The 72,089-nt window shown below is 42.2% G+C and overlaps 1 protein-coding gene and 1 pseudogene across 2 annotated transcripts; both read right to left on the reverse strand.

Moving 5' to 3' along the window:
- Nucleotides 1-9,784: 9,784 nt before the first annotated feature.
- Nucleotides 9,785-31,586, reverse strand: CLDN18 (claudin 18). 2 transcript variants are annotated; one of them, XM_019934117.2, is made up of 5 exons: nt 31,367-31,586; nt 13,809-13,973; nt 13,072-13,189; nt 10,953-11,063; nt 9,785-9,956 (listed from the first exon to the last, which is right to left on the reverse strand). In XM_019934117.2, exons 1-5 carry the CDS (start codon nt 31,584-31,586, stop codon nt 9,785-9,787), a joined length of 786 nt encoding a protein of 261 aa, XP_019789676.2. The 2 variants fall into 2 exon arrangements, with proteins under 2 accessions (XP_019789676.2, XP_019789675.1); XM_019934116.3 differs by lacking the exon at nt 31,367-31,586 and adding an exon at nt 21,915-22,163.
- A 32,727-nt stretch (nt 31,587-64,313) lies between these two features.
- LOC117312214 (14-3-3 protein gamma-like) lies at nt 64,314-65,205 on the reverse strand (annotated as a pseudogene).
- Between the last annotated feature and the right edge of the window lie 6,884 nt (nt 65,206-72,089).

Below are 72,089 nucleotides of genomic sequence, written 5' to 3' on the forward strand. Positions count from 1 at the left end.
GGAATGAGGGGAGAATTTGAAGTCTGGATGCCAAGTTCAGAGCAAAATATTAAGTCTCCTCCTCACATCTGCCATATCTGTAAATATAATAGAGGGAGAGGATAATAAGAATCATATGAATAATGTTAAATAAAAAGTGCAAATAAAGCAGGAAATTTTTTCCATTAAATTTGCCACTTATTCAAGTTCAATAAAGTGGTTGTAAGGAAAATAACAATTTAAGGCAGAAGGCTAGTTACATTGTTGCTATTCAGAACTTCTTAAGGGCGGAAGAATGAATACCTATCAACTCCCCTGCTTTAAACTTACTTATTTGCCTTAAAACATGTTATTTTGTAACTTGAACATCTATGTTGTGCCTTGAAAAGTCCAAGAAGAAAGTAAAATCATACTGAAAGCCAGCAACTGCATCAATACATCTAGACAGATGTTTGCTGGTGGGTTTTGGTAACAAACCCTTTTTCCTCACATTGCACAGATATTCTTTTTATAGGCACAGCCCTGGCAGTAATGAGAATGCGGGTTGGTGCACAGAAATGTTACAAATTCTGCAAGTGGAGAACTTATTCTCTCCATAGGGGCTGAATTTTGCTTTTTTTAGAAGGTAAAGTTTTATTTTTGTTCAGCTTTCTCCCACCAATTTCACTAGTATTTCTTGCACATGGAAAGACGTATATCTGGTGTGATAATACTATCAAAAGTACTACCAAATACCTTCAGCTGATGGTTCCCTTAGCCACAGAACAAGCTTTTTTTAGAGTCAGGATGATTTCCTTTGGGCAGATTCCCAGGAAGGGACCACTGGGTCACAGAGAATGAATCCGGTAGTGACTTGGAGTATGTTGCCAGAGAGGCCAGGAGGGTCATTCCAATGCCAGCTCTCCAGTGAACCCTTCACTGGCTTCTCTCTGCCCCGTTGGCTGTGCCCCTTTGCAGATGGATGGGGCTGATCTGTCTGCACAAGGGCTAGTGGTGGGAGGGTTTTGCCAGCCCTCAGGAGAAGACACAGTCACATACACCCACCCATTCTGATGTCCCACCTCCATCCCTCAAAATGCTTGTTGGACATTTTTCTTTCTCTCATTCTCTCTTAATTATGACTTAACTCCTAAGACTTGGGCAAACACTCCCAGGATCATAAGGGGGGGCTAGCTGGGTGGCCTATGCCCTATTATGGTATTTTATTCACCCTTCAGCCAGACTCCATCCTCCTTACCAGAGCCATTGCCATAGCAACTGTCCTCCTTTGGGCAATAAGTATGGGCGGCAAAGTCCTACATGATTAATATGTTTGCTATTTTACCTTTCAAAAAATTCTTTAGGGAAATTCAAGTTGGATTGTTGAACAAAATAAATAAGCTTCTTATTGTCAACGAGGGCTAAGGGTGGCAGCTTTGATAACAGGAAAAGCCTGGACTGGCCACAAACCTGAGACCAGAGTGAGCAGGTCACATCCAGCTCCACTTCAGACAAGAAAGGAATGAAAAAACTCTCGATTGATGGAAATTGACTCAGAACCCAGAGTGTTGGGGAGCTCTAACATAAGATTGGTGCTGAGATGAAATGTGCCTCAACCCAAACCCAATCTCAGTGACCTTTGGGTGGTTTTTGGCTGTCACCACTGGAGGGATCAGGGATTTCACCTGCAGAGAATGCCCTTTGGGGGCTCTGGGCCTTCCCTGACGCTCTGGCATCACACCACAGGTCTCCTCAGCCTTAAACATGCACCCATGTCACACAGCACACTGAGAATTTTGCAGAGGCTGAATGTATCAGCTCAGAGGGAAGAGCTAGCCTAATGTCCTCCTCCATCACCACCATCTTCTGTCCACCATTTACAATAGATTTGCTCTTTTTTTTTTTTTGGCGGTACGCCTCAGTCACCTCACCTCCCTCACCTCCCTCACCTCACCACCCTCACTTCCCTCACCTCACCTCTCACACATCACCTCACTTCCCTCACCTCACCTCTCACACATCACCTCACCTCCCTCACCTCCCTCACCTCACCACCCTCACTTCACCTTCATCACCTCCCTCAACTCACCTCACCTCCTCCACCTCATCTCCCTCACCTCCATCACCTCACCTCCCTCACCTCCTTCTCACTGTTGTGGCCTCTCCCGTTGCGTAGCACAGGCTCTGGACGCGCAGGCTCAGCGGCCATGGCTCACGGGCCCAGCCGCTCTGCGGCATGTTGGGTCCTCCCGAACCGGGGCACAAACCCGTGTCCCCTGCATTGGCAGGTGGACTCTCAACCACTGCACCACCAGGGAAGACCAGATTTGCTCTTTTTGGACATTTTGTTTAAAATTAGAGAATTAAAGATTGAAATTTTACAGTATGTTGTTTTAAGTATTATGCTTCTTGGTTTCATAGGCAATTACTTTTTCCTTTAAAGTAGACTTATTCCTCCCTCCCTCCCTCCCTCTCTCCCTTCCTTCCTTCCTTCCCTCTTTTGTCTGTATTTATGTATGCATTTTGCCTTAGTGGGATTCACTCTGGCATAGTGGAAAGAGAGTGAGGTGTGGAGGCAGACAAACCTTGGTTGGAGCATGCTTTCCTATTAGCTATGTAGCTTTGGCATAGGGTGACCAGATGTCCTAATTTGCCGAGGACTGAGGGGTTTCCTGGAAGACAAGATTTTCAGTGCTAAACTCAGGACAGTTTATCACAAACCAGGACAGTTGATCACCTTACTTAGGCAAGACACTTAACCTCTCTGAGCCTTCGTGTCTTCATATGTGAAATGAGGATAATAATACTTGTCTCCTGAGTTATTTTGAGGATTGGAGCTAGTGTACAAAAAGGGCCTGAAGCTATGTCTGAGAGCTACTAGATCTCAGTAGATGATACTGATAGTAGTATTAAGATTAGTAATTTTCTATATAGTTTTTAAGGCTCGAAGAGATCTTTCATCATCATTCAGTTCTGCCATCAATGCTTTTCTCTTAATTTCTAATGTCTGTTCAGGAAAGGGGAGTTTAGTTTGTTTTCTTCACTTTTATGTAAGCCTAGGTTTCTAAAACGTTACTTTCCCAATTAAAAAAAGGCTACTAAATTTTGCCTAACATGTCTGAGTGGAGTCTAAGGGTAACACACCAACTGAGATTCAGATTATCTTTTAGAAACCCTGAGAAAGTCATTGAGGCCCCTAAGGTCTTCCTCTTTAGATACAAGACATATGGCTTTTACCAAGCCCCTTCTTTCCCCGATGCAGGTCTGATATGTTTCAGGTATTGAAGGCTTGGGAACCGACGGTCTGCTCTGGATACTTCCCTACACAGGAGAGTGAAGGTCCAGGCCACCTGCCAACATTAGATCACCTGCCCCACAGCAAGCTTGTCCTCGCTCTTTTGAGTTGGCCCTTTCGTCCAGAAAAAGGCGTTGGGAACCAGGGAGGCCAATGGGGTGGAAACGTGTGGCCTTGGGGAGAAAGTAAGAGGTTAAACCTGCGTATGGACTCCAACACTTGTTCTAGCTCCCCCTGACTCTCTCCTGGTCCTTGCCCACTATCGGGGTGTGGGCCTCTGTCTCCCATCTTCAAGTTTGAGTAGAGGTGATGAAATGGAGAAATGAATACCAAAGTGTCTCCAAAGGGGAAAAACTAAGACAACTCAGTAGAGGTCCAGTTTCTGGGCTCATAAGCATTTTATTTTATTGGTTCAGAATAAACAGAGAGCTCTATTCAGCCAGGACTTATCAGCTTCCTCCCTCCAAGCTGTCTGAGATGGTCTGGTCTCCAGGTAACAGGCTGCACCTGCCCTTGTGGACTTCCTGCTTGGATGTTATTATTATTTTTAAAGAGTGGTAAAGAAAAAACACACAACAAAATTTATCATATTAACTATTTTTAAGTGTATAGTTAAGTACATTCATATTGTGCCATTTCTGGATGTTATTTTCAAGTTTTTGATCCTTCATAAGTTCTTAGGTTTGTGTTTTTCCTCTGGATAGGAAATGAAGATATTCTCATTGAAGAAAATTTGGAAAGTACGGAGAAGTACAAATAAAGAAAAAGAATCATTATATCACTATAAAAACAACCACTTTAAAATATTTTGGAATATATTTCTTTCCAGGGCATTTTTCAATGCACTAGTTAAAAGAATTAATATTTTAAAAAATCTTAAGAATTTAATGGCTGTGTATTAATTTACATGTATAAACTATTATTTATGTAAGTCTTCCTCTAGCTGGATTTTAGGATGATACAGTTTCACTATTCCAAACAATTGATATATATCTTTGGGCATAAATATTTATGATTATTTCCATAGAGGATGTGAATAAAAGAATTGCTGGATTAAAGAACAAATATTTTTAGCCTTTTGCCTATTAGGTTTTACATTATCTTTACATTTCCTCCGAAAATCTAAGTTAAAAGATAAGACAAAATGTGATATTTTCTATAGAAGGGACTTGTATGTTCCTCATCTCCAGGCAGGTCCCAACTCTCCCTGGAAGGTTCTCCAAGCAAGAAATCTCTGATTTCTTTTAGCAGTCCTATAGTAGGGGTAGCTAAGGGTTTTCATCTTATTTGATCATTAGGTAGTAGCTGCCTTTAGTACCGAGTATGTGGTGCTATGCATACTGAAAACCATCACTGTTAGACCCTTTTTTCTGTACCTAAATTAAATACTTTTGCTCCAGAATAGGATTTGAATACTTTTGAAGAACTTGAGTGACATTATTTCTCCACGATATAGTGTCTTGCGCTAAATACTAAACCAAAAGGAAACTCTGTTTATCCCTACTCCTAATTCCTCTTTTACTCATCTCACATTCATTTGGGCTATTCTGAAGAAAATCATCCCTTTCCTTCCTCAGGGTGGATTGGGAAGGATGATAAATCATCCTGGCTTCAGCTGGACAAATGGAATAGTTCCAAAGCAGCTCCGAGGTGTATGCAAACGCTTGAGAACTGAAAAATCAAAGAAACTGTGGGTGCCGCTGAGGACCCAGAGATACAGCTGACTGAGTCTGTGTGAGTATCGGTGAGTGTACGTTTGCTCGTGTGTGGTTCCTGACAAGCATCTGGGAGCTTTGGGCCACTCAGACTGGTCACAGGATGGAGGTTGATGAGGAGACATCAGGGTTGTTGGGGGATTAGAGATAAGGTATGTAAAGCACTAAATGCAGTACTGATAATCCCAAGGACTTGATAAGGAAACAAAATAGTGAAAACATGTTGGTGAATCATTGTGATTGATCCCTGAAGGTCACATAACTGGTTGGCCGTGGAGTTGGGACCAGAAGTTCAGGTTTCCCCAGAGACTGGATTCCAAGCCCAGTGCTCTCTCCAATGAAATGCTCCAACTCTGAGATACCAGGCACTTTGGCGCAAATTGTAGTCATTGCAGTGGTTGACCCTGTATAATATCTGTGGTGGCAGGATGGGGCTGAATATTACCCAAGAAAAAAGGTAAAAGAATTGGGCATCCCATGGAAACATGGATTTAACCCTCTTTCTTTTGGACCTCAACATGAATGACAGTGAAACACTAGCCCACTCCTCAGGATTCTCCAGGGATTTTTATGGCTAACAGTGATGAGTCATATTTTGAGCTTGTACATTATGACTTGCACATACTGTTTTCGCACAGAGTCTTCAAAACGTCCTTAACCTTAGTTTTCTACTATCCAGTTTGGTAATCCCACTTGTTTAAAATTGAATGTGAAGGTTGTTTTCTTTTCTTTTCTTTTCTTTTTGCCATTTTTAGATTGTAATTATCAGTTTCCTGGGAGAACCAAAGAAGTCTCCCAGATCTTCCCTCTCTGTACTGTAAATACTGTGCTATTTGGTAAATGGTCAGAGAGGTTCAGAGGTTGTGCCTCTGAAGGTTTTTTTGGAGTTCAGTTTCAACCAAAGGGGTAAAAAAAATAAAATAAAACCAAGGCAAAGCAATGAGTGCCTGATTGCTAAGGACTCTGGGTCCTTAGGATATAGTCTTTGTGGTATATGACAAATCTCCACTTCTTTTTTTTTAAGATTTATTTATTTAATTTATTTTTGGCCGCGTCGGGTCTTAGTTGTGGCACGCGGGCTCTTCATTGTGGTGCACGCGGGCACAGGATTTTCTCTTCTCTAGTTGTGGCCCACAGGCTCCAGGGCACGTGGGCTCTTTAGTTTGCAGCACGCGGGCTGTCGTCGAGGCGCGCGAGCTCAGTAGTTGTAGCATGTGGGCTTAGTTGCCCCGCGGCATGTGGGATCTTACTTCCCTGACCAGGGATCGAACCCGCGTCCCCTGCATTGTAAGGCGGATTCTTTACCACTGTACCGCCAGGGAAGTCCCCATCTCCACGTTTTGACTGTGGAACCCAGGCTTGGCCAAGCTAAATACCATTGCTCTGGCTATAGGAAGAGATGATGGATGGATACCTGGATAGGAATAGATTCATGACCCAAATAGTCCAATGAGTTTTATCAGGATTTTTTTCTCCTACAGATATCAGGAAAGAGATACCTCCTTTTTGGCAAGTTTCCTGAGCCGAAAGATGGCCTATGCCTGGAAATATGATCAGCCATCCCTGCTAGCCTGTGGGAACAACCTGCCTGAGAAACACACCAACTGAGAGGAAAGCAGAACTGAGACGTGAGCAGAAAAAGGTAGGGTCTCGAGCATATTCCTTGATCCTTCTGTGCCTGAAACCAATCCTGGCCTCATATGCTAGCTACACAAGCCAAGGCCCTGGTTTCCTAAGTTGTTTAAGTCAGATGTTTTCACTTAAATAGATCCTTTACTCACATTATTCCATTAGCCTTATTATACCTAGTCTGTAGATAAGGAAACTGAGATTCTGAAAGGTTAAGTGTTTTGTTCAAGCTAACACAGCTGGGAAATGGTGCGGCCTGGATTTGAGATTGGGATGTTCTGCTTCTATAGAGCATGCTGTTTCCATAGCCTGATGCAGCCTCAGTGAGTATGGCTAATGGAGCTGGTCAAGCCAGACCTTGATGTCACCAAGGGGACAGGCACTGACTCTCTTGTTTTACTAGCTCATGGGCTTACCAATGACATTAGACACTCCAGGCTGGCACACTCAGGGTCAGACAGGCTAAACTTGGTTTTTGGATCCCATGCTGCATGCCCGGCAGCTCTGGGAATCCCTTTTTATTCAGGCTTCCCAAGTTGCAGAAACTGCTAACTGGACTGGATCAGACCTGGCTGGCCTCCAGGCAGCCAGGCTGCTGCTGAGAAGACAGAGATTCTGCAAACAGAAACACCCCAGGGAGACGCACTCGGCTTTGAGGTGCTGAGACTCCCACCTCCACATTCTGAAGCTAAGGAAAAAAGAGCAGAAGCTGTTCGAATGTGAGAAAACAGTATCTTTAATATTTAAGTAACAAAACATGGAGGTCAATACTCAGTGCATGTACAATAAGACAGAGCAGCAACAAAAAAATTTTACAAAGCGCACTCTAACTACATGGAGGCTTTCAAACAATTAAGTGTTGGATAGAGAATGTGCTAATTAAAAGCCCAGCTGAGCCACACCTCAGGGCCTCAGACCTGACTAGGGACTTGGTGGTGGTGCGGGGGAGAGTTCACTGTGTTCATGGCCTTCCACTCAAACCCTGAGAACCCTGAACAATCTCCATGTCCTACATTGCTCAGCTTTCTGTCTCCCAACCTCCACTTGTGTGTATGTGTGTGTGTGTGTGTGTGTGTGTGTGTGTGTGCATGCACTTGCTGACATTTTTTTAATTTTAATTTTTTTTTTTAACAGTAGGTCCTTGTTGGTTATGTAATTTAAACATAGCAGTGTGTGCATGTCAATCCCAAACTTCCAATCTGTCCCTCCCTCTTACCCTTCCCCACTGGTGACCATAAGTTCATTCTCTAAGTCTGTGAGTCTGTTTCTGTTTTGTAAATAAGTTCATTTGTATCATTTTTTTTTTAGATTCTGCATATAAGCGATATCATATGATATTTGTCTTTCTCTCTCTGACTTATTTCACTTAGTATGATAATCTCCAGGTCCATCCTGATTTTATCTGTTCATCCTTTACCCCATCTTAGACAATGATTTTCATGAGCGCTCTTATGTGGTTTGGCCTAAAACCATTGCTGTCTCATTGAGAAGTGTCTCTGGGTTTACTGTTTGGATTCTTGGTGAACACAAGTCCTCTCTGTTTAATGGGCCATGATCTGGTCTCCCCGCCCACCCCCCCCACCCCCGACGTAGTCTTTACAGCCTGAAGACCCCTGTGAATATTCACCCATCTCCTCGGAGGCCACTTTCATATGCACTATTGGCCTGAGGACTTTTTTCCTCCAAAGAATAACCCAATGGTCAGATTCCCCCAGTGCCAGCGCTGTTCCCTGAGTAGGTAGTTCTGAGAGATTGGCCTTACCTCAGTTTCCTGGGGGGGGCCTATTCTGGCTCTCGTGCTGGGATGGGATTCTGGTGGCCTGGAAGAAGGAGGTTAGGCTTTTGGCAGAAGTGATGCACACAAGGAAGGCGTGTGGCTGCAGAGAGTTCTCGAACATCCAACGGTCCAACCATTCAAGATGAATTTAGTGAAGGGACCAGTTTTCAGTGTCACAAAGCTGACCACAGTGCCAAGTAAGTGCCACCCTCAACTCTTAGTGGCCTGCAGCCACGGAAGTGTGGACACCTGTCACTTGGAAATATTACATTCAGGCTCATCACTTTTTAAAAAAAGAACCAGTTTCAACTCACTTCCTAGGACCTGCTGTGTTCCATTATTTGGTTTTTACATGGATTACACTGATTCTATCATCTATAATCAGAGCCCAGGAGACCTCAAAGGGAAAGAAATAGGATCAGTGAGCATTTCATGAAATTTGGCCTTAAATGTGATTTTACAAAGTACAATGCAACATCAGAGCAATTATTTTTTTCATTTTCTTCTATTCATGTGCAGCGGTGAAGCTGATTCACAGAGACAGTGTATCATTTCACTAATACATTATTTATTCTAAGTATATTTAGAATACCAAATATATTTAGATTACCAAAAAAAGAAAAAAAGAAAAAAGAAAAAAATTCTTTTCTCATTCCTCTGAGGACAGTTTCTGGCCTGTGGCAGAAAGAGGACCTGCAGTGGGGAGTCCAGCTAGAATTAGCAGATGTTAGCAGAAGTGGAAAAGGTTGGTTTCGTCAAACTGAAATCACTTTGGTCCAAGTAATGTTCAAGATCATAGTGTAAGAAAACTCAGATAATGAGCTGTAGATACGATAAATATTTTTCCCTACTAACTTTCCTTCAATCAGTGTTATTAGTAGCCAAGTTAGGGCGGGGGTGGGGGGAAGGGGCAAAAATCGAATAGCAGAAAATGATGTCTTTTGATTGACTCTTTTTTTCCTTTCATAATTGTTCTGGGGGATGAGTTGGGAAATAGATCATCAATGGGCCATTGGCTAGAAGGAGGAGGGAGGGTCTGCCTAAATTATCTAAGTGATTGATAGGAATTCAAACCACATTCTATCATCAGATTAAAAAGGTTATGTTAGAAAAAAGAAAAGGATTGGAAGGATTGGAAAGATTGGAAAATGAATTGGAAAAGGATTGGAGGATTGGAAAATGTGGGCTATAGTCTCTAAGGCACATCTGCTAACTCAGCTGTTTTGTGATGAACATTTAGAGACAGAGGCCGGTGTCCAAGACCATCTGGCCCCACCACAGGTGAAACCAAGGCTTTCTAACTTCCAACTGTGAGTCAAAAGCAATGGGAAATCAAGGTAAAATGTCCTTGTTTTGGGGTGAGCTCTAGTTGGGGGATTTCTTCTGCTCCTGCCGAGGTGTCTTGGAGGGCTACACGTAGTCATACTTGGAAGGATGAGATTGTCCCTCATCTTCTGTGCGGGCACCCCCATCATATATCTTCTTGTTTTTGGTGTTGGACTCAAAGACAGTGCTGGCTTTGAAGCCTCCAGGCCTGTAGGCAACATTGTGGCCCGAGGCGTGATAAGAGACAGCTTTGTAGCTGAAAGCAAAAGAAATATTCTATGATCATAGATGTATTTGGTAGGAGGACAAACTACTCATTTTCCCTAGGATGTCTGACTTTTAGCACTGAAAGTCCAGTGTCCCAGGAAACCCTTAGTCCTCGGCAAACTGAGACAGTTGCTTCCCTGGGCTTTGGGACACTGGCTTTTCAGCCTCTGCGGTAGAGCAGAATTTCTTGCTTTGTATTAGAGCTGGGGGGGTTAGTGACTAGTGAGTTCCCTCTGTTCATCAATTAAGATGAAGCGGAACCAGAAATGATGTCCAGGTGAACATGGTCATGCCAAAGAATCATAGAATTTGTGAGCTGGGAGGTATTTACATGCAACCCATCTCCCCTAATCTGCTTAGTATGTGGATGAGGTAACAGAGGCTCAGAGAGGGCAAATGACTGGCTAGAGGTCACGGGGCTGGTGAACAGGAGAACCTGACTGGGATCCAGGTCTCCCAACCCCAGGCCCAGTTACAGAGGCACAACAGGCATTCTCAGCGGCAGTGCTACTAACGTTTTGGAACGGATACTTCTTTGCTGTAGGGGCCTGTCCTGTGCTCTGTAGGATATTTAGCACCAGATTCCAGGATCACCCAACTCTTCCTCCCCAAAGCTGTAACCATCAAGAGTCTTCAGATGTTGCCCAATATCTCCTGGGGACCAGGGCGGGGGGGTGGGGTGGGAGGTGGGTAAAATTGCTCCCAGCTGAGGACCATTGAGTTACAGAATACTGGAGTCGGGGCGGGGGCGGGGGGGGGGGGCACCTAGAGGGCTGGGTTTTTCCTTCAATAGCATCATTTCTAAATCTGCTCAGGCTGAAATAGGCCTGTTCTGGTCGTTAGGTCTCCTCGTAAAAGATAAGCTTCATGATCCTCTTGTCAGTAGAGTTCTTCCGTGTACCTATACTGATCATTCTGCCTGCAAATGATATGTTAAAATGGACTCGGATAAAACATCGGATTGCATTGGGACGGGGAGACTCACTTGGTTTCCTCGGGCGCCAGGCCCCGGCACGTGATGCACATCAGCACACCCCCAATTAGCGTGAGGCCTCCAGCGACCCAGCCGACAAACAGAGCCGCACCAAAGGTGTACCTGGGTGGGGAGACGGTGGCTGTGAATGTGGTTGACTCAACTCCCCGGGCTCTACCCAGTGAACCTGGCCATGCCCATCCTCTCTGTTCCCACTTTGGGATTCTACATCTATCCCAGCCCGCTCCTGAACACAGCCCTTTGGGTCGCAGTCAACTGAATCAGGTGTCCTGGAGAATAGAATTGGGACTGAAGCTACTCAGCAAAAAAGCTGTGGGATTCTTAGGCCCCTAGCATCACTCAGGCATAGAATTAATTGTAAACTTCTAATTTCAGAGAAACATCTCAGGAAATCCCCCCCCCTCCCTATTGGCAAAGGGAAATGTCTTGAAGGTTTGGTAAGAGAAGTTTGAGAGATTAGGGAATCAGTCTCAAGTTATTATTTCAGAAGGAGTTTTGGTCTCTTGGGTTCTTACTGTGGATAAATCTCTAACTCAAGTAACCCTGGTAACCATCCGTGCCGGTAGGAGCATTAAGTTTAGAAAGACCTAATGTGAAGAGACCAGTCATTCTTTCATTCATTTCTTTACTCATTTGTTCAACAAGTATTTATTGAGCTCCTACTATGTGCCTGGCACTGCCAGGCACTGGGACAAAGGGATGAACAAAACGGACACAGACCCCACCCTCATGGTGCTTCTGTTCCAGTCCACACTGAATTCCAGTCCACCAAGGCTGGTGCCCTTCCCCTTGGAGGGTTGCCTCCAATGGGACTCAATTACATCAAAACAGGATTGTCTGAGAACAAAATCTCTGAAGTTGCCTGCCCAAGGGACACGGGAATGTTCTAAGGAGACGGTGTAAGAGAGTGATGGCGGGCATTAGCGCTGGGTGCCAGGCGGGTGGGTGACTCCTCAGGCAGGGGCAGTGACACCAGGCACCCAGATACTGCGGCCGAGGCGAGCTCTTCAAAATAGGGTGACCAACCATCCTGATGTGCCTGTGACAGAGAAGTTTCCCAGGATCTGGGACTATCAGTGCTAAAACTGGGAAAATCCCAGGAAAACCAGGACGAGTTGATCAACGTGCTTCTAAGTAGCCCTTGTAGTCAAGAGACCATGAGGGGTTGGTAAAGGAGGATGAGGGCAGCTTATGGGGATCACATTTTTTCCTATTCTTGAAATAAAGCAGGAACATGGGTGGCGAGTGGAGTTCCAGGGAGCCAGAGAGTAATGGATTTATCACGTGCTCACGCTCATCTGTCTCCCAGGATGGTGCTGCTAGAGAAATACCAAGTGTATCCACTCCAGAGATGACGGGTCACTTAGGTATAATATTTACATTGCTCTCCCAGAACAAGATCTTTCTCCTTCAGGAATTTGCTGCTGCTTCTTGCTATGAAATACATCCCTTTGAAGTGGCTAAATGCATATAGGTATTGGAATTGCTCTTCCATCTTTGAAAAGTTCTACTCTGCTTCCGACACCAAATTACAGTGAGGTTTCATCTCCCTCCACTAGACCGTGACCTCCGTGAGAACGAGGACATTGTCGTTATCCCCAGACCTCAGAAGAGTGCCTGTATGTTCGATACATTTGTAGAATGAATGAATGAATGAATGAGAGAAAGAGCAGCCGTACAAGAAAGAAACATTACTTTTCTCATCTGTACCGCACCTCCCTCATTTCGATTCCAGCTTTGCCCTGTCCCTAGCTGGGTTCCCGTCATGGACTGGAGACGTGGGGGTGACGCTCATTTACAGGCTTGGGTTAGCAGTGCCTGTTTCATTGCCACCACAATGGGGCCTGTGTAAGAGTGGTAGATAAATACTGTGAACTGTCACTGTATTTCAATGCAAATGTCAGATCAGCCTCAAGTCATATCGCCAAGGATATTTCACTGAAATGAAGCTTATGAATTTACAGATCATTGTTGATTTATGATATGGCATGGTTGCCTCTGATAAATTTTTGCTATTTCAGGCGCTGACAGTCACATTAGGCATACGTGTTTAATCGGATTTTTACAACAATGTTCACCACGGAATACTGAGACTAGATTAGGGGGTTACCTGGTCTGGACGGTCTGCACCATCCCACCCATGCTGGTGTACATGTTAGCTGTGGACATCCAGAAGTTAGTCACCAGCATGTTGGCAAATACAGACACTCCAGCGATTGCACAGAGACCTGTGGGCAAGAAAAAGAAAACTCCGGAGTCAGCTTTAAAAGGATCACATTGTTTGTGAGGCAATGTATGTTTAAACGAGTTTAGAGGAGCAGGCTGCAGAATATGCTATTCCTATAACAGGATGGTCAATCCAAGCATCGATTATTGAATTCCCACTGTGAGTCAGACCCTGTGCTAGGTGCCTACACTCTTTTATCTCTCCAGCTGAGGAAGGATTTGTACGTGCGCAGAAAGAGATTTTCCATCTTGGGACCAGGGGTCAGTAGTACAAATATTTTGGGCCTGGTTCTTTGATGATGTCAAGGGCTTTTCCCTTAAAATCATTTTCTAAAGTCTCACCAAAATAATGCCTTTAGGGATTGAGTCACATGTCTACCTAGAGTTGAGAATCTCTCATAGTGAGGCGAGGGTGGCAGCTAAGAGGGACACCAGCACTCACGATAATTCTGTAGAGTGTAAGTGAGCCTTAATCTCAGATCTTGAATCCCAGAGCGTAAAGCTCTGATTCATGTTCAAACCACGCTCACTAGGGAGAAGCCCTGTCCTCTGCCAGAATGATTTTGCTTTGGCATTCCTGGTTGCGCATGTGAGAGAGGGAACCCCAGGCTCCTTGTTTACCTGAGATGATGAACATGATCCCGGAGGTAAGTGTCATTTTGGCTTTGGCAGAGTCATCCATGCCGCCGATGCGGATGCACTTGAGGGCGAAGATGGACACCAGGAGGCCAATGATACTCAGGACGATGCCCACAATCATCAGGGCTCGCACGGCCTGCAGCATGGCTGCGGGGCGAGGGGCAAGACACAAGCAGACAAGTAAGACCACCTCAGCGGGATTGAGTAGGCTCTGGTGTAATACAACAAAACGACTACAACCAACCAGCACCAAACTGCTGAGAAAAGGCAAGTCCATAAACTGGGAACCTTATCATCCTCAGGGGAGATGAAATGGTGAAAAACGCAAAACCAGCGCTTACACTCCCCTGATGGATGAAAGACATGCACGCAGGAGTCTATAGAATGAGAAAATTATGAACTGTTGGAGCTGGGAGGGCCAAGGGAATTTAGCTACTTCATGTCCTCATTTGAAAGCTTGATAACCTGGGGTCCAAGAAGGGGGAAATGGCTTGACTGAGGTGCCATGAAAAATTATTGATAGAGCTTATAGTAAAACTGTGTTGCTTTGACTTCTAACCCAAACATCTTTCTTCTCTAGTCTTTCCATAGGAACTCAGTGCTTCATAGGGTTGTGTCCACTTCCAGAAAGCTCAATACTCACAGCCTATAATGAAGCAAGGTCACTAGGTGGTATACCAGGGGCACTGTATTGTTGCCTCTTCCCAAAGAGACTACTAAGGTCGTGGTGAGCTGTAGGTTTGACGATTATATCAATCTCAGGCCTTTCAGCACAACCACAGTTTATCAGCAGTTCCCTTTCCAGGAATCAATGGAAGCTGTACATCCTGCTGGGACTCGCCTGCAGTGGCCTCCCCTCCAGATATTTCCAAAGAGGTTTCTAGTGCGTCCTTAAGGTGCAGTGACTCATCCCAACAGTTTTTTACTGAGCCTGCATGAGTAGGCATGGGGATGACCGTGAGTAACAGGTCGGATATGGTCTCTGCCCTCACGGAGCTTATGCCAAAGTGGGGAAAGAAAGTCATTAAACATGTCCACCACAAGCATAATTAATTTTACAAAAGGAAGATAAATTAGTTCTTGTGTCTTCCAGAGGGAAAGGCCACTAGTGTGAGTAGTTCTGGTAGAGCAGAACTGAAGAACCATGTGAAGCAAAGCAGAGAGCTCTGTCCTATTCTAGTTGTCATAGTCAACTGCTACTTTTTTTTTTCCGGTACGCGGGCCTCTTACTGTTGTGGCCTCTCCCGTTACGGAGCACAGGCTCCAGACGCGCAGGCTCAGCAGCCATGGCTCACGGGCCCAGCCGCTCCGCGGCATGTGGGATCTTCCCGGACCAGGGCACGAACCCGTGTCCCCTGCATCGGCAGGCAGACTCTCAACCACTGCGCCACCAGGGAAGCCCGCCAACTTCTACTTTTAATTGAAAGCTATTAGGGACTTTTCAACGTTAAGAGATTGAATCCATATAAAAACTCCCTTGCAATGTAGGTAGTATTATTATCTCTATTTTATGATTGAAAAAATTGAGACTCAGAGGTTAAATAACTGCCCAAAGACACATATCAAGGGAAAGGCAGAGCTGGGGGTCAAACCCGGAACTGTTTCAAAATGGTTATTTTCCCATCACAATACATTGCTCTGAGATACTTTATCCTGGAAAAACAGGTAGAGTTCTGGCTGCCAGCAAGGTATAGGGATCTGTAAGCTCCTGACAGAATGTATCCTTCAAACTTGGAGACTAGACCATAAAATGTCATCCTCTGAAATGGATGCTAAGAATGTATAAAGGAATATTCTCCAAAAGTCATCTCAGGGAATTGCCTGTCCCAGGAGATTATTTATAAATGTGACTCTCAAGACAAGGGAGCCCCGGGAGGAATTCTCTCCAGTCTCTTAGGGAAGATTTCATCTCAAATATGGCCGATATCAGGGGAGCTGCCTGCTTATTCACTCTAACGTGTGTATCATAAAGCAATTTGTCATGATGGAAGAATGGGAAATCAATGAAAGATATTGAAAACAGGAGAGGTAGGTCATGCACAGTTCATTAAAGAGCCTTCTGCAGTGTCTGAGGAATGGAGGCCCCGGCAACTTTCTCATCAGGTAGTGAGACAATGGTAACCAGCTACTCTAGTTCTGTGCCATTGACTTCCATTCACTTAATTCTGATTCTCTTCTCCCTAAAGAAACTTCTGCTTTTAACTTTGCTTCCCTGCTGGGAAGAGATTTCTCTAAGCATCCATCATCAGTCTTGGTCCTATTAACCACTCTATTCTGGGGGTAAATGTGTTGGTGTACGGTGTGGACCAATCTTCCAGGATCTGACCATTCATTCCTAGAAGAATTGATGAACATTAGCGTCTTGGGCTTGCAGTCTCCTGATGCTAGAGCCACGGTGGCCCCAGTAAGGTGAAAAGAACTCATGAGGGCTTAAGAGTGGCCTCTGGATCCACTCCTTAATATAAGAGGACCCTAGTGTGTCACCTCTGTTTTCCAAAGCCTCGCCCAGTGGCTTTGTTGACCCCACACATACTGGGAACAAACACCTCATCCATTCCCTCATTAACAAATGCAGGCATGTGACATCTACTTGTGTATTTATTTATACCTTTGTGTATTCATCAAGCACATGTTGGTATACTTTCATAGTCAAACATTCACAGATTCATGAGCTCATCCATGAATTCATTCATTCATTCATTCATTCATCCATCATGTATTCTTAAGCTCAAATTCTCTGCAAAGCCCTTTGCCAGATGCTGTAGGAAGAATAAAATTTCATGAGAAATAATCTCTGTCTTCAAGCAGCTTACAACCTGGAAAGATTATATTTTCACTGGAAATCCTGAACCTCAAATTTCTTTTCACCTTGGGAGTACCTTGGCTAAGAAATCATAATAGAACCCCTTTCTGACAGTCACTCATCGTGTGGTTCGAGCTCTCTTTCACACACACAATTAAACTCTAAGGCTGTGGTTCAGGACAGCTGTGGAGAGGACATTTGTGGGGCAGCCCCAGACTTCAGGAAATACCCTCAGGGCTCTTCTATTTTTGCATGTTGCTACCAGAAAACTGGACCTATGAGAGGAGGAAGGGACTTTGACTTTCCTTCCGTCTTGTCCTCATGGGCCTCTTATGAACTTCAAATCTACTCAGGAACCTGTTAAAGGTTTTAAAAACTGCTCTTGTTCTGATATTTTAAGCCTTAAGCCATTCAGAGAACAAAATCCTTTATCCCTTTTGAGAAGCACCTGGCAAGGCATCTGGTTAAAACAACTAAAACCCAACCAACCAACCAACCAACCAACCAATCAACCAGCCAAATAAACAATATTAACCAAGTAGGATAAAAAATATCCCTTCCTCATTCTATGAAAAATTTTACTCATCCTGGACTGTTGGCAAGGATGGGGTCATTGAATCTCTTTAACTGAGTGGTTCTACTATTTGTTCCTGAAAACATACCATGTATGTGCTATGGCTGTGGCTGAAGTATGTGGTCTTCCCTGACATTGCTGGATTAGAAGGGATGGTGATGCCAGCTGGTGGGAGGTGAAAGCACTGGGCTTGCCTGATGTGGAGAGCAGCCGCTGCTGTGTGTGCCACAGGATTCTTTGGGTACCGAAGCAGGCAAAGACAGCCTTTGCCTCAGGCTCTCAGATGCCCTCTTGCCTTTGCTGGGTCAGGTATGCATGACAAGACCTCATTCTTTACTGCTCTCTCTTGATCTCTGGATTTCTGATGAACACTGGTACCTGCTTTGAACCAGGGGTCCACCCTGACCCTGAGCTCCTTTTTATTTTTTAGAATCTCCTTCTAGGGTTAGGGTTAGATTACCACTTTCTTTTAGCCTGTGGTTGGGCAAAGACACACTGTCTTAAATCTTGCGGGGCCACTGTCAGAGCCACAACTCTGGACCTGGATGGATGAACCAAGATCTTCCTTGCTTTGGAGACCCCTTGTGGGTGTTCTTCTGAGGGTGGGAGCTGTGATGGGGGCAGCTGTCAGGAAGCAAGGGGAAATGTTCTTCACTACTCATTGCTGGAACCCCCCTATGTCTAGTAATGACCATGGGGATGCATGGTGGTGACCCGAACTTCCTTTCCATCTGGAAGATTCTACCACCTGGAATACTAATCCGTCTCCATGGATAAGTCACCAGAGGAACTGCTTCCAAAGGAGGTAAGATTTCTCTTTTAGCCTCTCTGTCTCTTATTTGATATTCTGAGCAAGGGGCATAGGCTTATCAGCTGATAACAGGTGAGTCAACGGGTTCTATAGACTGATTCCCTGCACCAAAGGTGTGACTACAGCATTCTTTCCAATGAACAAAGACGTATTATCAGACCTGAAAGGTGGGCAGGATTCAGGGCTGACAGAAGCAAACAGAAAAATGGGAACTCAGTTTCCGCCCCCCACTCCCCACCGTTGCAATATATCTTATTCCCCCAAAGTAGCTATGAACTGACAGGCAAGGCGTGGTTCCCAATCGTGGCTGTACCTTAGCCTCTCCTGGGGAAACTTCTAAAGAAATGTTAATGTTTTGCCTTGATCCCTAGGGATTTTCATTTAATTGTTCAGTGACATAAAATTGCAAGGAATAATCTGGGAAAACAGCCCTCAAGAGGGCTTAGGAGGAGGTGCTCAGAATGGGGAGTTGAGAGGAAAGAGTTCCCAGTGGCTGACATCACTAAGCTGGCTAGGGGGTGTGGGTGGGGCTGATGAGACCGCAAGTCACAAAGTGCCAAAGACTGGAAATGGGGCCTTTGTTGGGGTGGGAGGGGGAGGACCCATATCTTCAGGTGCAGCTTGGCTTCAGATTGAAGGCAGGAATGGCTGGTGGAGGAGCCCAAAGGAGGGGATCCCAGAGGAAGGAAGTCTAAGGCCAGACCTCAGAGGAAAAGCCCTTCAGAACAAGGTGGGAAGGCTTTGATTCTCTAGAGATCCCAGGGAACTGATATGGAGGTCCTGGGTATCTCATGAAAACCTGCAGACTTCATGATACCAGGTGAGTGTCATTAGGCAAGTCTTTTAACCTCACGGAAGCCAAGTCTCCTCAACTCTGGAGTGGGATAGAGATATTTCTTGCAAAGAAGTGTTGTGAGGATCAGATGCTGCTTGGCCCCAGCATGGAACTAAGCCAGCCTCAGTAAGTTTTAGTTTCTTCCCCTTCCCTAAAAAGAAGTTATCTCTCCATGGAGAACAAACTAGTGGTTACCAGTGGGGAGCGGGGGAGGGGCAATATAGGGGTGTGGGAGTGGGAGATACAAACTATCGGGTGTAATCTAGGCTACAGGGATGTATTGAACAACACGGGGAATGTAGCCAACATTTGATAATAACTGTAACTGGAAAGTAAGCTTTAAAAATTGTATAAAAATTAATTTAAAACAATAAAACAATTTGAAAAAATGCAGTTATCTCTCTCCAACCTGACATGGCTTTGATTTGTGTTAACCGTGTACAAACCTGAATCCTCTCACATGGTGATTAATATAGTTGAGAATTTGAAAGCCATGGGTGAGAGAGTGTGAAGGGCAGGAATGGAAGAAGACTTGGGAAGAGGAGGAAGAGAAAGGCCTGGACCAAGGTAGGGGGGAAGATCTCCTCTTATTCACAATATTTCAGGATGCCAGTTGACACTGTAGTCACTCCTGCTGCCTTGAGGACTGGCTATTCTTAAATCCACACTGTTCTCCAAGGCCATACATGATCAACGATTTAAAGTATCTCCTCTCCCACACACTCAGTCCCAAGAAATGTCTTTCCTGGATTTTGGTGGGATCCTGTTTCCCCGATGCAGACCGGCAGGGCTGGGGTCCCCCTCTGTGAAGGCTGCCTGGAGCTTTTCAGAGTTTCAGATTTGTGAGCAGTTGTCGGGAGTGGTACAGAGATCTGTGGGATCCTTTTTCATTTGGGGATGTGAGGGGGCTTCAGGGAGGAGATGGTATTGAGCTGGACCTCACATATGGGAAGATTTGTGCAGGTAGCAGTTGGGGTGTAAGAGGGGGGACGTTTGGGCAGTAGGGGCAGTGGGTATCCAGGACCAAGCCCAAGGCCTAGTAAATGGACAGGGAAAACCTTAGGCTGTGGGCAAAGGGCTGGTAAGAGATGGGTCAGGGAAGGGAGGTGAGCAATGCAGGAGGGCGTGGGTGTCAGGCTGTCATGTCTGCACCTAATTAAGCTGGGAGTGGGGAACCATGGAAGCTGGTTAGGTCTTGAAATATCCAGGGAGATGAGAGGTGAGAACTGGAAGTTGGTGACTGGAAGATTCTGCCCGACCTTCTGCCACAATCAAAGCAGAAAACACTCTAAAGAGATGAAGGATAGAAACCAGAGGTTAAGAGTGAGGGGTGGTAGAAAAATTGAGTCTTTTAATCTGATTGTCAGTGAGCCGGGGAGAGATAGAAATTGACAATGATCCGAATCAAGAGAAGGTTTTCCAGTAAAGGAGGATATAAGCATAAGAGAGGAGGGAAGATGAAAGAGGCAGAAAGGAGAGGGGCTGAGCAGCGGTGATGGCCAGACAGGAGGGCGTGGGGCATTCAGAGCCCGGGTGGAGAGGTCGGCCTTGGGCGGGAGGGAGGGAGGGAGGGGATCTTGTTCTGCAGAGAGGTGGGGAGATGAGGAGAGGTTCTGGGAGGGCTCAGGGAGGATGGGATCCCTCGATAGAACAGGAAAGACCACGAGAGTGGCAGCGATGGGGTCTGGCCATTTAGGGGAGTGGGGATATTTGGGACCCCCATGTGTAGAAACATACAGAATGAGCAAGAGATTGATAACAGGTGATGGGGCCCTGGGTTAACGAGCTGAAGTCATGGAATGTCATGCCTCAATTTTCAACAGAAGGTCAATCTTATTTTTTCATTTAATAGTTAAAATTAGCTAGCAACTCAACAATCCACGGTCTCACATCTCCTCCCTTCTGACCTTTGCCCTCGCGCTATAGCACCATCCCTCCTCCAGGGTTTCCTTCCCTCCGGCCAGGTTCTACCACCCTTGATTCTCTAAGCAGGTGTCGGTCAGGGATGGGTCTGTCCTGCAACACAAGTGGCTTCTAAAAATGGAGTCAATACCCCAGTTCTTCCACTCTGCCACCCACCTTCTATTTCTTTCTACACATGGAGATGAATTAATTGAATTGCTCTTTACAATTCAATTTCAAGGGCTTCACAGGCTCCTAACAGTTTTGTGCAAACTTATTCCCCTCTACCTGTCCACAAAGTGTTTGTTTCAGAGAGGCAAAACCCAGCCCTGCTTTCCTTTCCTCACCAAACTCACATCTGGGCCGCTCCTTAGAGCCACTGATCAGCCTGACCTTTTACTTCTTTTTGCTTTAAAAAACAAATGCAAGTAGAGCTTCCATAATATCTAGAATGCAAAGTTCCTGTGATTCCTATTTGAAATAATTATCTGTATGAGAAACAGGGATTTAGCTGATTTTATCTTCAGGGGTGAAACGATGTCACATTTATAATTATACTTATATTCTGAAATTATTATAATATCATTACAGTTCTATAATTATATTTTGACATGCATTGTTTTTTAGGAGTGCAGACCAGAACCTCTCAACACAAATGCAGAGAAAAGATATTTATAGTTTAATGGCAATGTATACTTTCTGGCACCTACAGAGAACTCCAGCTTTTCAAAGGAAAAATTAATTGAATTGATAATGAAATGATATTAGCTCCCCATAAACTTTCTGGACTGGAAGAAAATATTCACCATCCTACCTACTCCCATGTGTGTGCAGGCAAGAGCAATGCACATACATGCACACGATTACTTTTCTCCTTGAGAAACATTGTCTATTCTAGTACCATGAGCTTGTCCTCACGATAGACCCATTCTTTTCAAGACCTGCTTCCTTACTAGCAATTCCTTTGACCTGAGTACGAAGTCTCCGATATTCACCGCTACGACTATAGCCCTCTTTGACACCGGGTCAACTTCTCCTCTTATTCACACCTCCGATCCGGAGCCCGTGCTGCGAGGGTCATGCCCTGCGCGCATCTCACCAGTTCCTCCTGGCTGCGGTGAGAGAAGCAGGCCCTTCCCTGCCTCACCTGTGCCCTCGCCTACCTGGCAGGCCCAGGATGGTGAAGTAGGGCCGGCACTGGGTGAAGCCGGAGCTCTGCTGCACGCAGCTGCGCCAGAGCCCTTCGTACTGGAACACGGCGGTGACAGGGTTGTCGTACAGGTCCTGGGTGCTCCACGTGTCCATCACCGTGGCAGTGATGCAGCCGGCCAGGCCCAGCATGGACAGCAGGAAGCCCACCACTTGACATGTGGTGGTGGACATGGCTTGGGTCACCGTCCTCCCACCCAGCTGCCTCCTTCGTCCTGCTGTGCTCCTGGGGAGCTGCTCTGATTAGATGGTTTCCCTCAGCCCTTAGTGTTTGCTCACAGTGTTTTCCTTAGATAGTTCAGTTTCACTCTTGGTTCAAGGGCATTATTTTTTCATTTGTTAGGGAAGCAGCCCCAAGAGGCACTTGTCCCGCTGCACCGCGAAGGCCCAGCTGGTTTAAGGGCGAGGCAGTCTGAGTGCACCCCCGCCCCATCCTGGCTCGGGCTCTGCCCAGAGGGCGCCACCCTCTGGGGAAGAAGCGCAGCTGAGACCCCCCCCCACCCCCCCACCCCCCCGCCCCCCCGCCCCGCACCACCACCAAAAAAAAAAGCCCTTCCTTTAGGCTCTGCTCATCACAGGAAACCACTTCGCCTGACCTCACTTAAAAAAAAAAGGCTCCAGGAATCTCCTCTTACACCAGATGTTAACATTTTCTCCTCACGACTAAAACCACGTTTCACTGACAGTTCCATTTTGATCTTACAGAAATGGGTGGGGCAGGTATTATTATTTCCCACCCATATTTTTTTGGGGGGGGCTGTGAGTCAAGCGACCTACAAACAGGTTAAGAAACTTGCCCAAGTGCCTTGAGCCACAGCTATTTTTTTTGCGGTACGCGGGCCTCTCACTGTTGCGGCCTCTCCCGTTGCGAAGCACAGGCTCCGGACGCGCAGGCTCAGCGACCATGGCTCACGGGCCCAGCCGCTCCGCGGCATGTGGGATCTTCCCGGACCGGGACAGGAACCCGTGTCCCCTGCATCGGCAGGCGGACTCTCAACCACTGCACCACCAGGGAAGCCCCCACAGCTACTTTAAAGATGACAAAGGTGGAGCTCCCATCTCAACTTCCAATCTGGGGCTCCTTCTCTGTTTCCATATGGAGTGGCAGAGGCAGGCAGAGTTGTCCCCTCTTTTGAGAACAGGAAGCCAAATCCTAGAGATAGGCTCTCGGTCCACTGATATTGGAACTGGGATGAGAAGAAGCAGGGCATTGTATTGACGGCCATCTCACCCTTTTACTCCTGTTGCAAGAAGCACGTGAAGACCACGTGGCATGCAGACATGGAAGTTCCACAAAGGCCAGGAGGAGGGCACAGGGCAGGCTGGGCCAGAGACCCTGACCTGGTTACTGAGAGGCCTAGCATCTGCTCCTGACACTGTCCCTAACACGCCGTGTGCTGCGTGATTTGGAACAATGGCTCAACCTCTGTGGGTCACAGTTTTTTCATCTGTAACATGGACAGATTAAACTAGAACACTTCAGAGCCCATTCAGGTCTCACACACTGTCACCTTCTACATTTTGCAAAAGCGGTTTTCACGACAGTTGGTCAAAATATCAGGATTATATAGTCACACCAAAGAGAGACTTGGCTGGAGATCAGCCATGGCGTTTTGTCTACATAATTTGATTTTAGAATTATGTTAGGGAACTGATGGACCTGCTGCTTCCCGTAGGTGGTGTGTGTCTGGCCTCCGAATTCAGACACATTTTAATGAGACTTTCCCCAAATCTGGATGTCAGGGCCCTGATACACAGCCCCACACACCCATGCCCCAATCTCTAGCCTGCAGACAGGTTCTCCCGGAAACAGGCCCGTGCATCTGGACATTTCAATGTTATCTTGGGTGCACCCAGCCACCACTCCCACGGTTTTATTCCCAGTAAACACAGAAAGCAAATATGCAAGGTCTCCCCTCTGATTTGAATGGAGGCAATGCTCCCCTCAACCGCACACCTTGCTTTAGGTTCTGTGATCAGTGTTTGTAGAGGAAAAAGAATGAGTCAGGAAACCCAGAAGACGAGAGCAGGCAAGAGTTACATGACTAAAGTCAAGTCATGGCTCTGTATCCCTGAACTGAGCTACAAGGCCAAGTCTGAAATGTGGGTAGAAGGCAGCTAGAAGAAGTGACTGTTCTCTGCTTGTGGACAGGGATCGACCGATTCAACTGGAAAATGTTGGAGTAAGTCAGGAATGATTCTGCCACTGTGTCTGTGGACAGAGCTCATTTTATTCTTTTTTCAACTAAGAGGCAGGCTTTTTATCCACAAAGAGATCTGTAAGAGTTTGGTTTCCAGTTGTTCATTTTATGACATCTGTCTACCCCCTCCCCACACATTGACTACAATACCACCAGAACAGTAGATTGAAAACGGAAACATTAAAACGAAAAAGTTATTATAGTTATCTATTCTGATTCATGGAGGTTTCCCCACCCACTCTCCTATGCAAATGTTTTTATGCAAAATTTCAGGACAGAAAAAACAAAGTTATTCAGGTAATAAGGAATTAAGCTTTCTTTCTTGCTTGAAATGGCGACAGTGGCTTTATGTTTTTGGAGGAAGGAAAAATTAAGTTTAAAGGATAAACTAAAGCTCCCTCTACCTAGGCAGAATACTGAACGAGTAGAGAGAAATTCTAAGTCTATACGCTTTTTAAAATATGAAATAAGTACTAACATGTTTTAAAACATGTGGAAGATGGGATTTTTCACTTCCTGGTGAGTTTTCTGTGCTCCAAAATGAGTGGACCACTGCTTTAGCTGTCACTGCCAAAGAGTGAATGGGGGTCCGCAGAGGAACATCTGGCTTTCTTGTTCATGGCAACAGGCTTTGTTAAAATATATTAAATGTATCTCTAATGATAGTGATAGTTTGTGGTCTGATTATAATAGTATATAATAATAATGGTAATAATTCATGGTATTTGTTTAACAATAATGAGGTTGTTACAACTTTGTTTAATCACCTTTAAAATAGAGCAAAAATTTTTGCTGACTTCTTAGGGGGAATCGTCCCTATATTCAACTTTAAATTTGGTTCTGGTGGTGGCATTTCAGGTTGTAAATTTCCAGGAGCTTGTATTATTTTACTGACATTGGAGAAAACATTTCCCCTAACTTCTCTTTATCTCATTTTAGGAATATTAATATAACACCATCTATGGCAATTAGGCAAAATGGTGGTCAAATAGCAATATAAAATATCATAGCTAGGAATATAGGAGGAGTAAAATTAGTATTATTAGCAAGACAAATGATTGATACATCTATTGATTTTTTTCTTTTAAACTGTTAACACACTTTATATTCTTAATTCCTGACTCTACCTTTTGGTGCTCAAAATAGAAAATTTAGAAGTAGGGAAAATTTAAAAAAATCTTACAGTTTTAAATCCTAGACAAAATATCTGGCATACTTTCTTTTTAATCCATTCTCTGTATATATTTTTACATGATTAAGAGATTATACGATTTCATGTTTTGTGCTTTTCACTTGATTGCATACATTGTTTAATATATTTAATTTAGTATATTAATATCCCATTAATAGAAGTACTACTATTCACTAAAACAGCATCTATTCTTATATAGTTAGATTATATCCCTTCCCCAATTTTTTTTTTTTTTTGTATGAAAAACAATGTTATGATGAACATTTTTCACATAACTCCTTGCTAGCATTTCTGATTACTCTTTTAGGACAGATTCCTAAGAGAGGAATTAAGATGTCAAAGGGTGTGAGGTTTTAAAAAATCTTTCTTATGTAGAAGCAGATTATTTTTTCTATGAATTTTATTCCTAGCAGCAGTATTTGAAAGATCTTGCCTCATTGTACCCTTACCTACACTGTGAATTTGGTAAGTTATACACGATCACTTGTTTTGATTTGCATTACTTTGATTACTAATGAGTTTGAAACTATAGTTTTTAAACAAATATTTATGGAGCATTTGTTTTTCCCTTTTCTTGAGTTGTCAGTCTGTACTTCTTCCTCATTTATTTGCTGGAATTTTAGCATTTTTTCTACCAATTTATATGAATTATTTATTTGTTAAGGATCTTAATATATTGCTATGATTACTAAAAAGATCTTTTCACATCGATTATTTCCTTTTTAGTGTTTTTCATGGTTCTAGAAAAAATACAGCATATTCCATTTATATTTTATTTATATGTTCCATTTATAGGTTCACAGTACATGGTGCATAATAATACGTGCTTAATAAAAATCTGTTGAATGATGTAGTAAAATGACTGTTCTTTTCTACGCTTAGGAATTTAATTTCCATTTAGAAATGATATTAGAATTATAGAAAGTTTAAAAGTATTTTATGTATCTTTACATTTAATTAATCTGGAATCTATTTTGGTTTATAGTCTATGATTCTTTTTTTCCCTCAAAAAAAGTTAATCAATAATTTTTACAGCACTTACTGAATAACCTTCCCTCTCCCCATGCTTTGTAAAACCTCCTCTATATTAAATTCACGTATATGTCTTTCTAATTTTAGACTTTGTTCCATTGACCTTCTGTCCATCTTTGGGCCGAAGCACCCTTTTAATTATCACAGCTTTAGAATTTGGTTGAATATCTGGCCGAGTTAGCTCTTTACTTTTGTATTATTCTTAAAAAAAACATTTAAAAGTTAATTTCATCTACTTTCTTCTTATAGATAACCACTTTGTCAAGTTCCCAAAGGAAAACTCTTACTAGCATTTTGATTAGAATTCTTGTAATATTATCCACACAAGCTTACGCTCTGCAGAAATTCTTCCTGGGTTTGAATTCTCACCTGCCACTTACTACTACAGTGTCACTGGGCAAATTCTACAGCCTTTTTGTGCTTCAGTTTCCTTATCTATAAAATGGAGGTAATACCACTACTTACCTCATAGTGTTGTTGTGAAAATTAAAGTTAAGTGTAAGGTAATTTATGTCAATTTATATAACCATGTAAATTATATTTAAAATATAAATGAACATATGCTAATTTCTTGAGCCAATGCCTAGCACAGAGTAAGGTCTTAATACATTTTATTATTTTGTAATTAATTATATTATTTATTATTATACATTAATTAGGAACAAATTCACATCTTTATAATATTCCTATCTAGGAACCTGTAGTACATATTTCCATTTAACTGACGTTTAAAATTTTCTTAGTAAACCTCTTTTTTCATCTTTATCCTTGCCTAATATTTACACTTGATCTTAGCCAAAAGGCCGAGAAGCAATCCTTGCCTAATATTTAAAGATATTATTCCTAAGTGTTTAACACATATTGTATTGTGTTGCCTCACAAGGAGGTCTAAGTTGTTTTAGTTCTCTTAATACACTACACTCTCTCATGCCACTGTGTCTTTTCCAATGATGTTCCTCTCTTTCTGGAAAATTCTTTACCTCTTTATCTTCCTGGGTAACTCATACTTCTTGTTAGTAACTCAGCTCAGCTGTCAGTTCCTTTAGGAAGTCCCTTCCGTCATGTCTGCTGACTATGCTTTATTGCAGTGATTCTTAACTGGGGCTGCTTTTGCCCCAGGGGATACATGGCAATGTCTGGAGACATCTTTGTTGTCACAACTGGGGAGGGAGAGGTGCTGCTACTCCCATCTAGTGGATGGAGGCCAAGGGTGCTGCTAAATGTCCTATAATGTACAGAACAGTACCCTACAAGAAAGAATTACATGGCCTAAACTGTCAGTAGTGCCGAGGTTGAGAAACCTTGCATTGCAATGGTTTGTTCATCCTCTGTCTCTCTTTCTAGATTTGTGAGCCTTTTGATATCTATGTTCCCCGTGTGCAGACAGCTTGGGACATAGTAGGTGCTCAATAAATGTTTGTTGAACAAATAAACGTTCTTTCTAGCACCACGATTTCTGTGTTACTGGGTTTTAAAATTTAAAAAAAAAATTTTTAATTTAAAATTTTAATTAATTAACATATTTATTTTGTGTTATTGTTTATTTCCTATTATTTCTGCCTGTGTAGGGGGACCAAAGGCTTTGCCTTTCTTTCCTTATCCCTGCCAAGAGGAGACCTTGTCCAAACCCGGTCAGCCCAGGACAGGGTGGCTGCCAGTGATGGTTCTAGTGAAAAGACTTTGCCTAGGAAGGTTGGCTGCCAGTCCTGTGGCTCAGATTTCTCTGGAGGGTTTGGCTGTGCCTGATTTCTTCCCTCTGAGCCTGAGTATCTGTGTGTGCGTTCTTGGGAGTATGTAGCTTCTCCATGGAAATTAAAATATTCTGTGCTTACATTTCAATGGCAACGGAAAGGAAGTTAAAGCAAGTATGTTCCAGATCCTCAGGCTAGCCACTTACGGTTCGGGTTCATTTTGGTGTTTATGATCATGTTTATATCAGGGGTCAGTGAAGTGATAGCCTCAGCTGCTACTTGAACAAAGGGTTCATTCCAGCTCAAATAGAAATGGAGTCAGGGGAATTTCTCCCTACCTTGTGGCACTGGCACCATGAGCTCAGACACCTGTGCCCTGGTGGTCAATATGCTGTCCTGTCTTTGCATAAACCCGATTGCAACAGTTAGTGGTGGTAAATACACAGCAGAGAACTATTTCACCCCAATTCCAGAAATAATTGGGTTGATAGCCTTAGAGACACATTCAGTAGTTCCACATCCCAACCTCACCTCAAATGAACAAGACCATTGCAAAAAGCAGCAAGTCACAGATGCCTCATCACTACAGACTCAAGAGGATGATTCTCTGATGGGGTGGTGCCTACGTGTAACATGTGAGTACCTCGAATTTATTAATACCATTTTGTAAAACAAACCCACGTGAATAGAGAATCTGCATTAATAATACTAAAGGCAAAACATTGAGAGAGGTGAAATACAAAATCGGACTTGAGGCTGTCTCTGTCTTGTTAAACTCCAAACGAAAACCAACAATATACCTAACACCAGATGAATTTTGACGTTTGTGTTTATTAGTGTTTTAGTGGTATTTACATTACACTTGCAAGTGTGGCTTTGGTCCTTGTATAAGATTTATATGCATTAAGAATTTAAATCTATTGTTATACGTGTTTATATTAAAGTGACACTAAAATGAATATAATTGAAATCAACATTGAGGGGCTGCAAGAATTTCTTTCTTTTAAAAGCGATTCCTACAAAATTCTCTTTGAAAAATCCTTCTCTGAACTATCTAGTTGCAGGATCTTCACATATGAACACACACAAAATTTCTAAGAGAAGGCCCTAGAGCAGTTTCAGTCTGGCTCAGTTTTAGCTCTGTGCACGTGGGCAAGTCACTTTGCCCTTCTAAGTCTCCCTCTCTTAACCTGCAAAATAAGTACCGGGGTTGTTGACAGCTGTTGCTAGTCCAGGACACTCCCCAAGACTGCAGCCCCAATCTTAGGCAAGAGGGGAGGATAGGAAAGGTGTCTTTGCACTGGGGATTCCTGCTTTGTGTCTGAGAGCCTTGGGGCTACCAGTTAGGGCTGCGAGCTGGGGCTTAGGTGCAGGCAGGTCTGAGCCCTGGCTCCATTTGCATGTGACTTTGGGCAAGTTACCCCAGCTCAGCTTCCTTGTTTCTAAAAAGGTGGTAGTGATAGCACCAAGTTCACAGGGTGACTTGTAGAGATTACACAAAATATTGCAAGGCAGTTGTTGGCTCAAGTGCTATGCCAGGTCTGCCATAGTTATTTGCCCTTTGTGAAGCCGTATGACTCCTCAGATGTCACGTGGGCGCTCTGTGCACGAGAGGTCAGCCTCAGGCTGACTCTCTCCTTCGTGGCCTCTAGCTCTGCATGGACACAGGTCCATGGACCAGACCTCTGAGAGATTTGGGGCGTTTTGCATTTGAGGTGAGTGAGAATCCCTAGGGCAGATGGTTAGCCCCGAAGCTCAGGAGGGGTCAGTAGGACATAGGGATGTGGGAGTGGCTCGCCTTCCTCCAGTCCCTGGTGGAGGGAGACCTCACTGAATTGGCAGCTGGTCACCCATGGATCTGGTTCACATTCTCCTGTTTGTACCCAGGCCCTTCATCTCTTAGCTTGGCATTCGATGCTCTTCATCATCATCTCCGTAAAAACCCTCTTCTCCAGCCAAGGTCATTCCTTCATTTTCTCGCAAGTCAGACTTGGGTGGAAGCACCCCCATGCCTTTTCCCATGCTGTTTTTCCTCCTGGGATGCTGCCCCTCTAACTCTTAACTACCTTTCAAGGGTCACTTGTGGGATTTCCTTCTCGGTGGGTCTCTTCCTGAGCAGGTCATCTTCATCTCATCTACTGCAGCACCGGCCTTCTGTCCTCCTTCGTTGTCACTTTGTCATACCCAGCCCGCAGAGCACTTTCACATTTTGTGGGGGGGGCGGGCGCCAGGCCCACAGAATCCTGAGGTTGTAGTGAGCTCTCCATCCATAGGTGTGGAATGTATAAAAGACTGAGTCACTGCGTCACTGAGTCTTTACCTCTTACCTTCTGTGTGGGTCTAAGTCTTGACCCTGCAGCCAAATGGGGAATTCCTGCAGGAGAAGCCCTAGTTCTATTTCTGACCCTCTTTACTGTGTCCACCTTAGGAAATGCCTCTCTCCAGACTTTGATGTATATTTATGGAAGGAAAAAAGAACTAAGAAATAAAAATGACACGTGTATTCATTGTCTTACTCTGTTACCTGAGTGAAAGATACTTTTAACATTCTCTACTCTTGAGACTTGAATTTCTTCAAGTTAACATGACCCATCTACAAATCCTTGAAAACAAATCCTTGTGTGGCTAATATGCCAGTCTGGACATCACACCCACACCCCTTTGCCCCGCACAGTGGAGTGCACTTTCTACAAGGGTCCTCTGTGCAGAGAGTGCCCTGAAGCTGGTTCCATGTGACCAATATGTTCTGGAGGTCGGGAGACTCAGCGAAGGGGCGCATCTGGCGCCTCCGTCCCTGAGAAATGCAGCACCCAGTTCTTTTTCTCTGTCCCTTTCCTCTGCTCCCTTTCTGTTGCTGCTACATGCTGAGGTGTCCCCTGGAAGCTGGGACCAGGTACAGGGGGTGCTGGAGATGGAACTCCGTTCAGGAGATTCACAGTCCCCAACTCAGGGAGGGGAGATCTCTAGGGCTGAAGGAAGGAAGTGGCTATGATCTGGGCCTCCTGAGTCCTCTTCCTGTTGGTGATTGAGACAATGCTATTGCTTGCATAGGAGTTATTTAAAAATGTGCCCAATGGGGAGAACTGGGTACCATCCGGTTAGGGATACAGGAGCCCTACCAGCTCTAGGAAGCTCCTCTCTCTAAGTTTCCTGCACTCCTGTTCCCACCTTGGTGGTGGAGGCTTTTGCTTCTCCCTCCCCTGTGGTCCTTCTGTGGTGCGCCAGACAGAGGCCACTGTCTCCTGTCCACCTCTGTCTTCCCCCACATCCTGCCAGGTACCAGCCCTTACCTGGCAGCCCCAGCAGGGTGAAGTAGCCCCGGCACTCGGTGAACCCAGAGCTCTCTCGGACACAGGAGCGCCACAGCCCTTGGTAGTTGAATACAGCTGTCACCGGGTTGTTGTACAGATCCTGGGTGCTCCACTGGTCCATGCAGGTGGCGGCAATGATGCCCGCAACCCCAATCAGTGAAATCACAAACCCCAAGCCCTGGCAGGCAGTCACGGACATGGTGGGGTGCAGAGTTGACACAGAGCGCCACTCAGCAGGGGGCCAGTCCAGTTCTGAGAGCACTGAGTGTAGGGATGGAGTTTTCTCAGAGAGGCTGGCACACACGTCACGAATGGGCCATGTAAGGAGGGGATTCAACAGTGCCACCTGGGCTCGCCCTGCTTCTTTATCTACCTGAGTGAGATAATTTCCATAACATGGTACCAAGAGCCATTTGTTTTCCACCATATGTACACTCTACTCACTGTTTACCTTTTGAGGGAGTTTTCTGATTAGCCAGGCTCCCGTCTGTGGAGAGTAAAGCAGGAACAGAGGGCAATGCCTGCAAGACCCACAGGCTGGCCAGGCAGGGCTCCTAGTGGCTAAGTCACAACACACTTGGAGATGTCAAAGGAATGTATCTATCTATCTATACATATATGTGTACATACATGTATACATACATGTACACATATACGTATAGATAGCTAGATACATATAACTGAATCACTTTGTGGTACAGCAGTAATTAACACAACATTGCAAATCAACTATACTTCAATTAAAAAAAATACTTGGAGATGAAAGGGCTTCATCCTTGTGACTCTCCCAAGGTACTGCTGCCACTTTAGTTAAAAACATAGGTAAGGCAGGTTAAGAGGCAGGATGAAATACAGCCGATTCTCCTTAAGCACGTTGCTAACGTTCTATAAGGTTTCCGGGAACACTGAATTAGCGAATACCGAATCGTTGCTCCTGAGAGGATACAGGGTTCGGTTCCTGTAGCCTCGGGTCACATTTCCATCAACCGATCAATACATAACCTTGTTATATATGGGTTTCTGCCCAAAGACACCTAATTTACATCGTTGATTCATTAACATTGAGCTCGTGGCCATCCGCACTAGAACTCACGTCTGAAGCTCGTCTAACGCATCCTTTTCTCTGTAAGGCGCATCCCAGCCTTCCCGCCTTAGGACCACTAACCAGCACTTCAAGCACTATGCTTGGGGCCATTTTTATTTTTTAATTTTTCATTTTAGAATTCATCCAATTTAATGGATCCATTGGCCATTGATGAGTAGTATTTTTTTTTAATTTATTTATTTTTGGCTGTGTTGGGTCTTCGTTTCTATGTGAAGTCTTTCTCTACTTGTGGCAAGCGGGGGCCACTCCTCATTGCGGTGCGCGGGCCTCTCACTATCGCGGCCTCTCCTGCTGCGGAGCACAGGCTCCAGACGCGCAGGCTCAGCAGTTGTGGCTCACGGGCCTAGTTGCTCCGCGGCATGTGGGATCCTCCCAGACCAGGGCTCGAACCCGTGTCCCCTGCATTAGCAGGCAGATTCTCAACCACTGTGCCACCAGGGAAGCCCGGGGCCATTTTAAATAGAGAAATCACCAAATAAAAGCACAAAGACGTGAAAAACATGGCACTAAAATACTGCGAGAGAGGCATTTGTTTACAGGATGAGCTGAAACAAGAAGGCAAAACCTTGGTTGTTTCGCCTCACCTGGGAACATGTACCTCCCACCGCCCAATATATCTTGCTGTCTGCATACGCACATGTCGGGTGACCACTGAGGAAGCACCTTGAGCACTGATTAAAGTACATTCTAGTGAATAGGTGAACTGTCAAATATGAATCTGCAAATAATTGACTAGTTATGTGATGGAACTGAGTAGTGACTGTGGTCAAGCTGTTTGCAGCTTCTGTGGCACTGACTCCACCTTCAGCCCAGAGACCATGGGGGAGGGAAGATGGCAGAGGGAAGAAGCAGGACGGTCCTGGGCTCTGGAGTCAGCAGCCTGGGTTCACCCTCATGGCACTAGCTGTGTGAGACAACAGCTAAATCGCTTAACCTCTCTGAGTCTCGTTGTCTTCATCTGTAAAATGAGATAATAAGAGTGATTATCTCCCTGGATTGTTTTGTAGCTTCAATGTGATAATGCATGTGAAATGCTAGGTATTACATGTGGAGCTCTGAACTCAGAAACAATAGCAAATATTACTAGGGCAAACTGATAGTAGTAGAATTAAAAGCTTTAGTAATTGACGGATCACTTTTGCATTGTGTTTCTTCACATTGATCAGAAACTAAACCCCAGCCTCTCACACAAAGTATCTCTAGTTATAGAGAGGTTTTACAATTTTTTGGTCCAAATATCATTTCTACCTAATTTGACCCTGGATTCAAGTCTCAACTCTTTCACCAACTCACAGAACTATATTATACATGGTTGGCTAATACCTCTGTGCCTCAGTTTCCCCAAATTATTAACGTATTTGTAATGTATAGAAATATTGGATCACTATGTTGTGTACCAGGAAAAAATAATGTAAAAGGTTTGGAATATCTCAGAAATCTCATAATTTAAAAAAAGAGGAACCCCTTTCGTTGTCTGTGATATTTTCAGGAAGACTAATATGTCGTGTAGGTAAAATGTGTGTGTGTGTGTGTGTGTGTGTGTGTGTGTGTGTGTGTGTGTATGCTTGTGTGGCAGTGCAAGGAGAGGAGAGGGGTGTGCTACCCTGGTTTTGAAGCAGGAGGGAAGAATCTGCCCACTTTTCTCTTGCTCCCTGAAGCAGCTGCTTGGGTCATTTATTAGAATCCCTCAGGGCATCTGGGGACATAGTTTGAAAACCACTGGACAAGATTCTTTCAATAATCGATTCAACAATTTATACAGTGAAGGGATGGACTAGAAAATTCAGCTCCCTGGCCCAGGGAGAAAACAAAGAAGCTTGTTAGGCTTAGTCTGACTTGGTCTCCATATGGAAAAAAAAAAAGAAAAAGTCCTCTGAGAATATATGACCATGAGACTTTGTTTCATATGTGACTGGGTTTGAATGGACACATCCCACATCATGGTCCTGGAACTCCCACACTAAGAAAATAGCATTACAAGGTGATTCCAGACTGAAAAAACTTCAGGAACGACTTGCAGAGGCAACTGCACAGCCCTCAGTGAAGACTGAATAGACTTCTACATTTAAGGCTGTCAAACTTGAACTCAAAAATTCTAAGTCTATTATGAACAGTGGTAAACCAAACTCTTTAAAAAAATCGCTGACTTTATAGCATTTGCCAATTTGCATGGCGTAACTACTCCCATTATGGCTGACTTCAAGCTACCATCGTGAGGCTACTGAATGTAAGGTTGGGAAGAGATGCATGAATCAGCTCCCGCAAGCTGACTCCAGCACATCACTCGATTACAACGAAGATCACAAGACTTAACAAACGGTTACAATGGACCCCCTAAGAAAATCAGATAATATTGGTTAAAGACATAAAAGAAGGAACAAAAATCACAAGTAACTAAAAGACGCCATGAGAAAAAGAACAGGAAGATTTAACCACTATCCACCCACCTAGAATTCCTAGAAATTAAAAATGTAGTCAGTGAAACAAAAAACTCAGTGGATAGTGTAACAGGTGCAGTTTTTGGCCCGATGATTTCTGCCTTTTAGGTTACACCATGGTTATATTATGTCATATGGCAAAAAGAGTTTTACAGATGTCAATTTACTCATCAGGGGACCTTAAAATAGAGAGATTATCCTAGATTATAGGATAGGAAGCACGATGTATTCCTATGAGCCCTAAGAAGCAAAAGAGGAAAGCAGGACAGATAGTGAGAGAAATACAGCGGAAAGGAAGTCAGAGATTAGGAGAACGAGAAGGATTCAATGCACCAGTGTTGATTTGAAGATGAAAGGAGTCATAAATCAAGGAAACAGGGACCTCAGTTCTACAGCTGCAAAGAACTGAATTCCTCCAACCAACAGTGATCTTGGAAGAGGACCTCAAGCCCCATAGAAGAACCACAGCCATGGCTGGTACCTTGATTTAAGCCTGGTGAGACCATAAGCAGAGTATCAAACCACACCATGCTAGACTTGTGACCTACGAAATTGTGAGATAATAAATGGATGTTGTTTGAAGCTGCAAAGTTTCTGAAAATTTGTTATGGCAGCGATAACTAACAACAGGTAATTAGCAGATTAAATACACCTAAAGTTAACATTCATAAACTAAAAGATAGAACTGAGGAAAGTATGCAAAATTAGACACAAATAAAGAGATAGAAAACAGGAAATAGCAGTAAGAGGCATGGAGGATAGAATGAGAAGTTCCAACATTCATCCAATGTATGAGTACTGAAAGAAGAGAATAAAGAGAATGAGAGAAAGACAATATGTGCTAAGCTACTGCCTAAGAATTTTCTATAGCTGGTGAAGAGCATTACTTCCATGTTAAGGTTGTACAGTAGTTCCATGAAAGGTGAATAAAAATAAAACAATAGCTGCATGTATTATACTATTGCAAAAATACCAAAGATAAAGAGAGAAACCTTTTAAAAATCTGAAAGAAGAGAATTATAGCCATTATATCAATTGCACCAATAGAAACCAGGAGGTGAAAGAACTATATCTTTAAAAATTGAGAATAAAAATAACTATCAACCTCAAGACAATGAGAAGATAGGCCACAAATGGAGAGAAAATATTTGCAAAAGGAACATATTTATGAAAGAAAAATATCTGCAAATTATTTTTATCCCAAAAATTTTTGAATCAGACTCACCCCAAATATACAAAGAACTTTTGAAAGTCAACAAGAAGAAAATGAACAACCTGATTAAAAAATGGGCAAGAGATCTGAAGAGTTCCTCATCAAAGAAAATATACAGATGACAAATAAGCATCTGAAAAGATGCTCAACATCATATGTCATTAGGGAATTACAAATTAAAATGACAACAAGATACTACTACCTACCTGTTAGAATGGCTAAAATCCAAAACACTAACACCAAATTCTAACAAGGATGTGGAGCAACAGGAACTCTCATTTATTGCTGGTGATAATGCAAAATGGTACAGCCAATTTGGAAGACAGTTCCGCAGTTTCTTACAAAACTAAACATACTCTTACCATATGATCCAGCAAATCACACTCCTTGGTATTTACCCACGTGAGGTGAAAACTTATGTCCACACAAAAACCTGCACACAGATATTTATAAAAACTTTATTCATAATTGACAAAACTTGTAGGTAACTAAGATGTCCTTCAGTAGGTGAATGGATAAATAAACTGTGGCACACTCAGACAATGGAATATTAGCTAGTGCTAAAAAGAAATGGGCTATAAAGGCATGAAAAGACATGAGGAAACCTTACATGCACATTACTAAGTGAAAGAAGCCAACCTGAGAAGGCTACATACTGTATGATTCCAACTATATGACATTCTAGAAACGGCAAAACTATGGAGGCAGTAAGAAAGATTAGTGGTTACCAAGGTCTCGGGGCTCAGGAGGGATGTATAGGAGGAACACGGAAGATTTTTAGGGCAGTGAAGCTATTCTGTATGATACTATAATGGGGGGTGGGTATCTGTCTTTATACATTTATCAAAACCCATAGAACGTACAACATCAAGAGCGTACCCTAATGTAAACTATGGACTTAGGGTGAAAACGATGTGTCAGTGTAGGTTCATTGATTGTAACAGTGGTACCATTCTGGGGTTGAATGTAGGTCGTTGGGAAGGCTGTGCCTGTGTGGGGGGAGGGCTTATATGGGAACTCTCTCCATATTGCTGTGAGCCTAAAACTGCTCTTAAACATAAAGTCTCTTTTTAATAAAAGGGCTGAGTTCCATATTTGGGATGATATCTGAGTGGAGATAGAAGAACAGCTCTGGAAGTGCAGAGCAGAGAACAAGACTTCCACAGGGGCAGGGAGCTGGAATGAGAAGGGCTCGTGAAAAGGTAAAATTGCTGGGAATTCTGAGAAATCTTGGAGTGGGCAGTAGACTTTCTCAAGGTGTGACATGAGAGCTCAAAACAACCTCATTTAGGTCTTCAGGGACAGGGGAGCCCCTAGGGGAAATCTCAGTTACATGACAAGCAGAAGAAGCAAGGACACTATCTCGGTGATGTGCTCAGTCATGGGGAGGACATAAATCAGAACACTTTCAAACTCTCGGTAACGGGGCGATTGTGAGTCTTGAATTGGGAAGAGAGGATTCTGACTCAAAACATTCTCAGTGACTTCAAGACTGGCTCCGTGTAGCTCTGACCCTCTGGCTGCCAGATGTACACCTTAAGGTCTGTGACCAAGAGAACACTCCTTATATCTAACCTTCTGTCCCGGTGGTCAGTGGTCAAGGATTCTTTAAAAAACTTGTAGGAATATTTTTTATCATCAAATCTTGGAATGAACCTAGAGTCTGTCATACAGAGTGAAGTAAGTCAGAAAGAGAAAGACAAATACCGTATGCTAACACATATGTATGGAATTTAAGGAAAAAAAAATGTCGTGAAGAACCTAGGGGTAAGACAGGAATAAAGACACAGACCTACTAGAGAATGGACGTGAGGATATGGGGAGGGGGAAGGGTAAGCTGTGACAAAGTGAGAGAGTGGCATGAACATATGTACACTACCAAACGTAAAATAGATAGCTAGCGGGAAGCAGCTGCATAGCACAGGGAGATCAGCTCGGTGCTTTGTGACCAGCTAGAGGGGTGGGATAGGGAGGGTGGGAGGGAGGGAGACACAAGAGGGAAGAGATATGGGAACATATGTATATGTATAACTGATTCACTTTGTTATAAAGCAGAAACTAACACACCATTGTAAAGCAATTATACCCCAATAAAGATGTAAAACAAACAAACAAAATCAAAAAAAATCTTGGAATCAGAGGCAAAGCAATCTCAGTATATACGCTAACATAGGAAGAAGTTCATGTCCTAACTCTAACATTGTGTGGCTTTACTTACACCATTTTACCAAAACTGGACCTCTCTCCCCCAGAGAAATAAGGAATATTTTGAAGAATAACAGGCTGAATACCACTACGTGCAGAGATCTCTGGCACTGAGTGTAGCCTCTGAAAAAACAAACTCAAATTTCCCGAAAGAGCCAGTCTGCTCTTTCCAGGTAAAATGTCTACCCCAGATTCTGCAGGAGAAACTCAGCATGTCCTTGTCATAAGCTTATGCTCCTGAGTTAGCTATGACTCAGAGAAATGACCGCTGAACCCTGAGTTTCAGCCTAATGTGGGTGTTCCAAGGACAGGACTCAGCCACACGGTGACTCATTTCCATTTGGTTTGGCTTGTGGGAGTAAAAAGATTATACTCCCTTGACTGTGGTGGGTATAAACGACTCAAGTCCTCCACCCCATTTGAGTTTCAAGATTCAATTCTAAAGCCAGTAAGCAAGAATAATCAATATACTGCCCAGCATTCATCAGCTTTCTAGACCTGGCTATATTTTTGAGTCCTAGTTGGAGTGACTAATTGCATATGGATTTTTTTTTTTTTTTTAATTAACTTTTTTTTTTTTTTTAACATCTTTATTGGGGTATAATTGCTTTACAATGGTGTGTTAGTTTCTGCTTTATAACAAAGTGAATCAGTCATACATAAACATATGTTCCCATATGTCTTCCCTGTTGCGTCTCCCTCCCTCCCACCCTCCCCATCCCACCCCTCCAGGCTGTCACAAAGCACCGAGCCAATATCCCTGTGCCATGCGGCTGCTTCCCACTAGCTGTCTACCTTACTGCGTTTGTTACTGTGTATATGCCCATGACTCTCTCTCGCCCTGTCACAGCTCACCCTTCTCCCTCCCCATAACCTCAAGTCCGTTCTCTAAGAGGTCTGCTTCTTTATTCCTGCTTTACCCCTAGGTTCTTCATGACATTTTTTTCTTAAATTCCATATATATGTGTTAGCATACGGTATTTGTCTTTTTCTTTCTGACTTACTTCACTCTGTATGACAGACTCTAGGTCTATCCACCTCATTACAAATAGCTCAATTTCGTTTCTTTTTATGGCTGAGTAATATTCCATTGTATATATGTGCCACATCTTCTTTATCCATTCATCTGATGATGGGCACTTAGGTTGTTTCCATCTCCGGGCTATTGTAAATAGAGCTGCAATGAACATTTTGGTACATGACTCTTTTTGAATTTTGGTTTTCTCAGGGTATATGCCCAGTAGTGGGATTGCTGGGTCATATGGTAGTTCTATTTGTAGTTTTTTAAGGAACCTCCATACTGTTCTCCATAGTGGCTGAACCAATTCACATTCCCACCAGCAGTGCAAGAGTGTTCCCTTTTCTCCACACCCTCTCCAGCATTTATTGTTTCTAGAATTTTTGATGATGGCCATTCTGACTGGTGTGAGATGATATCTCATTGTAGTTTTGATTTGCATTTCTCTAATGATTAATGATGTTGAGCATTCTTTCATGTGTTTGTTGGCAGTCTGTATATCTTCTTTGGAGAAATGTCTGTTTAGGTCTTCTGCCCATTTTTGGATTGGGTTGTTTGTTTTCTTGTTATTGAGCTGCATGAGCTGCTTGTAAATTTTGGAGATTAATCCTTTGTCGGTTGCTTCATTTGCAAATATTTTCTCCCATTCTGAGGGTTGTCTTTTGGTTTTGTTTATGGTTTCCTTTGCTGTGCAAAAGCTTTGAAGTTTCATTAGGTCCCATTTGTTTATTTTTGTTTTTATTTCCATTACTCTAGGAGGTGGGTCAGAAAGGATCTTGCTTTGATTTATGTCATAGAGTGTTCTGCCTATGTTTTCCTCTAAGAGTTTGATAGTTTCTGGCCTTACATTTAGGTCTTTAATCCATTTTGAGCTTATTTTTGTGTATGGTGTTAGGGAGTGATCTAATCTCATACTTTTACATGTACCTGTCCAGTTTTCCCAGCACCACTTATTGAAGAGGCTGTCCTTTCTCCATTGTACATTACTGCCACCTTTATCAAAGATAAGGTGTCCATATGTGCATGGGTTTATCTCTGGGCTTTCTATCCTGTTCCATTGATCTATCTTTCTGTTTTTGTGCCAGTACCATACCATCTTGATGACTGTAGCTTTGTAGTATAGTCTGAAGTCAGGGAGCCTGATTCCTCCAGTTCCTTCTTTCGTTCTCAAGATTGCTTTGGCTATTCGGGGTCTTTTGTGTTTCCATACAAATTGTGAAATTTTTTGTTCTAGTTCTGTGAAAAATGCCAGTGGTAGTTTGATAGGGATTGCATTGAATCTATAGATTGCTTTGGGTAGTAGAGTCATTTTCACAATGTTGATTCTTCCAATCCAAGAACATGGTATATCTCTCCATCTATTTATATCATCTTTAATTTCTTTCATCAGTGTCTTATAATTTTCTGCATACAGGTCTTTTGTCTCCTTAGGTAGGTTTATTCCTAGATATTTTATTCTTTTTGTTGCAATGGTAAATGGGAGTGGTTTCTTGATTTCACTTTCAGATTTTTCATCATTAGTGTATAGGAATGCCAGAGATTTCTGTGCATTAATTTTGTATCCTGCCACTTTACCAAATTCATTGATTAGCTCTAGTAGTTTTCTGGTAGCATCTTTAGGGTTCTCTATGTATAGGATCATGTCATCTGCAAACAGTGACAGCTTTACTTCTTCTTTTCCAATTTGGATTCCTTTTATTTCCTTTTCTTCTCTGATTGCTGTGGCTAAAACTTCCAAAACGATGTTGAATAATAGTGGTGAGAGTGGGCAACCTTGTCTTGTTCCTGATCTTAGTGGAAATGCTTTCAGTTTTTCACCATTGAGGATGATGTTTGCTGTGGGCTTGTCATATATGGCCTTTATTATGTTGAGGAAAGTTCCCTCTATGCCTACTTTCTGCAGGGTTTTTATCATAAATGGGTGTTGAATTTTGTCAAAAGCTTTCTCTGCATCTATTGAGATGATCATATGGTTTTTCTCCTTCAATTTGTTAATATGGTTTATCACATTGATAGATTTGCGTATATTGAAGAATCCTTGCATTCCTGGAATAAACCCCACTTGATCATGGTGTATGATCCTTTTAATGTGCTGTTGGATTCTGTTTGCTAGTATTTTGTTGAGGATTTTTGCATCTATGTTCATCAGTGATATTGGCCTGTAGTTTTCTTTCTTTGTGACATCCTTGTCTGGTTTTGGTATCAAGGTGATGGTGGCCTCGTAGAAGGAGTTAGGGAGTGGTCCTCCCTCTGCTATATTTTGGAAGAGTTTGAGAAGGATAGGTGTTAGCTCTTCTCTAAATGTTTGATAGAATTCGCCTGTGAAGCCATCTGGTCCTGGGCTTTTCTTTGTTGGAAGATTTTTAATCACAGTTTCAATTTCAGTGCTTGTGATTGGTCTGTTCATATTTTCTATTTCTTCCTGATTCAGTCTTGGCAGGTTGTGCATTTCTAAGAATTTGTCCATTTCTTCCAGATTGTCCATTTTATTGGCATAGAGTTGCTTGTAGTAATCTCTCATGATCTCTTTTATCTCTGCAGTGTCAGTTGTTACCTCTCCTTTTTCATTTCTAATTCTATTGATTTGAGTCTTCTCCCTTTTTTTCTTGATGAGTCTGGCTAGTGGTTTATCTATTTTGTTTATCTTCTCAAAGAACCAGCTTTTAGTTTTATTGATCTTTGCTATTGTTTCCTTCATTTCTTTTTCATTTATTTCTGATCTGATTTTTATGATTTCTTTCCTTCTGCTAGCTTTGGGGTTTTTTTGTTCTTCTTTCTCTAATTGCTTGAGGTGCAAGGTTAGGTTGTTTATTCGAGATGTTTCCTGCTTCTTAAGGTGGGCTTGTATTGTTATAAACTTCCGTCTTAGAACTGCTTTTGCTGCATCCCACAGGTTTTGGGTCGTTGTGTCTCCATTGTCATTTGTTTCTAGGTATTTTTTGATTTCCTCTTTGATTTCTTCAGTGATCTCTTCATTATTAAGTAGTGTATTGTTTAGCCTCCATGTGTTTGTATTTTTTACAGATCTTTTCCTGTAATTGATATCTAGTCTCATGGCGTTGTGGTCCGAAAAGATACTTGATACAATTTCAATTTTCTTAAATTTACCAAGGCTTGATTTGTGACCTAAGATATGATCTATCCTGGAGAGTGTTCCATGAGCACTTGAGAAAAATGTGTATTCTGTTGTTTTTGGATGGAGTGTCCTATAAATATCAATTAAGTCCATCTTGTTTAATGTATCATTTAAAGCTTGTGTTTCCTTATTTATTTTCATTTTGGATGATCTGTCCATGGGTGAAAGTGGGGTGTTTAAGTCCCCTACTATGAATGTGTTACTGTCGATTTCCCCTTTTATGGCTGTTATTATTTGCCTTATGTATTGAGGTGCTCCTATGTTGGGTGCATAAATATTTACAATTGTTATATCTTCTTCTTGGATCGATCCCTTGATCATTATGTAGTGTCCTTCTTTGTCTCTTTTAATAGTCCTTATTTTAAAGTCTATTTTGTCTGATATGAGAATTGCTACTCCAGCTTTCTTTTGGCTTCCATTTGCATGGAATATCTTTTTCCATCCCCTTACTTTCAGTCTGTATGTGTCTCTAGGTCTGAAGTGGGTCTCTTGTAGACAGCATATATAAGGGTCTTGTTTTTGTATCCATTCAGCTAATCTGTGTCTTTTGGTGGGAGCATTTAGTCCATTTACATTTAAGGTAATTATCGATATGTATGTTCCTATTCCCATTTTCTAAATTGTTTTGGGTTCGTTATTATAGGTCTTTTCCTTCTCTTGTGTTTCTTGCCTAGAGAAGATCCTTTAGCATTTGTTGTAAAGCTGGTTTGGTGGTGCTGAACTCTCTCAGCTTTTGCTTGTCTGTAAAGGTTTTAATTTCTCCATCAAATCTGAATGAGATCCTTGCTGGGTAGAGTAGTCTTGGCTGCATGTTTTTCTCCTTCATCACTTTCAGTATGTCCTGCCACTCCCTTCTGGCTTGTAGGGTTTCTGCTGAGAGATCAGCTGTTAACCTTATGGGGATTCCCTTATGTGTTATTTGTTGTTTTTCCCTTGCTGCTTTTAATATGCTTTCTTTGTATTTAATTTTTGACAGTTTGATTAATATGTGTCTTGGCGTATTTCTCCTTGTATTTATCTTGTATGGGACTCTCTGTGCTTCCTGGACTTGATTAACTATTTCCTTTCCCATATTAGGGAAGTTTTCAACTATAATCTCTTCAAATATTTTCTCAGTCCCTTTCTTTTTCTCTTCTTCTTCTGGAACCCCTATAATTCGAATGTTGGTGCGTTTAATGTTGTCCCAGAGGTCTCTGAGACTGTCCTCAGTTCTTTTCATTCTTTTTTCTTTATTTTGCTCTGCAGTAGTTATTTCCACTATTTTATCTTCCAGGTCACTTATCCGTTCTTCTGCCTCAGTTATTCTGCTATTGATCCCATCTAGAGTACTTTTAATTTCATTTATTGTGTTGTTCATCGTTGCTTGTTTCATCTTTAGTTCTTCTAGGTCCTTGTTAACTGATTCTTGCATTTTGTCCAATCTATTGTCCATTCTATCTCCAAGATTTCGGATCAACCTTACTATCATTATTCTGAATTCTCTTTCAGGTAGACTGCCTATTTCCTCTTCATTTGTTAGGTCTGGTGGGTTTTTATCTTGCTCCTTCATCTGCTGTGTGTTTTTCTGTCTTCTCATTTTGCTTATCTTACTGTGTTTGGGGTCTCGTTTTTGCAGGCTGCAGGTTTGTAGTTCCTCCTGTTTTTGATGTCTGTCTCCAGTGGCTAAGGTTGGTACAGTGGGTTGTGTAGGCTTCCTGGTGGAGGGGGCTAGTGCCTGTGTTGTGGTGGATGAGGCTGGATCTTGTCTCTCTAGTAGGCAGGTTCACGTCTGGTGGTGTGTTTGGGGGTGTCTGTGGCCTTATTATGATTTTAGGCAGCCTCTCTGCTAATGGGTGGGGTTGTGTTCCTGTTTTGCTAGTTGTTTGGCATAGGTTTTCCAGCACTGTGGCTTGCTGGTCGTTGAGTGAAGCTGGGTGCTGGTGTTAAGATGGAGGTCTCTGGGAGATTTTCGCCGTTTGATATTATGTGGAGCTGGGAGGTCTCTTGTTGATCAGTGTCCTGAAGTTGGCTGTCCTACCTCAGAGGCAGAGCCCTGAGTCCTGGCTGGAGCACCAAAAGCTTTTCATCCACAGGAGTTACAGAAGTCAGCATTCCTCTTTCACAGACTGATATATCAAGAAGGTAGAAAATCAGCAAGAATGCAGGTGATCTTCATGATGTGATGCTGGTGTTTCGAAGGAGATAATCCTAGAAGTGGTGTGCAAGTGAATATTGTGTAGAAGGGGAAAAAATGGCTTGCATAATATTGTCACACCTAAATTTCTCTTCTTAAATCAGTTGGCTAGGCAGCAGGTAGCAGAAATCCAATGTAACTCAGAAGATCTGTCAGGTTTATTCCTTAACCAAACTGGAATTTTCTGTAGTGTACTCCACCTCAAGGGCCGATAATATTCAGAGGTGGTGAGAATTCTAATTCTTCATATTCTCTTTTCTTCCTGTGGACTTCTTTTTTTTTCTTTGTGTGTAGTCCAGCTTCACTTGCTCACAGGGTGCCGCGTTCACAGGCCTCGCAACAGCCCTTCAGACCCGAGTCCCAAATCGCATATGGATTTTTAATAAAAAATTTGCCTAACATATCTGGAAAAGAATTTGGACAGTATGCATCATTTCAGGCTAGACAAGAATTAGGTCCCTATTTGTCTGCCAAGCAGGGTTTTAGCTGGGAAACCCAAACCTTCCTTCTTTGGTGATAAAGCAAAATGCAGCAGGAATATGGACACATCCACAGTGTCCATGTTTTTCTGTTGCCAGCACAAACCAATATCAAGGTGTCCCCTGAAATATAGGAAACACTTTTAGGGCAAATGTTCTAGGACAGAATCAGCCCTTCATGCAGGTGTGATGATGTCACAGATGATCCTCATACTCCCCTGCCCTCACCTATGTCGCTTCCTCATTGATGCTCATTGATGCTCCGTGCCCCAGGCTCCTCAAACTCAATCCCAGCTCTGAGCTGCTATCAGGAAAGAGATGTGCTAAGGCACGATGATTGAATGGCAAAGCTTAGTTTGTAAACTCTTCCGGACTCTGTGTTTTACCCCATGAATCAACTTCTCCTCTCTCCCCCTAAAAAGACAAATAAAACAAAACATTGTGTTTTTGTTAATGGTTTGGTGATCTCCAGTCTTTTGGATTGTATGAATGAGTAAATTTTCATATAAAAGATTCCAGGACACAAAGGAGACCAGCAAATTTTAATTTTTCCCAGTAAAGACAATAACTAATTATTATCACCATCATTCGTAAGAGAAAAATATTTTGATATAAAAAATATAAAAAACCATAATCTCAGAATAAAGGACAGTCACACACAGCTAGAAAACCACAATCTCAGAAATATATGTGTGTGTATATATATATATATATATATATATATATATATATATATATGTGTGTGTGTGTATATATATATATTTGGATTTATGATCCACATTGTCCTCATTTCTTCCCTCATTTCTTTTTCCTTTTTCTTTTTCTTTTTTCTTTTTTTTTTTTTTTTTTTGCGGTACGCGGGCCTCTCACTGTTGTGGCCTCTCCCGTTGCGGAGCACAGGCTCCGGACGCGCAGGCTCAGCGGCCATGGCTCACAGGCCCAGCCGCTCCGCGGCATGTGGGATCTTCCCGGACCGGGGCAGGAACCCGCGTCCCCTGCATCAGCAGGCGGACTCTCAACCACTGCACCACCAGGGAAGGCCCCTCATTTCTTTTCAGATGGGAAAACCATCATCGTGAATCAGCATGGTCCATGGAGCAGCATGGCTGCAGAAGCCTGGAGCTGGAGGACTGGGTGTTTTCCTATAGCCAATGAGATGCTCACTGCTAAGGTTTCTGGAAGGGAAGCAATGCCAGGATATAGGGGCTAGAAGCATGATTATTGAATAGAAGGTGAGGGTGGGAGTTTTGGTGATCCTGAAGGGAGTTGTTAGCTTTGGGAGGAGATATATATGGGCAAAGATGGGAGATCTTGAGGATTCAGGATGATCTGGTGGGGGGTGTACAGACTAAGGTGGGTGGAAGGGCAGTGTGTCTGCTAAAAAATCATTCTCATCAGGCGTGGAAGAAAAGCAATGAAAAGTTCCTAAAGACAGTGACTATAACCTTACAAGGACTTATTTAGAATGTTCTGTAGACAGAGACTAAGGAACATCATTGATTGATTTTGTGTGACCTATTTGATTCATTTATGGATGCATTTGCCTAAAAAGGAATTGCGGAGCCAGGTGTACACTAAGCACTGGAAATCTGGAAATAAATAAGATTCAGTCCTTGTTCCCAGATATGTAAAATTATTTATAAATGATATATATGTGCTACTATATTTATGTATTACATTGCAAAACATAGCCTAACAAGAAATTAAAGGAGGATAATACAAAGTGATTGTAAATATAAGTTCTGAAATAATCTTCCTGTATCCCAGTGTATTGTTTTGTCTGTCATTGCACTGTGTGCTTCCCTATTTGGAAATTACTGGCCAAATCAACTGTGAGCAAGTTGAGAGAGAGACTGGTAAGTCAGAGAGATGATGGCTTTGCATAGAGAAGTATTAATATAAGGCTGAGGAATAGACACAGGGCTCAAAGAGAGTAGCCCAAGTTCCTTAGGATTAAAGAGAAAAGAAGGGGGAAAGAGTGAATAAAAGTGAAATGAAGCAAAAAGAAGAGAGAAGAATATGTAGCTTGGGCCTGGGAGGAATGTAGAGAGGTCAAGAAACCTGTTGAATGACCCTTGAGGCAGAGCCTATCAACAGAAAGGGAGCTTGAAACTTTAGGTGGGGTGGATCAGGCTCATTTAGACCCAGCTAAGTGAGCAGCATGAGGCTGGGTCTGCGATTTAGCCACTCAGCCCCACACAGTAATACAGTGATGACTGATGGCTGTGCTCAACCACAGAGGACTGGGTGGGAAGGGCTTCCATGAGACCTGAAATAAAGAAAAACCAGAAGTCTTCAGGGAGAACCTTGCACTGCTGCTGATATATAGGTCATAAGGCACTGTGGCTCAATGATAGCTTTTTGAATCATCTGATACCAGCACTGGAGTTACCAGTCATCCTGGTTTGCTTGGGAGTGTCCCAGTTATATCACTGAAAGTCCCAGGTTCTGGGAAACCCCTCAGTTTGGGGAAGATTTGGACAGCTGATCACCCTAAGTTAGAGCATCTTGCTCGCTCTTTTGAGGAATGACCTCTTATCACTTTCAGTCCATTAGGTTCCAGTAGAGTGGTTTCCTCTTTAGGGGTAGACATGTGACTGAAGCTGGCCAATCAGTATCTTTCACCTCCTTGGTCACAGTGGTTGGATTATGAATGAGCACAAAATACAAACCAGGTCAGTGAGACTCAATTCTAGGCATTTTGTTGGGTTGTTGGGAAAGAAAAGGGGCTGTTTTCACTGGGACTGCAGGCATTGAGTCTGATGAACACTTGAAGATTCTGGAAACACTTATTGGAATCTTGAATGAATCAACTTAGAAAAAAGTAGAAAGGAGAGATGGTGAGAGATACTGATGATCTTGATGATGTCTGATTCCCTCTACCAGACTCTGCCTAAAGAGAGTTTACACTTAAACTTTTCAGTTATGTGAGCCAACAAATCTCTCCATCCCCACCATCCCACCCTCTGCTCAAGCCAATTTGAATTAGGTTTTTCTAACTTTTAACTGATAGAGTCCTGACAAATACAGCTTGTGGTGATCAGATAGAGACAAGGAAATATACATTGTTCTATCCAGAAGACATCTTTCATTCTGCATCTTGATGCTTGGGGTAAGGGGTACAAATAGCTGTTAGCCCTCCTCTAAGGTAAAAGAAGTAATTAGTAGTTGTGTGGAGTTTAATAGGAATAAAAGTGGAGAACTGATGTCTAATGGAACTCGGTTAGTATTTCAGAAAATAGTCAAGAAGAGTGCAGAACCAGTGCTACAAGAAATTTGGAAAATTCTAGATTTTTGTCACTCCATTATATTTACTTTATTTTTATTTATTCCTCTGTGCAGAGTGATTAACATTAAAGTCTTCAAAAAAATATTAAAAATTAGCTTGTAAGCATCTTTTGGGGAGCAGGTAAGCTAGGGGAAGAAGAAATCAAGTGAGAATAATAATTTACAGCCCTCTGTCCAACCAAAAGTCTTTATGTATTTGTTCAACACTTACTTAGAAGTGATGAGGAAAACATATTTATTAAAAATTTACTTCTGTTAATTAAAGTTGTCCTAAAAACATTCCATAAAACGTTTTTGTAGTTCTCATTCTTCCCTATAGTTTTATGATTTACTGAAGCAGACATCTCCTTGGTAGGCTTATTACAAAGTTTAAAATTTTAAAAATAAATTTCAGTAAATGGCACTATGCTATGCATGATTCAGTTTTATAATTTCAGTTCTCTGTGACAGAGACCTTTGGTGGCCATTAACAGGCTGGCTTTGGGTTGGAACAGTCAAGAGCAAAAGAGGTGCTGGAGAGATGTACTTGAAAAACTTTTACTGGAGGGCACATTGTAGTTTGGAGGCAGTGGGACTATTTAACTTTTCACCAACAAGGTATAGAGTTGTGTGAGGAAACATGAGTTAAATGACATCATATTTCCAATTTATTCAGTGATGGTGTAATATCCCATATGGACTGTCATCACTATCAGTTGCCTGGTTAGCCTAATCCAACTCTGGAGAGAAAACATGGTAGCAGATACTGAGGGGGAGAAGAATTTGGATCTCTGAGTCTTCAGGAAAGGATGCTTTAAAAAAGAGTAAGAAAACTGGTCTGTTGTCCTCAGGATGGGCAGTAGAAATGGTAGAAATGCCAGGTGGAGAGGTTCCTTGTTTCTAGAAATGGTGAGCTATGTAATTTGATCAATCCTTCCACTGGAAACTATTTAAAAAGCTGAATAAAATATTAGGAAAAAGGGTTCTTAAAAAATAAAGGGATCACCAGCCAAAAGTGAAAGAAAACCAGAACCCTGGGAAATAACTGAGCATGGAAGTGACTTTTAATTGAGGGCATTTGTTGACCTTTCAAAATTAGAACCTTTGTTTTGACAACCTAGTGACGTATGTGTGGAGAAGAAAAATCAAAGTTCCATGAGAGCTAAAGATGAGGACTCAAGAGACTATCCCACAATTAACTGGGAATCCAAAAATCTAAACCCTCAAGATAAGGGTGTACCTGAAGTTTAGAACTTAAGCTATAAAAAAATTCCCTGGTATTCCAGATAGTTTGATTTAAGGTTGTTTTGGACTGGCAATAATCTCAGGCACCTGGCATAAAGCAAACTCAAATTCTTCCTTGCAGAACATCTCTTTATTGTGGGCCTTAAATTATTTCTTCAAATAATTAAAAAATATATAATATATAACATATAGCCAAAGATAACCAGGCACACATAGAAATAAGACTCCATGAGAAAGAGCCAGCCAAAAACCAAAGCAAAACAAAACACAACAGCAGATTAGACATAGTCAAAGAAAGAATTAGTGAACTGATAGACCCATTAAAGAAATTATTCACAATACTGTATGAGGTAAAATGAGGGAGAGATAGAGATGACAGAGATAGAGGTAGAGTTAGAGATAGAGATGAGAGAGAGAGAGAGAGAGAGAGAGAGAGAGAGAGAAAGAAAAGGGGGTAAGAATCCTGCAAGATACAGTGATAAGGCATAAACATATGTATAATTGCAATCCAAAGAGAAGAGAGAGAGAATGCAGCAGATGCTGTATGTGAAGAGATAATTGATGAGAGTTTTTCAGAACTGATTAAAGACACCATTGCACAGATTCAAGAAATCCCCAGATCCCTAGCAAGATAAATAAAAAGAAATGTATTCCTAGACATATCATGACGTTACTGAAAATCAAAGATAAGGAGAGTTTTTTAATAGCAGCTGATGAACAAGAGAGTAATTTAAAAGGAGCAGCAGTAGACTGTCAGCAACAATGGAAGGCAGAAGACAGTGGAATGATGTCTCCAAGGGGCTGAAAGAAGATAGCTGCCAACCTACCATTTTATATTTGGCAAACACATCTTTCAAGACTTGTGATAAAGAAAAGGCATTCAAACAAACAAAAAAATGAGTAAGTTCTTCATTAGCAGACCTATAACTAAGGAAATTCTGAAGGAATTTTGTAGACAGTAAAAATAGTGATTTCAAATATCCTAAATCTGATAAAGAGTATCTATTAAACCTGAAATCTGATAATGAATATCTATTAAACCCTCAACTAACATCATATCTAAAAAGACAATGATTTCCTCCTAAGATCAGGAACAAGACAAGGATGTCTACTCTCATCATGCTATTCAACATTTTACTGGAGATTCTAATCTGGGCAATTAGTCAAGAAAATGAAATAAAACATGTCCAGATTGAAAAGGAAGAAGTGAAACTATCTCTATTTTCGGATGACATGATCTCATATACAGAAAATCCTTAAGAATCCACTAAAAAGCTAATAGAGCTTATAATGAGTTGAGCAGGTTACAGGCTACAAGGTCAATATATAATTGCATTTCTATATTCTTGCAATGAAAAATCTGAAAAGGACATTAAGAAAACAATTTCATCTAAAATAGCATAAAAAAGAGCAAAAGGGTTAGGAATAAATTTAATGAAAGAAGTATAAAACTTATATTCTGAAAACTACAAAACATTATAGAAATAAATTTAAAAAGATTGAAATAAATGGAAAAACAACTCCTGTTCATGACTTGGAAAACTTAATATTGTTAAGGTGACAATACTCCTCAATCTGATCTTCAAATTCAGTGCAATCTCTATAAAAATTCCAGCTGACTTCTTTATAAAAAATGATAAGCTTATCCTAAAGTTCATATGGAAATTCAAAGGATCTGGTATAGCCAAAAGAACCTTGAAAAAGAACAAAACTGAAGAGTTCACACTTTCCAATTTCAAAACTTATTACAAATCTACAGTAATCAAGACAGTGTGGTACAGGAATAATGGAATGGAATTGAGAGTCCAGAAATAAACCCTCACCATAATGTCATAAGTCAAAAATCTTGTTTTTGACAAGAGTGCCAAGACAATTCAATAGAGGAAAGAATAATCTCTTCAACAAATGGTGTTGATCAACTGGATATCCACATGGAAAAAAATGAAGTTCGACACTTACCTACACTACATATAAAAATTAACTCAACATGGACCTATATGTTAAGTGCTAAAGCTATAAAACTCTTAGAAGAACACATAGACATAAATCTTTGTGATCTTGGAGTAAGCAATGGTTTCTTAGATATGACACCAAAAGCACATGCAACAAAAGAAAACAAAGAAACTGGACTTTATTAGAATAAAATTTTTGTGTGTCAAAGGACAGGATCAAGAAAAGTGAGATGAACCAGTGGAATGTGGTACTGTGGAAATCATCTTTTTTAAGAATTTGAAATCCAATTTTCACTTTGAAGAATGGAGATATGCTAAAGGTAAGTATACTGTTAGTCCTCCCAGGAGAGAAGGCTAGTAAAAGGGAGTGCAGTGATGCTTCAGAACACTCCTGATAAAGGTCCTGTACAGTGACTGTTTTCCAAACTAAAGAGATTATGTACGTGAACTGAGGCAGGTTCCCCACCCCCGCTTTTGATTTAAACGAAAATTTTTAATGAAAAAAATTTAATATAAATGAGTCACCTTTAGTTAATGTATACAATGAGATGAGAAGACACCCCCTACATGGCAAGTGGTTGGAGTGATATGGTCGTAGGAGTTTTCATTCACCACTGGCACACACCTTATCTGAGCTGACACTCAGAATCAGGAAGCAGTGGTACTCTGTGGTTCCTGCTCTCCGAAAGAGAATGAGGCAAGAGAGTAAACAAGGTGGGAGGGCTGGCTGGTTTCTGTTTGATTAGCCTGGGCCCAGAGGTACCCTGACTTCTCCTGGTACTCCACACAGAAACTGCATGTTCACCTTTTGGTGCTTTTATTCAGTGGAGCTGAAACTATTCTCAAAGTGTTTCTGAGTTGGGGAAAATGAAAGCTCCAATGTGCATTTTCCTTTAAAAAAGAGTTTCTTTAAATGACAGTATTTTATTATTATTATTATTATAAAAGTAATATAAAATGTAGAAAATGTTACAGAATAAAAAAAATGTGTAAATCCAAAGAGGGAAGAATAGGTGGAGCATAGGATTTTTAAGGCAGTGAAACTACTCTGTAGGATCCTATATTGTCAGTTTATATTTGTCTAAACCCATGGGACGTACACCAAGAGTGAACCCTAATGATGTGTCAGTGTAGGTTCATCAATTGTAACAAATGTACCACTCTGGTGGGGGATGTTGATAATGGGGGAGACTATCCATGTGTGGGGGGGAGGTTATATGAGGAATCTCTGTACCTTCCCCTCAGTTTTTCTGTGAACCTAAGACTGCTCTAAAAAAATAAAATGTAATAAAATTTTTTCAAAAAGAAAAAGAAAAAAATTTAAAAATCCAAAAAAATAAAACCAAGAAAAGCACAGAGAATAAAACAATAAACTGTGACTCTATCTCTAAAAGGTACTATTGTTAACATTTTGGCTTTATTTCCTTCTAGTCTTCTTTCCTTGAATACATGGTTTTTAAATAGTTAGGATCATACTACATGTATCGTTTTTACTCAAGCTTTTTTATTTAACTTTATATCTGTCAAAAATATTTTCATACTTCATCAAAAATTTATTGTAAGTGTAAATTTTAATACTTTATCATGTGGATGTACCTTGTTTGTTTAACCTTTCCCCCTCTGTTGAGTATTTAGGTTATTTGTAGTGTTTACTTTTTTTTTTTTTTTTTTTGCCATACGCGGGCCTCTCACTGTTGTGATCTCTGTGCGGAGCACAGGCTCCGGACGTGCAGGCTCAGCGGCCATGGCTCACAGGCCCAGCCGCTCCACGGCATGTGGAATCTTCCCGGACCCGGGCACGAACCCGTGTCCCCTGCATCGGCAGGCGGACTCTCAACCACTACGCCACCAGGGAAGCCCAGTAGTGTTTACTTTTTACGTGTAATATGATTTTTGAAAAACCAGAATCTCTGATTTTTGAAATCTTGATGGTTAGAAGTTTAAAAAAACTAACATTTAAACTGTAAGCAGTTTTCTGTTTCACTAGCGATAGAGGCTCTAATACTCCTTCAAGACCGGCTGCATTTTGTTCTGGGCACCACTGGAATTAACAATATAATCACACAAATGTAAAGTACTCACTTACTATTCTTGGAGAAAATGTGGTATCATCACCAACCATAATATAGATGTTTGTAGACTGAGAATCCAAGTATCCTGAAGGGTAAAGTACATATTTTTGGTGTATGCCTGAGTCAGAATCTTGTCTCTGTAGAATTTTTAATTTTTTTTGTAAGGAGACGTTAATGGAGTAAAAGAAAAAAAATTTTTTTTTTCTCATTTTAGAATGAAACTGCTTTTTGCCTGAAGGCTGGTTGTTTCCCTGGATATGAATATGCATGTGTGTGTGTGTATGCTGTGGTTACCTGGAGCACTCAGCCTCTTGCGATCTAAATAAGACTGGTTCTATCACTCATTTTGCATCTCCTGGGTCTCCAAAGCCCTGCCCGCAATTTCTGCAATTTCCTGACAGTCTTATGTTCTTGTATCAATTTTGCCTCTGGGATCCTGCTCCCCTGCAGCTGTTCCTGTCCCATACCATGTATACTCAAATCTCAGATTCAGCTTCTTCCTCAATTTCCATGATACTAACTCACATAGAGCATCCTTATGTAGAGAAATAATAATAATGACCACTGACATTTACTGAGCACTTACACTGTACCAAGCATTATTATAAGAACTTCAGAGGTATTGCCTAATTTAATCTTCATAACAACTCTATCAGATAGGAATATCCCAACTTTACAAATGAAGAACCTGAGACACTGAGAGATTAGGTACAATTTATGTTCAAGTATGTTTACTAAAGCATAAATTTATTTTAAAAATTAGTAAGCATCCTAATAATTCTGGAAGGTGCTAGGGATTCAATGGTGAATAATACTGTGGTCTTGGCCATCAGAGAGCTCATGGTCTAGAGGAAGGATTAAGACAATTATCAAATTACCAAAAACACGAAATAGATGAAGTACAGAGTGATACTCCAGAAAATTTCATTTAATCTTTTTATTTATGGAAAATTCCTGAGTGAAATGGCAACTAATAGAGACCTGGAGGATGATTGGAAGTGAGCCATAAAAGTGGGAAGTGGGAAGAACGAGGTAAAGAGTGGTTTGGGTACAGAGTAGTTTGTGCAAAGGCTGAGAATGAAAAGTAAGTATGGGAGGACCAGGTGCTAAAGGGGGTTGGGAATGGCTGCAGCACAGAGGGCTGTGGGTGAATGTGAGAGAGGGGCTAGGGAGTTGGGGAGTTGGACAGAAGCCAGGACATGGAGGGCTTGTAGGCCATGGAGTAAACATGAAGGGTCTAATAGGTCTCTTAAGGATTTTGGACTCCATCCCAAGTGTGGTGGCAAGCCAATGAAGGGCTTGAGAGGGGAGGGATAAGCTCATCTTTACATCTTGCTTACTTACTTTGGTTGCGTATGGAGAATGGGATTGACTAGTGGGCAACTACTAACAACAGGCAATCCAGAAGGCTTCTGAGGGAGCCTTTTATGGTGGCCTGGACTGAAGGAGTGGCAATGCCAATGGCGAGAAGTAGATGGATTTGAGGTTTACTTAAAAGGTTGCATTAGTCTGGGTTATTAATTGCAGAAAACAGAATCATTCCAGGTGATTTAAGCAGGAAGGGATTTATTATAAGATATTAAGTAGCTCACAAAATGTATAGGAAGACTCAGGGAATAGACTCGAGGCTGAGCTTCCAGAAAAACCGCTAGAGGAGGTGGTAGAGAAATCCCTCTGCTACAGCTGCTTCTGTCACTATCAAACTCAGAACTATACTGTCTCTGCTGCTACCCACATCGGCAACATGGATGCCCCACGTCCTGCCTCTTTTACATAACTCAGTTTTGATCAAAGCATCATGCAACTTTATCTGATGAGAAGAACCTTAATCACATAGGTCCCGCCTAGTGGCAAGGAAGCAAGAGAAATGTACAATCTCTGTACAGGAAGTCATGCTAGAAAGTAATTAGAATGGCATTGAGTGAGTCAACCTGCAGTACCTGTTTCAAAGGTGGCAGGGCTGATAGGCTTTGGTGAATGATTTTGTGGAGAGTAAGAGAGAAGAGGGTATTAAGAAAAGCCCCTAATTCTAGCTTAGATCCTGAGAGTATCATGGTAGATTTTTATTAAAGTAAAAACATGGCAGAAGGAGGACCTCTTTGGAGGCTGGAGAAAGGAGAGATAAGTTCATTGGGGTAGGGATTGACTTTGCGATATCTGTGGGTTGTATGTACAAAGGTGACCCCTGGCTAGTTAGATGTAGGCACCTGGAGGTATCGATTAATGAGTTATCAGTATATGGATGGCACCTGATGAGAGACGAGACAGTCATTAGAGGAATGAGATCATATGGGAATAGAGTACAGCATCTGTAGCATGGAGGGCCAAAGATAAGAACCTTGGGAATACTACCAACACTAGAGGACAGGCAGAGCAAGAGCCATCAGCAAAGAGACTGGGAAGCGTTGACCAGAGAGGTGGAAGGAAGTTGGAATGTGGGTCATGGAAGGCAAGAGAAAAGAGTGTTTGGAAGAGAAGGGAGAGTGTGACAGTGTCGAATGCTGCTAGAGGTCAAGCAAATGGAGGACTGAGTGGCGTCCAGTGGATTGAATGATAAAGAGGTCATTCGTTTCTCTTCTGTTCTCTTTTGAGGGCAATTTAAGTTTAGTGAGAGGGAAGAAAGTCAGATGTAGGGAGCGGAGGAGTGCATAGGATGTGGGGAAGAGGAGAGGACGGCAGTAGATGTCTCTTTCCATAAGTTTGGCCGTGAAAGGAGAGATGAGAAAGGGATATGGGATTGAAGGAATATGGGGGGTGGGTGAGAAGGCATGGCTAGAGTGTATAAATGCTGATAAACAGGAGAGAGGAAGAGGAATAAGGTTCAGAAGAGAGAGGGGATAATTGAGAGATTGGAGTCCCTAAGAAGATAGAAGGGGTAAAGCCAGAGCTTAGACAGCTAGAGAGAGAGAGAGAGAGAGACATTCATTCATTCAATTATTTTTATTCATTCATTCATTTAATTCATTTTTTTCTGAGCCACTGCCTCCTTCAGCTGGGTATTGTGCAGTTCAGAGGCCATTAAGTATTTCTCCATTGAATCATCCTTCTATTTGCTCTTGAATTTATTCATTCTCTACTCACTCACTCAATCCTCCCTCCCTCCCTCTTTTCCTCCCTTCCTTCCTTTCTTCCTTCCTTCCTTCCTTCCTTCCTTCTTTCCTTCCTTCCTTCCTTCCTTCCTTCCTCCTTTCATGGGCTTATCCTGGGCCAAGGAAGGGACAGTTCTTTGGGTCACTTTTCTTTCTGAGCCATCTGCCTCCTTCTCCTGGGCCTTGTGTAGTCCAGAGTTCACTATGAAATCCTCCATTCAATCATCCTTCTAGTTGCTCTTGAATTTATTTACTATCTCAAACGTGCCCATACTTTATTCACCCATTCAGCTACTTATTTATTTATTCATTCATTTATTAATTAATTCGTTCATCCATTCATACTCTACTCATTCATTCATTCACTCACACGTTCCCACTTAACTCATTTACTCAACTGACATTTATGTGTTGGTCATTGTGGGGATAGAGAAGAGCAGTGGATCAGTTCAGAGTCTGGAATTCAGAACTGTCTGCTTTGGTCAAGGGCACTGGGCAGACCCATCTTCCTTCTCCTATACACCTCTGCTTGGCTGGTGGCTCTCAAGCTAAGTGCTTCTCTGCCGAGGACCAGCCCCAGCGGTACAGGATTGCCTGAGGGGAGGACGGCGTCGGCGAGGACAGAACTCAAGACACCTCTTCTTGGATGCAAGGATCTGACATTTTATTAGCAAAAAACTGCAGTATTTATAATTCTACAGTTCCTTATTCTTATTTTTCATAACATCATTTAACCTTTCACAACCTTTTGTTCTTGAGTCAAAAATCTTGCACAGGCAATAACACATTAACCACCTTAACAAAAATACCCGCTGACATAAGCGGCTCACACAATGGTTTCATTAATGTTTTCCCCACACAGTCTCCTGTGGTTGAGCATATCCTGGTCACAGTTTCGATGGTCTCTTTGTGCTTCGATAAAATTAGGCACAATCCCTTTGGTTTTTCACATCTCGGTGATTTTGTGACTCACGTAAGCTGTTTTCTTCATAGGTCAGTACCAAGCGGTCCAAGTCCCACCAGGTGCTCCATGTTCTGCTTTCACAGGCCTGCCGTTCCACTTCCAGATCGTATCTCTTCCTGTTGTTGGCCATCTCGGAGGACACTGTACTGCCTAACTTATTCTTAAAATATCCATAATAAATCAATTAAGCTTTATATCTATTTCTTTGCATAGCTTTATCTGTATCTTTAAAATTTACATATCCCATGATCATTTTAATTCTAGCTATTTCCCACATAACCCAATATAGTTTCTTATATACCCAATCTACTAAAAATCTTCCCCACACCAAAACCAAATGTTTCCTTACCCATCAGTAATTCCCCACAATATAATTTATTGCACAGCAAAAACACCACAAAGAGCATTATTTTACAACCAGGGAATTGCTTGGGGGAATCTTGAGGGGAATCACCTCCTGGGAAGTTTTGCTTTCCCATTTTGTACCTTCCAGTACTAGCTTTGCTCAGTACTGTCGGCCTTGGCTTTGCACAGGCCTCTTGGTACATTCAGAGCTGGGTCCCGACATTTGGGTCCCGACACTTCTCAACTATTGAAGTTCGCACAGATAACCTGGGGATCTTGTTAAATGAAAGATTTTGGTTCTGTAGCTATGGGTGAGGCTTAAGATGCAGCATCTCTGACAAGATCCCAGGTTAGATCTATGTTTCTTGTCTTCAGACCACATTCTGTGTAGCAAGAGTCTTGATCAGTGCTGTCCAATAGACATGTTAGTGTGGCCAGATAATATTTAGGACACCCAGTTTAATTAATGAATTTCAGATAAACAATGAATTTTATTTTTAGAATAAGTATGTCCCAAATAGCGCATGGGACATATTTATACTAAAAATTTACAAAATATACTAAAAAAAATTTGTGTTTATTTGAAATTCAAACTAATCTGGGCATCCAGTATTTTTATTTCCTAAATCTGGAAAGCTTATATATGATCTGAGCCACAAATGTGAATCACATATGTAATTTAAAATTTTCTAATAGCTACATTTTAAAAAGTAAAAAGAGGTAGGTGAATTAATTTAAAGAATATACTTTATTTAACCCAATATATCCAAAATACCATTTCAGCATATTATTAATATAAATATTATTAATGAGATAGTTCTCATTCTCTTTTTTGTACTAAGCCTTTGATATCCAGTGTATATTTTACACTTACATCTCATTTTGAATTAGCCACATTTCAAGTGCTCTGTAGCCTCGTGTGGCTAATGGCTACTGTGTTGAACAGCTCAGGTCCAAATCTCCCTAGCTATTCCTATTTCACTGACCTGGGGCATGAGCTTTAAAAGCTCCAATGATTCCAATGTGCAGCCTGGTTACCACTTCTGCTCTTCAGGGCTGCCCGGTCACAGATCATTCCGTGATGAGCGGCAGCGGCCACAAGAGGGAGCCAGCCCTTTGGAATAAAGGCTTCTCAAAGCTGCCCGGTCTTCACTAGGCAGGGACTCGGGAAAACCTGGACGAATCCACGAGCTGGACCTGTTCCTCAGTTTCCCTTACACTCGCTTTCCCAGCCAAGGTTTCCCACAGCCCGGGCCGCTATTGCAGATCTCTCTGTTAAGTTGCTCCATAATTATCCCTTTCCTCGGCTATATCTTGATCTCCTCTCTCCCACCATCATAAGGTCTTTCCCCCCTTAGCAGTTTGTAAGGTACGAAAACTAGGAACCAGGGGTCCTAGAGGTTGGGGTCGTATTCCAGCTCTGCTACTGACGAGCCAAGCGCCCTTTCAGGGCTTCTCGTAATCATTGCCAGCTTCTTCACTAGTGTGGAGATACTATCAATCTCATAAGCATGTCGAGAAAGGACAATGTGTGATGATATACTTAGTGTCCAGGAGATGCTCCTAAGAAAATGAAGCGACGTAGGTGCTCAGGGAGTAACGGTTCATTCCCCGCCTGCCCCCCTGCAGTTGTGTTGGAGGTAACGTGACACACCTAACATATTAGCTCCCAAACTTGGCTGTACCACAGGATCATTGAACAAACTTACGCATAAATCCTATTTCCTGATCCTCCCAGAGATTCTGCTTCAGTAGCTCTGGGATGAGGCCAGGGATTATGGATTATGAATTTTAAAGAAGTTCTCCAGGTGATTCTGAGAAGCCAGACTGGTACTGGTTTTGTGGCTCGTGTGGGAACCACTGACATGTGGAAGGAACAGGGGATTCGCAATCAGGGGTCCTGGGCTTCACTTCATGCTTTGCTGTTTACCTAACTTTTCTGAGCCTCTGTCATGCCATTGCTAAAGGAGACAGTATAAGACCCCTGCCCAGGGGGTGGTAAGATATATAAGGCAGAGTAAGGGCTGGGCAGCCATGCTCCATCCTTTCCCCACCCCTTCCTATGCCCCCTCTTTCCCAAGTCCCTGGCCTTCCTACTGTTTCTTGCACAGGCCATTCTTTCTCACCTCCCAACCACTCCACACCTTTCCTGTTACTGGGATGTCCTCCGCTTCTTTCTCTGTCCGAGCTGGGCCAGCTAAACCAACAGCGCTTCTTGCTTCCCTTGGACTTATTAGATTCTGTCTTTGGTGTCTTATTGCTCCACACTGGTTTCGGATTCAGTTTCTTTGATGGAGCAATGAGTTTATCCTTAGGCTAATTCAAATGTGGCCTTTTCTATCTCCTCACCACTCTTCCCACCCTACTCCCCACCCTGTCTCCCACTTCACTCAGCCCCAAGGAGCCGGACTTAGCTGACAGGTCTTCATGGGAGGCGGTGTGTGCCATAGAGGAAGGAAAGAGGAGAAGTTCCATGTGGGAAAGAACAAAGAAGACAACCTTTGCAGGTTTTGGTCTGAAACAGATTTGCTCTACAACAAACCTATCAAAAACAAAGCTAGAGGACAAATGCCCAAAGGTTAATATCTTAACAGGTCTCATATATAAATGATATTAAATGAAGTTTGCAGTTTTGATTCATATCATGGATTAAACATTCTGATTTTTCACACTTGAGACAGTAACTGTATCTTAAAGTGACTGTAGGATTGTCAACCAAGAGTGAGCAGAAAAATCAAGGGCTTGCTACAGTTTTCATCTAGTTGTAGAGGAAATTTACACTCACTGACCAAACTTTAAAGTGACAATACCAGACCCAAAATAAAATTGCATTTTTATTATGTCAGCATTGGTAACTATTCAATGTACTGGTCATACCCAGTATTCTTAACCTCTTTATCTATTTATTTATTTTTTCAGATCTGTACGTTTATTTGCTCAATGTACAACAGCTACATAATGAGTCACATTCATGATCTTCCATCACTGAGGAAAACTGCTAAGGATGGTCCGTGTGTGAAATAATTCCTTAGAGAAACATGGAGTTGGAAAAATAATCACTGATTAGACCTTAAAATCACTGATTAGACCTTAAAAATCACTGATTAGACCTGCATAACATGACAAAAAGCAAAAAGGCTCATTCAGAGAATATATTCGTTGTTCTCCTACACTATAATAGTTATAATTTCACCATGACAAACACCAGACATTAAGATTAAGCTAACACTGGTGTTTCTTTTGCTTCCCCCCCCCCCCACCCTTAAAAACAAAATATATAACTGCATGTCACTATGGCAACATCCAAAACAGATCAATTTGTTACGGTCACTATTCGGTAGAGCAAACTTTACCCCCAAAAGGAAAAATTAAATTAAAAAAACTTTTAAAAATTTGAAGACTTAATTCTTTTTTGTCATAGGAATACATAACACCTACAGTATAAGTTACTAAATTTCAAGCTACTGTATAGAACTACAACACTAGCATGCACAGTATTGTATCAATAGGGTAATGGAGGAGTAATCATTTCACTGGAGAGACAGCATCATAGGCAAGTGCATTTCTTTAAAAATAAAGAAAAGAAAATAAACCATTCAAGCTGCTTAAATATCAAGTCTCGGGCTCCCCTGGTGGCGCAGTGGTTGAGAGTCCGCCTGCCGATGCAGGGGACGCGGGTTTGTGCCCCGGTCCGGGAGGATCCCACATGCCGCGGAGCGGCTGTGCCCGTGAGCCATGGCCGCTGAGCCTGCGCGTCCGGAGCCTGTGCTCCGCAACGGGAGAGGCCACAGCAGTGAGAGGCCCACGTACCGCAAAAAAAAAATCAGGTCTCCCATTCCCTCCATTTTTAGCCCTCAGATATGGTTTTATCTTGCATTATTCTAAAAAGCAGCCAGAGCTAAACTGAAATGTAAAAGAAAAATAGGTTTTGTAGTTCCAGTAAATCATTTCCAAACGCTACAAGGAAGGACCCAACACTGCTCACAGGGCATGAAGATAAATTAAGGAAATTCCCACTTACGCTCCCCCCCCCCCCTCCCACCACCAAATCTGTTCCCATCCGTGCCATTGACCTCAGGCCCCTGTTAGGGCACAGCAGCTATAAAGCTCTCTTCTGTTAGTTCTTCTGGTAGGTTTGGTTTGTTGGGACTTCCGCTCTAGCACATGGAGGGGGCCTTCTAAGGAAAGTCATGCTGGGTAACTGTGCCACATTACAGAGGATAGGCACACCCTTCTATCTTCACCGTCACCTAGATCCTGGTCAACACGTGCATTTCACAACTGGAAGCTCCCTTTTGGTTTTAGCAAAAGCAACTGTCAGGTTTTCCTCAATTACTATTCATTCCTCTCCCTGCCTAAATAAAACAAAGAAACAAACAAGTCTGGTGTCATTACCTATCTCAGCAGTTCACGCTGTTACTGACCTTATAAAAAAGGCTGAATGCACACGCAACAGGTCGTGTGTTAAGACTTATCCAAAATGAGAACCAAGGACCTAAGGCTAACTGAAACAAACTTGTGGAAATAGCGTCGTGGGTTCCTTCAATTCTAAAACATGTACAGATGGTACAAATCAATTTCCAACTTCTACGCTTTCATTAAAAAGAAAAAAAATACATAGAAAAAGTTTTGGTCAAATAGGAGTTAAATATTTATTATCTGATAATGATTTTAGTTTATTTTCCTACAACGATTATTTGGGGAAGGAGTGTTTTCAGGGAGGAAAAACTGACACCCAAGGCTCCCGAAATTGGACAGAATGTTTATGAATAGAGCTCTTCCTTTAGGATTTTTCTACCAGTAAGCTCCTAGCACCTGAATTTTTACACACTGCACCACAAACTTTCTCAAAACGACCACCAACTTCTATGACCCAACAGCTTTTCAACCCACCCGAGTGCATACCCTGGGCACAAGGTACAGTAGGGAAGGCTCAGGTGAGGAGTGAGACAGCAGTGCAGTCCCTGAGGAAGGAGCTATGGCAGCTGAAAAAAATCAGGATCTTTCTGGAAATATCAGCACAATAAATGACATACAGACCTGAATTTTCCTCTATTTTTGTGGTGTTTAACGTTTCTATTAAAGTGATTAATCATTTTTGTGGTGGATTTAAGTTAAGAAGAAAGAAGGACAAAAATCCCACAGCCACCTGCCAAGCACCTATTCAACAAAACCTAAAGTAGCTTTGATTCTCCTCAGGCAAGCCTTCTGGCCTAGGAGACAGATAACAGCAAAACCAACCTGGATGAGGCTGAATAAGGATGTAAAAGCCAAAATAAGAAAAACACACTATCAATGGCTTGATGTCATATATGGCTGTAATGTACAAATACTGTAAACTGCAATTTAGTGTTAATACTGTCAACTAATCAGAAACTTCTGAAAACTGGCAAGGCCTAAACCACAAGGATAAATATACCTTATGTTCTAAGTCTATCAGTTTGGGATTTTAACTCTTCCATGTCTGGTAGAGTACACCCTGAAAAACAAAATGCACAGCTAAAACGGATGAGCTAGAAAGTACCCAGAACTTAAAAGACAAGAGCATATGTACATAAAAACCCTTACTGGAACCACATAACTTATTGAATGGGGGCTATTCCGTTTAAGTTTTCTTTTCATCTTAAAAACCTATTTTCTAGGGGTAAGACAGGAATAAAGACACAGACCTACTGGAGAACAGACTTGAGGATATGGGGAGGGGGAAGGGTGAGCTGTGACAAAGCGAGAGAGAGGCATGGACATATATACACTACCAAACATAAGGTAGATAGCTAGTGGGAAGCAGCTGCATAGCGCAGGGATATCCGCTCGGTGCTTTGTGACCGCCTGGAGGGGTGGGATAGGGAGGGTGGGAGGGAGGGAGACGCAAGAGGGAAGAGATATGGGAACATATATATATGTATAACTGACTCACTTTGTTATAAAGCAGAAACTAACACACCATTGTAAAGCAATTTTACTCCAATAAAGATGTTTAAAAAAACCCCTATTTTCTAGCAATAAGTTAAATTAAGGACAGCTCCACTTGCATTAGTCTACAGAACAGTCCATATGCCAGTGTGAGGCTGCTATTCCAATACCAGCACAGCTAGCCTGACTTTCCACTAGTGGTATTTTGGCAAAAATGTCAAAGAGGCAATCAAAGACAGGACAGGTTGTGGGTTTCTCCCTAGGAAGGTCATCGCTCCCTTTCCCTCCCCGACCCGACCCACAACTCATGGGAAAAAAATAAAGACTGCAGTAGTAGCATCAGCGTGTGCTGCCAGCCCACCTGGGGGCCTTAATTGTTGCCTTCTCCACCGTCGTCGTCTTGCTGATCGCTTGTCCAGAGCGTGAGGTTGTCACGGAGGAGCTGCCTGATGAGCGTGGAGTCCTTGTAGGAGTCTTGTTGAGAGCATCGAGCTCAGCAATGGCGTCATCAAAAGCGGTCTTGGCCAAGTGGCAGGCTTGCTCTGGGGCGTTCTGGATCTCATAGTAGAAGACGGAGTAGTTAAGGGCCAGGCCTAATCTAGTGGGGTGAGTGGGCTGCACGTGCTCCTGGCTAATCTCATGGACTTCGCTGTAGGCCTTCTCAGATGACTCCATGATGGTCACCCCCTTCTCTCCAGTGGCAACTTTGGCCAGGTAGTGGTAATAGTCCCCTTTCATCTTCAGGTAAAACACTTTGCTCTCATACTGGGTCTCACTGCAATTCTTGATCAGGTAGTTATCCAGTAGGCTCAGCACATCCTGACATACAGCCTCCAACTCCTTCTCTATTTTTTTCATGGTAAGCACGGACCATCTCTATCTTCTTCTCATTACCATCTGCAGATGTCTTCTGCTCAATGCTACTAATGACCCTCCAGGAAGAACGGCGTGCCCCAACTACATTCTTGTAGGCCACAGAGAGAAGATTTCTTTCTTCATTGGACAGTGGCTTATTCAGCTCTGTCACCTGCAGGAGCGATGGGCGACTAGTCCCCAAGTCGACCCAGCGAAAACCCGCGTCTGCGAAGGGGGGTGTGGGGGGTGTGGGGGGACTCATGTTCTTCATGGCCTCGGCCATGTCGTCGTAGCGCTCCGCCTGCTCCACCAGCCGGGCTTTCTGCACCAGTTGCTCGCGGTCCACCATCTTCACACGCTGGGTCGGGCCAGGCGAGGAGACCGGGGCGGCCTGAAGGGCTTGGAGGGCGGCTGCGGGTGCGGCTGGAGCCTGTGTGCCGGGAGGACCGACCCACGAAGCGAGCGGCTGAGGTGACGGCGTGAAGGCTGCGGCTCAAGCTGAGACCGCGGGACCCGGCGCGAGGCGGCTCTTAACCTCTTTATTTTCATGTTTTTTAATATAATGGGATAATTTTTTATGCTATTACATCAAAATTTACCCCAGTCTTTTAAAACCCTGTGTAGTATTGCATCATTTGTCTATACTGTAATTTATTTCACATGATCCAGCAATCTCACTCCTGGGCATATATCCAGAGAAAACTCTAACCTGAAAAGATACCTGCACCCCAATGTTCACAGCAGCACTATTCACAAGAGCCAAGGCATGGAAGCAATGTAAATGTCCATTGACAGATGAATGGATAAAAGATGTGGTATGATGGAATATTACTCAGCCATAAAAAAGAATGAAATGATGCCGTTTTCAGCAACATGGGTGGACTTAGAGATTATCATACTAAGTGAAGTAAGCCAGACAGAGAAAGACATATATCATATGATATCACTTATATATGGAATCTAAAATAATAATACAAATCAACTTATTTATAAAACAGAAATAGACTCACAGACATAGAAAACAAATTTATGATTGCCAAAGTGGAAAGGGGGGGAGGGATGAATTTGGAATTTGAGATTAACAGTTATAGACTACTATATATAAAATAGATAACCAACAAGGACCTACTGTATAGCACAGGGAACTATATTCAATATCTTGTAGTAACCTATAATGGAAAAGAATATATGTATATCTATATATCTATATATATCTTCTAATCACTTTGCTATACACATGAAACATTGTAATCAATTATACTTCAGTTAAAAAAAAGGAAAAAATTCAGCTAGTTTAAAAAATAATCAATCGCATATAATGTATATTTAGTTGTTTCCAATTTTTAAATTATAATTATTTATAATGACATCAATGATATTGATATCTTAGAACATTAATCTTTTCCCCCTCGTTTCATTATTTCCTTAGGATAAACTCCCTGAAGTGAAATATCTGGTATGAGCGTAAAAAAAATACATATTTAAAATTTTGATCATATTGTCCTCTCAAAAAGTTAGATCAGCTTATACTCCTGCTAAAAAACAGTATATTTAAATGACAATTTTCCATACCCTCAAAAACAGGATTATCAATATTTTACTACTTTCAAGAAAGAATAGATGGAAGTGACGCCCCATTTTAACCTGCAATTCTTTGGTTATTGTCTGCCAAGTACCTTTTTCTGTATTTGTGGACATCTTTATTTCTTCTCTTTCGATTTGCTTGTTCATGTTCATGAGTAAAGTTTTAATCAGATTAATAATTCCATTACAAGGTTGTGTCTTAATATCTTCTTTCAGTGAAATTAATGTCAAATTGGTGGGCAGAGGTCTCTACCCTCCAATTATATATGATTAATGCCTCCAATTACTGTCTTAGATTAAAGTACTTTTCAGGTTCTTATCTTCTGTGCAACTCAAGGTTTTATGGTATTTTTATTTATTTTTTAGAAGAATTTGAGTGTAGCGTGAAGCTCACTCAGACAGAAATAAGGTTGCTAATGTGGTCTTCGGTAGGGAAGGGAGCTGCCTCTCTGTGGGACCTACTCATTGATTCTAAAAGCCAGACCATCCAGATCTATTTGAAACAATCTTTGAGGATGTTTATTAAGACCGAAAAGAAGTTCGTTAATGAGCTTGAACTCAACTTTTTTTGCTGGACAGTTAACTTAAATATAAATATATCCATCTGATGAAGCATATACCGATAGGTTCCGTCATCACTTTCAATTTTCTTTTCACTATGGAGGTTTTTGAAAGTCTTCACCTGGGATGAGGAATAGAATGGCCACTCCTGGCCCTTTGGCAGAGACCGGGGTTTCTGGGAACCTTTTCTGTGTGTCTCCATAGTTCTTGCTGTGCTAGACACATCTTTACATGAGATGTATGTCATGTTTCAGTTCAGTGTAAGGGCCCAGTGTACTCATGAGAGAAAAGCTCAGGGATTTTCTTCCCTCCAGTATGTTTTGCAAAATACAGTGAAGGAGCTGAATACACAGGTTACAAACCTAAGACAATTTTCCTTCCCCGGTGTCTACTCAAACCCAGTCTTGGAATAGTCCTCCACTACTCGTGGATGACATCCCAAGCAGACCCTGCTTTCCCAATCATCCTTAGACACAAAAGGTCCACAAATCAGAGACCAAGAAAAGGTCCCATTTCAGTGATCAGTATGTCCACTCTAACTACGGTGTGTGTCCACTGTTATTTGACACCCACAGAGGATCACTTGTCAACATTTCCTCCCTCTATAGGACCAAATTATTTTCAGTATAATCATGAAAGGAAACAAATAATAACAATGGCCAAAGAAAAAACCGTAAACAGTGAAAGTTTTCTTTTCTCAAACGTCTCAAAGTTTTCTTTTCTCAAACATGACATATATAATCATGTCAGGTAACAAAAAGTAAGTAAAAATAAAACAAATACTACAATACAGGAAAGGGGAAAAGTAGTGAATTAATACTTTCTACGTAGGTTATGATTATTTTAAAGAAAGAAAAAATTACACTGTAGTTTGCACTCGGCTTTAAATTTTAAACCAAGAAAAATTCCAAGTGGTCTCAGAGAACGACAGAATTGAAGTAACATATGTTCTTTATCTTTACAATAACCATGCTATCATGGCTTATTTCAAATCTACTGATTAAATGCAGGGATATGAAGTACCACAGGAGTTGGAGATATTAAACTGTACCTGAAGCAAACACAATGATTCTGAACCCTTAAAATTTACTCTTAAAATGAATGTGTGCAGCTAAGTTCGAGTGTGTTGGGGCCAACTGGGCAGCAGGAAACTTTCTGAATTAACTTCCAGACAGAAACTGTGTATTAAAAGAGAAGTAATAAAAATATCCTAATTTGGAGCCTACATATATAGTACTCAAAGAGTATCCGCAGCAATTGTTTAGATATTAGACCAACAAAAGATACTTTTGGGGGGAGAAGTTTATCACTGACATGCTATAGAGTTGTCACATGATGATGATAAAAATCAGATTGATGTGGATTAGACTTTATTATTGCTTTTAAATTCTCTACAGACGATGCCTACCTGATGCCTTGATACCATATCAGCTCTGGAGCTTGGATTCAACCCTCAGGAAAACATAGGAGGAAGATATGAGTTTCGGTTGTTGAGTGAAATGGGGCTCAAAGTAAAAATTATGCTCAGTTATTAAAGAATGGAAAAGGTTACTCTCTTAAACATCTGAGTGTGTGGCTGGAAATGTGTAGCTTGTTGTTCCAGAAACAGCTTCTTGGTGCTTGCTGATTCCCTTTCTCTCTCTCATCTGAGCCCGTATAGTATAGTTTGTTGTATGGGTAGAAGAGATTTTAAACTTTTATTTTGGAGAGAAGAATCGCTTTGTAAATGGGATCCAAACCAAACACAGCCTTCCCCCCCCCCCCCCCCCCCCCCCCCCGCCCTTGGGGTGGGTGGGTGGGGCAGAAGCACGAATGTGTAACCTCAGTACACGATTTGCACAGAATTCAGGGAACATCCACGCTCAATGTCAAGTGGGTCACAGAAGCCCCTTTCATCTCCAATCCCCTCCCCTCTTCAGGGCATTCCACACCATCTTCTTTGCCAATCCCTGGCCTGAGGCTGCTCTCAGGAGCTAAAATGGCAGGTGCCCGTTCATTCCCAATGTCTTCATTCTGAAGGGCATCTATTTGAATATCTGTGGCAGCGAGGGAGGGACCTGCTGTCCTAGAGGGGGACTCTTTCGTAGAGCAATGGAAATTTTTCTGAATCCTGAAATCCAGCATGGCTTTGCAAATGACCACGCTGGTGAGTGAGTCTTCAATCAGGATGCCTCTTTGGTGGTGTTTCAGCTTGCAATTAGCTCCAAAGTCCTCAGGGGTTGGCACAATCTGTATGGACCCCCACTGGGTTTGATAACTCTCCAAAGCGTCCCTGGGGGTGCCGTGCCCATGCCAGGAAGGTGCTGCGGCAATTAAAGAATGTTTTCTTCCTGAGCTCTGCGGTGCATTTATCTTCAAGCTAATGTTACGGTTGGCGCTTTCTTTTGCCAAAGCTCCGTAACAACTGGGCCTCTTATTCCTTCCCATGGAGTAAGAGGAGGGTTCAAATCAAAAGAAAACCCTTCCTCCGGTGAGGGGGAAGAGTGCTAGTTGAGTGTCCACTAGACTCAATAAGTCAGCCTCATTTCAAAGTCATCTTGTTGACCTATCTCAGGTCCTGCTGAAGCTGTGACCCAGAATAGGCGCTGTGCCTCTTTTGTCTCCAAGGGCTGGCGGGAGGGAAGCTGGGCAGCAGGACGGTGCCCTGCTGGACAATGGGGAGCGTTGACAGAGTGCTCCCATTTATTGGCTGAGCGACTACATCAGTCATTCATTCACAGGCACAAGGTCTAAATTGCAGAACCAATTAACAGCACTAATAGCCCTTGCCTGAATTAATCTTTGAGACAAAGGGAGGAGAAGTGGAAGTACTATTAGCAAATCGAGCTGTACCATCCCTGCTTTATTGCGCAAATCTCAGTGTCTGTATGTGGCTATTGTGCGCTGACTGCAATTACAGCCCTCATTTAAAAATGATTAAGTGGTTATAATTATTTTTCAATTAAAACTTATATCTTCCATTTATGCAACATTTCAGACTTCAATTACACTTCTTTTGAAAAGTGCCACTGAACCAAAAGATTCCCGTTTCCTCTTTGAACCAGGAAACCTGAAACTCAACCCAGATAGGATTTTGATTTCCAACCTTCAGAATTCATTTTATGAAACGTAGACATCGTGATGAGAGTTCCCAAGCGATACAGAGATGTGTGGTACCTGCTGGAAGTGACCACCGCCACCCAGGGGGTGGGGAGAGAGAGAGAGTTCAGGCTCCTCCTGGAGATTTGTGAAGACTGAGAAAAGAAGGTTGTTCCTGCCATTGGAAGGCAGTGTCACTAGGAGAGGTGATACCTGAGGCTAAATGTTTAGAGCGCTCAGCTGTGCTCTTGTGACAGTAATGATTGCTGTAAGAAAGGTGTGAAGCTGTAACAGGGAAGAGCCAATTTTGACTCCATGTTGGATCTGTTTCTTTGACTTTAACCCTTGCTTTTTGTTGCTTTTGTTATTATAATCATACATAATGGTCTGCCTCAGGGAACCCTACCCACCTGTGAATGGCTGCAAGAAAGAAGAAATTAACACATCCCCTCCCCAAGGCTGGCCATTCCAGGAGCTGATGGCCCTTTTTACTTTACTTCCTCCCCACCTCGCCCTCTCTATTCTGCCTTTTTACTTCACTTCCCTCTCTGATTCTATAAAAGAAACTGGCATCCAGACCTGATAAGATGGTTCTTTTGAGACACTTGTCTGCCATCTTCTCGGGGCTTTCCGGATAAAGTCGTCTTCCCTGCCTCAACACCTTGACCCCGATTTATTGGTCTGTCATGAGGCAAGCAGAGCGAGCTTGGACTCTGTAATAAAGTTTTGAGCAATCTAATTCATTTGAGCGGTCTAATTCATAAAAATTAGAGCCGTTTCAGAGTTTTCCCCTTAAAACCCATCTCATTTGCTTTTAATGACTTTCTTGAGAAGGAGAGAAAGGAATTGCTAGGCATTACTCCTAAACCGTAGTCGATTTTATCTTGCTGCTGCCCATAATCGGAGTACATCCATGGCGTTGACCCTCAAGGGGACATCATGGATCATGTGTGTAGTGGTGGAAAAAAAGGTGTGAGAATCTCTGGGGTCTAGAGGTTCCAGTCAGGACTGTGTCCCAGAGTCCTGCTCACCAACTTTAGACCAGAGCTGTAAAAAGTGGTTCTTGGCCTCCGAGAAGCAGTAAAAAGTGTTAGTTGCTATCCTCATGCTGGCTGACCTTGGCCTGCTATTCTAACTGGATATTCTGAGTTAATAGCCTCAGTTTAATTCTGTGCTGTTGAAGGCATGCATGCCACGTGTAATAAGTTTAAAACTCACACAATTAAAAGAAATTATTTATAATTCTTGTTCCTTAGTAACAAAGTCCTGGTTTCTCTGACCTAATTTTGGCTCTGGTGAGGAAAATTATGTCTTAAGAAATGAAAGGCAATGGCAGTAATGAAATCTGTTATTTTATGTAGTTTCTATAACCCACCTATGATGTAGATGATATAAAATTAACTTTCCAGATAGGATGAAAGCAGTTGCTCAGAGGGCTAAGAATTTGGCCCCAGTCACATAACTAATAAGTGGCAGAGCTGGATTTACTTGTCAATCTTGGCACCAGTAACACTATTTCTTAATCACGATAGCTTTATAGAAAGTCTGATAAATGGAAGCGCAAGTAACTTCCTGCCTTGCCCCGCTGCCATCTCTCAGTCCCACCCTCTCCACACCTACCCACCTCGCTCCTCTTCTTCAGAACAATCAATGATTTTCTTGGCCCTTTACTCTTACATGTGAATTTAAGGATGAGCTTGTCACCTTCCATAAATAAAACCCCTGTTGGGATATTGATTGGAATTACATTAAATTTATAGGTTACTTTGGGGAAAACTTGACATCTTTATGAGATGAAGTCTTCCTGTCTATGAACGTGGAGTATCTCTCTGTTTGTTCAGGTCTCCTTTCATGTACTTCAATAATACTTTATAATTTTTTCGTAAAGCACATCTCTTTATTCCAAGGCTCCTTACAGATTTGAATCTTTTGGTACTGTGAACTTTTCCTATTATGTTTTCTATTTGATTATCGCTATTGCATAGAATTTCAATTGATTTTTGTATATAA

The sequence above is a fragment of the Tursiops truncatus genome, chromosome 4 (assembly GCF_011762595.2).
Source record: "Tursiops truncatus isolate mTurTru1 chromosome 4, mTurTru1.mat.Y, whole genome shotgun sequence".
Lineage (NCBI taxonomy): Eukaryota > Metazoa > Chordata > Mammalia > Artiodactyla > Delphinidae > Tursiops > Tursiops truncatus.

Excerpts from the sequence above, each read along its gene's own strand:
- CLDN18 (XM_019934117.2), bottom strand. The coding sequence starts at position 31,586 with ATGTCCGTGACTGCCTGCCAGGGCTTGGGGTTTGTGATTTCACTGATT. Across the intron at positions 13,974-31,366 it reads CACCCTGCTGGGGCTGCCAG|CCATGCTGCAGGCCGTGCGA; the intron begins GTAAGGGCTGGT and ends CTCGCCCCGCAG. Across the intron at positions 13,190-13,808 it reads GATCATGTTCATCATCTCAG|GTCTCTGTGCAATCGCTGGA; the intron begins GTAAACAAGGAG and ends TCTTGCCCACAG.